The sequence below is a fragment of the Dioscorea cayenensis genome, chromosome 19, assembly GCF_009730915.1.
Source record: "Dioscorea cayenensis subsp. rotundata cultivar TDr96_F1 chromosome 19, TDr96_F1_v2_PseudoChromosome.rev07_lg8_w22 25.fasta, whole genome shotgun sequence".
In the NCBI taxonomy this organism is placed as follows: Eukaryota; Viridiplantae; Streptophyta; class Magnoliopsida; order Dioscoreales; family Dioscoreaceae; genus Dioscorea; species Dioscorea cayenensis.
In genome coordinates, this window is record NC_052489.1 from 16,826,501 (window position 1) to 16,898,589 (window position 72,089).

The 72,089-nt window shown below is 38.2% G+C and overlaps 2 protein-coding genes and 1 non-coding gene across 3 annotated transcripts; 1 reads left to right on the top strand and 2 right to left on the bottom strand.

Moving 5' to 3' along the window:
* The first annotated feature begins 27,361 nt into the window (after positions 1–27,361).
* On the top strand, positions 27,362–32,076 carry LOC120250322. The gene is made up of 5 exons (XM_039259129.1): positions 27,362–27,457; positions 27,691–28,260; positions 29,015–30,244; positions 30,345–30,451; positions 31,457–32,076. Exons 2-5 carry the CDS (start codon positions 27,697–27,699, stop codon positions 31,767–31,769), a joined length of 2,214 nt encoding a protein of 737 aa, XP_039115063.1. The 5' UTR covers positions 27,362–27,457; positions 27,691–27,696; the 3' UTR covers positions 31,770–32,076.
* Positions 32,077–41,352: 9,276 nt separating this feature from the next.
* On the bottom strand, positions 41,353–41,694 carry LOC120284092. Its single transcript, XM_039290899.1, has one exon. It carries the CDS (start codon positions 41,692–41,694, stop codon positions 41,353–41,355), a length of 342 nt encoding a protein of 113 aa, XP_039146833.1.
* Positions 41,695–62,001: 20,307 nt separating this feature from the next.
* LOC120250800 lies at positions 62,002–62,108 on the bottom strand. Its single transcript, XR_005533136.1, has one exon. It is a non-coding gene; the product is annotated as a small nucleolar RNA R71 (small nucleolar RNA).
* Positions 62,109–72,089: the final 9,981 nt, after the last annotated feature.

Sequence of the window (72,089 nt, forward strand, 5' to 3'; positions counted from 1 at the left end):
CAATCTTCTTTTTTTTCTCATCAAAATCCCTCTGAAGTTTTTCCACATAATCCGCCGCTGTTCTTAAGTGATAATGGTAATAAGAATTGGATCTCCGCATCTTTTTGTTCTGACTTATAAATTAGCTCCATTTGCTTCTCCAATATTTCCATCTTTAAGTCCATCCTTATCAAGGGCATCCAGCAGAAATAATACAGAAATAATCTGGTTTAGAGGAAGAACACAAAATTTCTTTGATAATAGTGAAGTAATCTGGTTTATAAACCCGATCATAAGAACACAATAACTAGATTATAAGAACACACCAATTTCACAGGTTTCCCCCTAACAAGGAGTTTTCTCCTATAACAAACAACAAACAAATTCTTCCCCTTTTCATCTACATTAACAAACCCCCTGAAAACGCCATACGATAACAGCCCACACCATCAAACATAACTATCTAATGCATAACTACCTAATACATGTCTAACTATCTAATCCTGCCTATTAAGTTTGTCTTTAATTTTTCCTAACATGAACCCCCAATGGCTTTAGGTTGTGTGGCCTATCAATGTCTCTCGGCACAAAAGCAGCCTTGTCTTCAAGGCCGAAATGCAGATACTGCCCCCCTGATAGTGTCCATTTGAATGGCCTTGGGTTGTGTGGCTTTTGGTCCTTATTAGCTTTAATTAATTCAACCACATTAAATTCTCCAACTCCCACGCTCGCATCATCTTCACCAAGATCAGTGCCCTAAGTTTCTTTTGGACACCAATGCACTAGCCCAAATTGTTAACCACATTGAAAACGTCCTTCCTCTTTTCTCCGAGCATACTCTTGATAGGGCAAGTGTTTAATGCCCCTATTCCTGAATTGATTGGATTGTTGATTAATAGCAGCGGAATTAGCAGTAGATGGTTCCTTAAGATACATCCCTATTTTGGAATTTTGAAACAAGGTAGAATGTTGGTCTTGAACTCCAGCGAAATCAGAACTCACAGAGTTATATCCAAAAATAGCAATCCGGCCTGTCCTTAAAGAATCACACCCATAGCCACCCACTTTTGAACAATCTGTAACTGGCCCTGCAGAATTAGATGATGTTTCATATAGAAAATAACCTTAGAAGTTATTTTGGAACAAAACTCATATTTTCTTTAAATAATTCATTCTCAATTGAACGGACAAGGCTGATCGCTTTTGGCACATTATGTGGGTCATGAGTTCTCACCTTTCTCCAAATTACATCACTCAAGCCATTCATGAAATAACCCAAAGCCTGCTCCTTTGTAATTTCCAGTAATTGTGCCAATAGCATCTCAAAATGCTGCACCTAAGCTTCAACCAATTTTCACATGGATTTTCTATACCATTGCTAGAAAATCTCTAAAGCAATTCAGTTTTCAAGACTTCTCAATTCAGATCCAGTAGTCTCTTCCTCTCCCAACTTGTTCGCGGATTGCAGCCAATTGTTCACATGGATTTTCTGCACCATTGCTTGAAAATCTCTTAAGCAATTCAGTTTTCAAGACTTCCCAATTCAGATCCAGTAGTCTCTTCCTCAAATACCTAAACCAATACACTACAAACCCTCCATATAAACAAAAGCTAATGGTACTCGTAATTCTGATTTGGTATTTTGAATTTCAAAGAATTTTTCGGCCTTAGCCAGCTACCTAATCGGATCATTCCCATTGAAATTGAGCAATTTGACCTTCTTGAATTCTTCAGATAACCCGTCTTCATAGTTGGTTGAATGTGTATCCACAGGTGTTGGTTCATGGTGTCCAGAAATTCTCAACTAGCTGAAGCTTCATTTTTCAGCTCCATAACCTCAGGGCTCTTTTGTTTCACTAACTCCTTCAACAAGGTTCACAACTCATCCAAACTATCAATCTTTTTCTTGATCTCATCAAAATCTCTCTGCATTTCTTCCATAGAATTCCCCATTGTTCTTAATCAGTAATAATAATCAGAATTGGCTCTCTACGTCTCTTCATAGACCGCTCAAATTCCCATACAAAACTGACCACACCATAAACATTACTGTCTAATACATAACTGCCTAGTACACATCTAATAATAACTATCCAATACTGCTCATTAAGCTTGTCAATCTGTCTTATATTTTTCCTGACATAAACCTTCAATGACCTAGGGCTGTTTGGCCCATCAAATACCAGGTTTGCAAAATGTCAAGATTCATCATTCAAGCAAGGATCTGATGTTTGTTTTATTTCACATAACATGCGCTCCATCGAATTCAAATTAGGCTCCTTAAATATTCTCAAAAAGATCAGCATCCACTTATTTTTCAAATCTTTAAAACATAATAATTGACAAATAACCAAAGTGAAAACACAATAGATAGTTCATTTTAGTTTTATTATAGTTATTATTATTAGAAAAGCTAGCTAACAAAATTATTATAGCATGACATAATGCAAACCTTGATTTCAGAAAAGGAAAAAAAAAAAGAACAGAACCACTTTTGCAATGTCAACAAATTGTTAGCAAGATATGCAGAAACTGTTATTGATTTTTGTTATCTTACCATAATATAACCAAAATAAATTTTTCAAAAGCCTTGAGCAGTAGAATTTCTTCAACAAATGAGAATGATAAATCTGCAATTTGAAAAGGTAGATGAAAAAGCCAAAAAGAGGAACTCGAATCTAGTTGAGGAATAAATATCAAGGAATCTCCATCATTGTTAGATTGTAGCAATTTAAGAAATCAATAAAACAAATACACACACACACACACATATATATATATATGCAACCTACAATGTTGACATGCATCAGAAAGCAAAGAGTTGACCTTTGAGTTGTTACGGATACCAAAGGCCACAAGTAAAGACTTGTCATCAATGAGCTTCTCATTTTGATGACTTAGACAAAAATTGTTCCAGACATGCCTCCAGCAAATAATAATTGAAATAGCTAGATCAAACAATACAACACATTGTCTCAATTTTTCAATAACAGGATGTCTATTGGGAATTTGAAATCCAACTAGATCAGCCAGACAAAGATTTTAGAAATGAATTTGTATGCATCATGATAGAAAAGATCACTACTATGGCTTAATGCATGTCTAACTATCTTAAGGGTCTTCCAATTGTTGTAGCTATGTTCTCTAAAGTGAGTAAGGAAGACTAAATCATTTCTTCTTTCAAGATGCTTGTGAAATACACTTCCCTTTTGTGAGAGGAACACTTGAAACGGGTTTTGTGCAGCTACAACAGAGTTATGCTGCTAGTGTGAAAATCAGTGCCTATTTTTTTTTTTAAAGATAAAGTGAATTGATTCAAACAAAGAACTCCATAATAGTTGGTGAAAGAAGAAGATCAAGACCAGGAAATGAAACAATGGCCCATCCGTGCTTGCTCTACCTCATTTATTTTCTTACTGATTGCTGATTTCAAGTCTTTAAGTGTAGGAGAGTTGAAAACTGTGACATCTGCCGAAAGAGAAATGCAAAACCAATTTGAGTTTATTGTAGATTTTGTTAATGAAGATAATTGGCTAAATCATAGTTTAACACAAACACTAATTAATAGTTTAAAACGCAGCAGAACAATCATATCTTAGAAATCAGTGGCCAATATGCCTTGAAATGGTTGGCATAACAATCATGTCGCTTATAATTTTAATATAAAGATCAATCAAGTTTAGTCGCTGGAAAACTATTAGCACCTTTTGTATTAATTGCATAGAAGACTCAACATATATAAATAACAGGTGACCTGGAACTTTTGACCAGAGTGCATGGTTTAGAAAACTTATTAAAGCTTTTGCTAGGACAAGAAAATGCCTCTTCCCAGAAACAAAAATAAGATGAAAATGCCTAGTATAAAGAATGAAGTCAGAAAACTTAAAACTGTGACTTTAATACAATTTTAAATGAGGTTTGGATTCAATAAAGCATCATCAGCAACTGAATAATTTTAGACGTTGAACACACCTTAGTAATGCCTTGTGGTGCGGTCTTTAAACTTTCAAATTATTTAATCTGAGAAAAATTTTGACAAAGGAAATTTAAAAACATGGTGATGCAAGTAAGCATAAGATAAATTCTGATAAACTTCATAATAAATTAGAAAGCATAGGCAACTATATACAATATGCTAGCTGGAAATGATTAAGCCCCTCAAATCTATAGAATGTCATTATAGGCTCGAAGGAGCTATTCAATTTGAGCAATAGTCGGCCCACTCAATGCTCAATAATGGGGATTCGGTGCTCGTATCACACTCAATTAGGCAAAAGTCAGCACTCACCACATTTAATCAGGCATAGTTGAATACAGAGTGATAATCAAACTCATGGTTGGCTCAAGTAACACTAATTAGTCATGACCACACTCCAGTAGGAATTACTCTAGCTAAATGGCATGCATCTATCTAGTTAACTGCAGACCAGCTAAAATTGAACACATTATTAAATTCAAAGAGAACTGCTTCGAAAAAGAAAATATGGTTTCCCCCTCTTCAAGGTAAATGAAGATTGGTGACAATACCAAAAAGGCGATAATGCAAGCTGATGACAACAATCAAATAAAAAAGGGGCAGTGGCCAAACAATAGCAATAGCAATAGCAATAAAACACCAAAAGGAAACTAGAGATGCAATGGTGAACCAATTAGAAGTTGCCATTAAGTTTTTAGGGAAGGAAGCAAATTGGGAAGGCCCTAATTCCAATACATATCATCGATCTTTAAGGGAAAGCTAAAATAAAATATAATTATAGAAAAGAAATAAAATAAATCAAAGAAAAAACAACACAGTCAATGTTGCAAATGTTGCTAAACAAAAAGATTACCAAATGAGGTAGTGTCCATCTTAATTACAGTTACTTTCATCGCACTTTCTAACTCCATGTTAATCAAGGTATCAACATCCACAAGGGTTGGTCTCCTAGGAACATCAAATAGTATTGGATCATTAAGAAGAGCAGAAAGCGTAGCCTGCAATCTGGCCTTTTTGGCAGTCGAACTATTACAAGCAACAACTTCTTCATTCTGAAATCTTATTTCCATCTGTTTAGAAAAATAAAACTACCAAATATCATTTGAGTGTAAGGTACATTTACATGAGAAGGAAAAATACAAAAAACAAAAAAAGCTAAGTCTTTAACTGAATACAAAGTAAATGAACCTAAAATGTAAACAATGAAATACTAAATTTGAAAAAAATAAAATAAAATGAAACATGAAAAAGACTGGTAATAAATCTAGGACCAACAGTTACCAAACAATTTCTTATATAAATTAATAGAACAAACTGGATATTTGCAATTCATACAAGGTTCAATCTGCAGAACATGATATTATAGAATGGAGATACAGAACAATTATCAAATGTCAAACATGAAATTTAGTGCATTTGAGATTTGAAGCAAAGGATGGCGACGAATTAGATCAATTAATATAATTATTATTTCTAAACAATAAAAGCTTAAAGCTTTTAAGATCACCACTTGCTCAACAATTTCTTATTTAAATTAATGGAATAAACAGGATATTGAAAATGCTTGTGATGATCAATCTGCATTTCAAGGTAATACAGAAATTTAAAACGACAATGCCATATAATTGTTAAATCGTAAATGTGAAACTACGCACTTGAGTTTATGGGGAAAAATGTGATGATATACATGATTAATTAATAAATTTCCAGACCATGAACCCTAAACCTAAAAGCTTTATAGATCATCACCTAAACAACAATCTCTAATCTAAATTTACGGAAGAAACCAGACATCAAAACTACTTCCAAGGCCCATTTCACATGCAAAAGATGATAAATTATTAGCGCAATTAATAAATCAATTTCTAACTTGAAGAAAGACTGAATTGATTATACAATTTGATCAGGAGATCAAAAGAAAATAAGAGCTGAAGGCAAAGAAAAGATCAAGAAAAACTCAGGCTTTCCTTGCAGTCTACAATGCAGAATAGAAGCCAACCTTAGTTGTTGAGGCTATCCACCATACAGGACAGCAACAGAAAACTGGAAGAGCTTCCCTTCATTTATACCTATACATTTTCTAAGAATCCCCAGCATTTACTTGTTAAGCTCTCTAATCAGCTATTCCTATCTGAAAGCAGGAAGTCGGACTTAAGAAAAAACAAAAGGACCAGGTGAATGAATGGACTGACCCAGGTAAGTCATGACATATAAGAGAATATTTGCACATGTTGTCCTACAAAATGACATGATTGGTTTCTATGACTACAAAACATCAATATATACATCTGCAAAAGGTCACAAATCACTCATTCATTTTTTAAGAATGTTGTTACACCATCGACTGTTGCCTTTTTTTTCTTCAATATTCTAAATTTTTTGAAAACAAAACATAAAAATAAGGAAATTTGCATATTTGTATATAGACACAAAAACCTACCAAAGGACATAATTATCTAGCTAGTGCCTCACGAAAAATCATATTTGCATATATACTTCCATAAAACACCAATATTTGCAAATGCACACCTATCCTGAAAAGCCAGATTAAATTTTGCCTGAAAAATATCATTTTACCTTCATCCTTCTTATCTAATGTAGTTTCCAACATGATATGTTAGATGGAAAAAGATTAAAGTTTCAGTATAAAGCAGTGAAGGAAAATGCGAATGGTGGCTAGGAAATGATTAGTAAACAATTCAACTAACCGTTGCATTGCGCCATGCATCTACATGATAAATAATTAAAAAAATCATGAACCACCAGTTGCCAACTAAAGAAATCCGAGATGGAATTGTTTAAGGCATATTTTTCTTACTCAAACAACATTAACTTTTAAACACTTTTTGCTCTCTAACTCCATTTTTTTTACTGAAAAATCTCACATTCTATTTCATTCCATTTCATCCATCCTATTACCACTTCCCATGTTTGACTTCAATCACACTCTTCACCATAACTTCGTGTCGCTCAAGACCATTTCCTCTCCCATTAACACCACTTTCTCTCATTCATGATTTTATTTCTCTACATCATAGCTTCTCATTATCTCAAGTTTATCACTACAACACTTCTCTTTCAATCTCTATTATGCCCTTAAAATATCAATTTATCTCACAAACTCCATTTTCTCTCCTGTAAATATTACATGTGTGAGAATAGGATAAATAATTTGGATATCAATCAAGAAAAGTGTACAAGGTATATATAAAGAAATATTAAGGTTTAGTGTATGGGCCCAATATGGCCCATTAACCAATCTAAACTCTAACACTCCCCCTCAAGCTAGAGCATATATATCGAACATACCCAGTTTGTTACATAGATTATTAAAGACTTTAACACTTTAAACCCTTAGTGAAGATATCCGCTAGTTGCTCAGATGATTGGGTATATGGAGTAGAGACGACTCCCTTTAATACCATATCACGAACATAGTGACAATCAATCTCCACATGTTTGGTACGCTCATGGAATGTTGGATTGTTTGCATGAAGATAGCGGCCTGATTATCACACAACATCTGTATAGGTATCGTGATGGGGAATCCTAACTCAGATAGAAGAGACTGCATCCAAACCATCTCACAAGCTGTCTGTGCCATTAATCTGTACTCTGCTTCGGCACTCGATTTTGAAATCACATTCTGCTTCTTACTTTGCCAAATAACCAAGTTTTCACCAACACACGTACAGAAACCTGACGTAGACTTTCTCTCTCCTCTATCGCCAGCATAACCTGAGTCAGAATAGACTGCAATGTCTAGGTGACTATGATTCTTGTAGAGAAGACCTTTGCCGAGAGCTCCTTTAACATATGCAAGCACCCTCAGAGCATCCTGCCAGTGAACTTCTCGTGGCTCATGCATAAACTGACTCAAGAGTCCAACTGCGTAAGATATATCAGGACGAGTAACTGTTGGATAAATGAGCTTGCCAATCAAACGTCTGCATTGACCTGGATCTTTGAGAGTTAGAGATGATGCCTCCCGGAAGGATGGTGACTGCTCAATAGGTGTACTCTCTGGTTTACAACCCAATAAACCAGTCTCCTCAAGTAAGTCCAACACATACTTCCGCTATGAAAGCGTCATCTTTCCTTTGGCATATGCAAACTCCATACCAAGGAAGTATCTAGGTCGTCCCATGTCTCGTGTAACGAAATGCTTCATTAAATGCTCCTTAGTTCTCTGAATGCCCTGATGGTCGCTACCCGTCAACAAGATGTCATCAACATATACCGCAAGTACAACACATCCAGATGAAGTGTTCTTATAGAACACAGAGTGATCCACATTGCACCTACGAAAACCATCTGCAACTACAATTACACTAAACTTTACAAACCATACACAAGGACTCTGTTTCAGACCATAGATCGCTTTCTTGAGCTGGCAAACTAAATTCTCCCCCTGAGCAACATACCCCGGAGGTTGCTCCATAAACACTGTCTCAACTAAGTCTCCATAGAGAAAGGCATTCTTTACATCGAGTTGACAAAGTGCCCATGATTGATTCATAACTACTGACAGTAGAATGCGGATCGAATTTAGACGAGCAATCGTTGAAAAAATCTCAACATAATCAACACCATAAATCTGAGTAAAACCACGGGCCACCAACCAGGCTTTGTAGCGATCAACTGTACAATCAGCTTTGTGCTTGATAGAGAAGACCCATTGGCAAGTGACAACATTGGTATCAGCAGGACGAAGCACGAGCTCCCATGTACCACGAGATCTCAAGGCTTCCATTTCCTCATCCATTGCCTTCTGCCATTGCGAAGCCGACGTGCATCCTGGTAGTTCCTGGGGATCGACTTAGCAGACAAGAAAGAGCAAAAGTGCGGAAGAGCAGGTGAAGACTCATAAAAAATAAAAAGTGAGATGGGATGTTTGGTACAAGAATGAATACCTTCGCGAAAGGTAATGGGAAGATCAAGAGACGGGTCTGCATCATCCGAGGAGACAATCGGAGGGGGCGAATCTGGCGGTGGTACATGTTGGCGGCGATGATAAACTTGTCCAAAACGGCCATCTTTTGGATCTACTAAAGGAGGCGTTACACTAGGCACAAACATAGGCGGAGTGACCGAAATAGGAATAGGGAGAACAATATCAGACGACATAGTCAACAAATCGTGAGAACCCGAGTTAGAAAAAAAAAATTGAGACTCAAAAACATGGCATCCATAGACACATAGTACTTCCGACTATTCGGGTGGTACAAACGATATCCACGTTGGGTGCGGGAATATCCGACAAAACACATTTAAGCGCACGTGGGCACAACTTATCCAAAGCACGAGTTAAATCCTAAACAAAACCAACACAACCGAAAACACAAGGAGACAAGCGAAACGACTCAGTATTAGGTAGAAAACGACGTAGAGGGACCTCTCCCCCTATGGGTGCAGAAGGCATACCATTAATAAGATATACTGCAGTTAAAATAGCATCAGACCATAAATACCTAGGGACATTACGCTCCATTAAGAGAGTGCGTGCAACATCTAAGATGTGACGATGCTTTCTTTCAGCAACCCCATTCTGCTGAGAGGTGTGTGGACAGGTGGTTTGATGAATAATCCCAAAGGACGCACACAAAGAATTTACAGCAAAAAATACAAATTCTAAAGCATTATCAGTACGAAGACATTTGAGAACAGTGGAACTAATTTTGAACTTTCAAAATAAATGTTTTAAGGACATCAACAATAGATCGACAGTCTTTTAACAAATATACCCATGACACTTGTGAAAAATCAACAAACACAACATAGTAATGATGACCGGAAATAGACACGACTCTAGAAGGTCCCCAAACATCACAATGAACTAGATCAATTAACGACCGACTAGACACTAAACTAAAACGTTTAAAGGTAGCACGATGATGCTTACCCAACTAACATGACTCACATTGAAATAACTCGACTCGAATCCAAGGCAAAGCCTGCTGAAAACAACTAAGAGAAGGATGACCCAATCTACAGTGCTATATGAGTGATAACTCGGTGTCCGAAATAGAAGCTGCCAAACCACAAGGAATATCATCACGCACCAACATATACACGCCCTTCACCACGATTACACCCTAAACCAATCCTCTTCCCCGTCCGCAGATCCTGAAAAGTGCAGTGAAAAGGGAAAAAAGTAACTATAATTCAAATGTTTAGTGATCGCAAAAACAGATAGTAAGTTGACAGAAAATTCATGTACAAAAAGAACATCAGTTAGTTTAAGTTGAGAAGAAGCCTGCACAACTCCTTCTCTGGATACTAAGCAAGATCGTTCATCGGCAATTGCCACAGAACGAAAAACAGATGGAGAAAGATTTTGAAAAAAATCTTCTGTACTTGTCATGTGAGAGGAGGCCCCGGAGTCAATAATCCAGAGGGAATAGGAGAAGAGACTATAGCATGAGAAACAGTGCCCTGTAGCTGCTAGAACCGTGCAAAGTCAGCCCGAGAGATATTGACTTACTATTCAGCACCAGAAATAGGTGACGGATCGTCCAATTCTGTACTAGTATTGACCACTACCGGACGACCATGCTTATCCCAACAACGATTCTCAATGTGGCCCGTTCGTCGACAAAAGGTGCAACAAACCTACTTCGAGAATCACCACAACCGGCTTCTCGACCACCACAAGAGGAGCTGTTACCATGCCCACGAGACGAAGACATGACAACGAAGAGACAAATCCTTCAGCAACGAGACAAGGGCGTAACTGGTGAGGGCTGAGGAACATCACCAGGTGCCCGTAGAACAACGGGAACGGCGAGAGATGAGCGATAGCTAGCGGCAGAGATGGCAGTGGAGAGTTGAAGGCTAAGGTTTGGAGTGGCGGCGGCGGCTAAGGTTTTGGGTGGCCGCTAGGGTCTAACCCAATGCTCTGATACCATGTGAGAATAGGAAAATAATTTGGATATCAATCAAGAAAAGAGTACAATGGTATATATAGAGAAATATTAAGGTTTAGTGTATGGGCCCAATATGGCCCATTAACCAATCTAAACTCTAACATGTTTTATCTTGGTTTAAAAAACAACCTATGCCATCTAGTTCAATTTTCTCCATATTTAAGAACACTTCATACAAATTACATTTTCTCTAACTACAATTTTCTCCTCTTTAATCCATTCTATTTCTACTACTTGATCTCTCCATAACACTATAGCTCTCCATACAATGCCACTTCCTCTCTTGAACCCAGTTCAGTTCCTCTAACATAATCTCTCTCCACAATTCCATTTTCAGTGTCTATGACACTCTCTCTATAAAAAAAATTCTCTCTATAACTAAACTTCGTCTTAATGGCTCATTGTCTCTTTTAAAAACTATTTCTCTCAAGTTCAATTCACACTCAACAGGAATAATTTCTCTCCCTTACTTTATTATGACATTTTTCCTATCAATAATTTTTCTCTTTCTAACAACTTTTTCTCTCTATAACACAATTTCTTGCTCTAAGTAAATTTTATCTTATCCAGAGACTATTGTCAATAACTCCATTTTCGTTCTTACAAAATCACTTTCTTTTTCATAAATTGTACTGCACTGCCTTCTTAAATATCACTTCTCACTGCAAGAAATATGGCTTTTGGAGCAGTTATTTTGTCATTAGAACCTATCAAAACTGCCCTAAAAACTAAGGGGGTGATTTCATATCTAACCCCCAAATCCACCTTTGATATGGTCATCCCTTAAAGTTCTAGAGGTGGTTTGATACCCAACTCAAAATATATTGACCCAGAAAAAGGTTCTAAAAGAGCACAAATAAGACCCAAGAAATCTGTCTCTATTACTTAGCCTCAACAGATCTTGCTATTGTTCCCAAAACAATTTAAAGTTTTATATATTTACAAATATATATATGTGTATATATATATATATATATATATAACACCAACTTACATTGAATCTGCGTAATGCTCAAAATATATATGTTATAGTTGCCCAATCATACATAATACACTATCCCAAAAGGGAAGGCTCCATAATAACCTTTAATGCAACATAGCATAATGGCAACATCAAAGTGTCACGATGCACATGTTATGGTTCAAACAAGAAATGATTTTAATATACAACACTTGTCAAGCACTAAAATACAAACAGCAAATGGACTAAAGTTTAATCTAATAGCTCAAGATAATTAATCTATGCTTTTAAATGATCCGTCTTACCAAAGCTTGCATAACATATAAAACAATGAGTAAATTCATGTTAAACTTCTATAGTTATGGTCCATAAAGTTCCATTTTCGCATTTTCTCCCTTAAAAGTTTTAGTTGAGTCACATTGTTGATGGATCCATTAAGCAAAAATGTACAAATAGATGGTGAAAGCTGATTTGACACCCATATGGATGACATAGCCATTGGGTGTTGTTGTGACATAATGCAGCATCAGCATGAACATATGGAGCAATTTGTTGACATGGATATCATGTGTATGTGTCAAGGATGTGGTTGGACAACTTTGTAAAAATTGAACTAAAGCAAATAAAATATATAAGTTTAAAGGTGTAAAATCAACGGCAACTGCCATGTCAACAACTTATTTTACGTGGCAATTTGCTAAAGTGGCAAAGCGCAACATCAGCAAATTGATCCATGTGTATATTATTAACCTGATAATTGATGATGTGGTGTGGTGATATGCGGGTGCGAGGTCACCCTTGATCATCAACATGTGCATTGATTTGGTGGTTTCATTAAAATAGTGACCCAACAGAAACATTAGGCAAAACAATGACAAAAATGACACTTTAGGAACTAAATTGATAGCTACCCTCAAATATATAAGGGTATAAGAAAATCTTACCCTAAAAACAGATAATAGTCACAAATTTTCAATTAAATTCTAAAGTTGATAAAATCTCATTACAAGCCCAATTTTTTATGACAAATCAAACATCCAATACTAACCACAAAACTAACTATTTTATTGGGTCTACAAATATACAAAAGAAACTTGAACTTTCATGAACAAAGATAAGCAAAAACTTTCATAAAAGCAAAGGAAGACGCTTATATGGGCAAGTTCAATAAAAATTCAGATAAATAGCACATTTTAAATGCATAAAAGAGAATATATTGTTCCAGATTCTCTTACATTACAACAAGAGTCATATCTGGAGTAGAATGAAACCTACAGTGACATGATTGAAGATGCCTACCATAACAAGAAGATATTATGAGGTTGTGCGGAACTCCATCTTTTTAAAAAAAAAATTAATGATAAAAGTTAAATCCATTCTTTTAGTCATGTTTGATTAGATCCAAGGGGATTGATTTATAATTTTCAGAAGGTCAATATGTGATGCAAATAAATAATGTGAGCCAAGATTTAGTATTAAAACGTAACCCACAAGTACTGTGTTATAAGTTTGAGTCCATAATAGCTTGCATGTAAATAAAAACGCATTATTGGAATGAAACATAATGCATATAAAATGTTAGCCACAATTAATCTGAAACCAAATTGCATAACATTCTAAAAACAATTAGATTAACATAACAAATCCAAAAGCAATAGTTTTTTCTTCTTCTTCTTTTTTTTTTTTTACAAATTTTGAAAACTAAAAGAAATTATATTTAAGAAACAAAACCAAATATATATATATATATATATATACATTTCATTTAAATTACACAAAAGCTATGACCAAGTTCATAAGATAGGAAAGAAAATGGGACAAATTGAGAGCACTTATGCAGAATTCCTGGCCTGTGTAAATGCCATAGAGGTATCAAATAAGTTCAATTATTCCTATCACATGAATATGTACCAAAGGTTAATCAATAGTGAGTAATGCTGCATACACAAAATATTTAATCAACTTCAATCTGTAATGAATCAACAAACCAGTCAACAGCCATTATCAGCTATTGGACGCACAAAAAGTAAATATTTGTCTTCAAGAGGACAAATAGTCAAATAAATTTTGTATTTAATAATCTAATTCCATAATAGATTTTTTATTTCACACAAGCTGTCTAGAGATGCAATAGGAGAGAAGAAACAGTTTGGATGAAATGTATTAGAATAACTAAATCAAGCAGCATCAACTTGTGCAAGCTTGAAATTAGATGTCTTTCGACCAAACATGAAAATGCACGCAGAACTAAAGGAGGATTAAGTTTGATGGCGATTCCATCAATCTAATCATTGTCAACATAATAGCATAATTTTTTCATCACTACAAAACAACAGAAAAACATAGTAATTTCTCATCAACTACATTGGCCAAACTATGAGAACAGGTTATAATATTTCATAGTAAATCAATTGATTCACCTCCTCCCATGATGTCAACAGCTTATGAACCAAAGCAACAACCATATAGACTTGCTGTTCTAACAATAGGTACAAGGATAAGTACAAAAATGTCAACCATCCATCAAGGAAAAAAAAATTCCATATCTCAAACATGATATTAAAAATCTAAATATGAAATCAAGAAGCCCAAAAGAAGATGGATCAAATGTAAAAGATAAATTATAACAATTTTCTATTGTAAAACAATAATTATGTAAAAAAAAATACACAACTGAACCAAAAAGAACACAAGAATCACCAATCGCAGGAAACCCTTGAAAAGAAAATGGATCCCTCTCAATTTGAAGACCTAAACCTAACGGTTGAACGCGATGTTAATCTCCTCCCCAATGGAATACCTAACCCAATGCTCCCACCCCACCTAAACAACATCACCACAAAAACCCATTAGAGTGGGAGCAAATCAAGAAATTAAAAAAACAATATCAACAAAATCGGAACAAAATTTTATGTACCAGACACTGCAGCATGGGAACACTGATACACATACCTAGAGAATCACAAGTTCTCCGATGGAGTTCTCGATCGTGAGCTAAGGAAGAGAGAGAGAGAGCAGAGAGGCTGTGGGGACTGATTTTTTTGGCCTGCTGATCGTGAGCCAATGAATAAAACCATCCGCCTAAAAATATGTCGTAATCAAAGAAGGAAATGTAATTAGCTCAACAAAATTCGTATTCCACTGTCGGTTGATGCTTAGAGCTCAATTTCGTTCTTCTGTTCTTATGTTTGAGACAGAGGAGTTCTAAGCGGTTCTTACCAAATTAGAAAAAATAAATAAATAAAAAGAAAAGAAGAATAACATTCTGGATTTTTATTTTTGCAAAATAAGAATTAAGGGTTTTTTTATTCAATGATATGAATAGTTTCTATAAAAAAAATTAATGGTGTTAAATTTTTTTTATTAGGGCAAAATCATCCATTTATATAAAAAAAATCTTGTGACATAAAAAAAACATGTTTAATTTTTAGAATTTAAGTTTTTTCCGTTAAGAAAATTTTGAGAGAGATTAATAAATTTAAAAAAATATATAAATTTCTATGTTATATATATATATATGAGAGAACGGGTTATTCAAACTCAGAATATAATTCATCACAAGCCAAATATTATTTTGCTAAGTCAGAATTTCGCACTCACGGATTAATTGGTGAGAGGCGCTCAATTTTACTGAGAGAAAGGCTTAGGTCACAGGTTTGACTCCGAGAGAGTGTGAAATCCCAACTAAGCAAAACAATATCTGGCTTGTGATGAGTTTTGTTCTGAGTCTCACTGAGGTGGGCCATTCTCTCACAATACAAAATTATTTTTAAATGAAATAACGATTTTACTTACATAAGTTAACTATTATTAACGGTATGATAATAGTTGTTTTTTTAAGCAAATCTAGAAACCACATGTTGAAAACCACAAGATTTTTTCCCCCAAAAAAAACATGATTCACTATTTTATGACAAGTATATTTATTTTATTTTTAAAAACCTGTTTTCACAAATATATTTTCTAATAATAAAAAAATAAAACTGTTTTTTACTTTCAACATAAGTGAGTGCGAAGCCGTCCTAGAAGGTTTATTCATATAACTTTCATGTTTTAACTTGCTTTGCAATAAATATCTCCCCTTTATTTATAATTTTTTATTATATATATACACATCATTAAAATTTATTGAAATGGATTCTAATAATAAAAATAAGTAGTTCTTTAAAAACAAAATGAAAAGTAATTGGTTTTAATACAAAAATCATGAGATATTGTTAAAATTAAAATATTTTTATCGAATAATTGTTTTAATAAATTTGAACAAGCAACCAACCCCATCGAGTTAGAAGTGAGTCTAAGAAGGAAATGAACTACTACTTTTACTATAAGGGTAGTTTTTTTTAATTATTTATATTGTAAAATAGATTTTTCAATCTCGGAAAAAGTACACTATTTTACAATGTAAAATATATTGTAAGGATGGTTCTATGTAATAGTGTCAAACGGGTCATGCGGGCCAGGGCCCGGCACGGCCTGGCACGAGTTGGGCCGTGCCCCGCCCCAGGCACGATGCTACAGTAATGTGCCTGGGCTGGGCACGGCCAGAACCCTGGCCAGGCCAGGGTTCCGTGGCCCGTGGGCCGGCCCGGCACGCGGCCCGACTCTGGCCGTACCAGCCCAAGCACGTGGGCCGGCCAGCAACGGTCTAATTTTTTTTTTATTATTGTTTCTTTTATGATTATGAGTATTAAAAATTTAAAATTTTGAATTTATTTTTTCCTTTTTGCTTTGATGGAAAGACATCTTTATCCATCCCAACAACTATCTAACGGCTAGTTTTATGGGTATTTTAGTTTTTTTTGTGTAAATGACAATTTTACCCTTTATAACAACTATAAACGGCTAGTTTATGAGGGCATTTTTGGAATAAAAATATTTTAAAAAAATTATAAATACCCTTAAATTCAAACTAAAATTTTCACACCAAACTCTCTCATCTCTCAATCTAATTCTCTCTTGGCTTCTAAGTGCGACTTCCAAGCTTCAAGTTTGCAAATCCAAGTTTCAAGTTCTTCATCAAGTATTTCAATTGCACTCAAAAGAAAATCGGCACCAAAAATTGACTTTCTAAATTATTTGTTAAAGCAATTGAGGTAATTCGTTGTTCTTAAATTTTAATTTTCATAATGGCCGGTTCTTCTCCCAACTTTCCCTCCGATAATTCTCCTTTTGGTTTTTATGAAAATACCCCGTTCAATTCTCCGGATGATGATGTTGAGCATGTTATTGAGACCCCAAATATTGGGCCATCAAGTAACAACCCTCAGAGCTCTAGATGCCACCCAAACGCAAATTAGTTTTACTGATTCGAGTATGAGAAATTTTATTTTTAATAATGAAAATGCAAGAAAAGAAGTTGCAAAATTTATTGTTAAAAATGAGCAACCTTTTTATCTTGCCGAAAATCCCGCTTTTATAAAAATGCTTATTCAAGGTGTTAATCCTAATTTTAAATCGGTTTTAAGAAATACTATGAGAAAATATTGTCTTATTATTTATGATGATTATAAACAAAAATTAATTTCCGAATTATCTTCTTGTTCTTTTAAAATTTCTCTTACTTCGGATATTTGGTCTTCTCAATTTCGAACAAATTATCTTTGTGTTACCGCTCACTATATTGATAATAATTGGGTTTTGCAAAAGCGTATTTTAAGTTTTTTTGAATTAGAACACCGCCATACCGCAAGTGTTATTGCAAGTTATATAACTCGGGCTATTAATGGGTATAATATTTCGAGTTCTATATTTTCAATTTCTTTGTATAATGCTTCAGCAAATAACAATGTGGTCGATATTTTAAAAATGAATTTAAAGCCTTTATTTTCCGGGGCTCTTTTTCATGTGCGTTGTGCATGCCATGTTTTGAATTTATGTGTTAAAGATGGTTTAAAAATAATTGAGCCCCATATTAACAAAGTTCGAAATTCTATTTTGTATGTTCGAAATGGTTCAACCCGAAGACATGATTTTCAAGCTTATTGTTCGGAAAGGGGGAGAAAATGTAAAAGATATATCATTGATGTTGAGCATAGATGGAATTCAACTTATGAAATGTTGGAGTGTGCTTATAATGATAGAGATATTATTTCTATGTTTGTTAATGAGAGATTTCTCGAAGATCATGTCACTAATTATGATTGGGAAGTTAGCCATTTAATTAAGGATTTTTTGGAAATTTTTTATGCTTCAACTAATATTTTGTCCGGTGTTTATTATTCCACTTCATCTATTATTGTCAACCAAATATTTTTTATTAGTGAGGTTTTTGCAAAATATAGAGAAGACCCTAATTTTGCTCCTATTATTGCTCCCATGGAGGAAAAATTTAAAAAATATTTTGGAAAAATCGAACCACTTCCTATTTTAGCTATGTTTCTTGACCCCCGTTTTAAAATTGATGGCACTTTTTGCATAATTGATTCTTATGAAATATGGGTCTTGATCATTCTTTTTTGAAAGAAAATTATCGTTCTTTATTTTATGACATGTATAATGAATATCATAGATAATATGGTGATAGAAGGACTTTCAATATGCCTCAATCTAGTGAAAGTTCCTCTTCAAGCACCAAAAATAGATCCGCCATTTATGTTGTAAATATAATTAAAAAAAAAATTCCATGGGTGTTTCTCTTCTTCTAATACTAGTACTTCTTCTACTTCTCATGAAATAAATCATTATTTAAATAATAATATTAATAATTTCCTTACATCAGAAGAAATGGATAACTTTGATATTTTGGCATGGTGGAAACAATAGGCGCATAGTTATCCTGTACTTGCCGCCATGGCTCGTGATCTGTTAACTCCACCGATGTCTACAATAGCATCGGAGTCTTGTTTTAGTGCAGGAAAAAGAGTATTGGATGATAGGAGGAGCAAAATGAACAATCAAACAGTGTAAATGTGCATATGTCTGATGGATTGGCTAGATGCTGAAGATAGATTGCAATGGCAAATAGAACAATTCACCCCTGATGACAGCGGAGAAGACATATATACTGACGTAGAAGAAATAAATTGATGAGCCTCAAGCTTGCAAGATGCCAAGATTAATCCTTTATTCCTTTTTATTATTTCAAATGTTCAAATAAAAAAAAGATAAGTATTTTGAGTTTACTTCAAAATTCAAATAATATTAATTGTTATTTTTGTAATTTTTTACTTTTTAGACTTTTATTTAAATATAAAATATATAGTTAACTAATTTAACTCTTCATTCTTTCTCATTTCTCATTAGGGTTAGGTTTGCCTCCCGGCCCTCCCCGCACTTGGCTTCAACAGCAGTACAGCACCAAAAACCGATCTGGCCGCCGCCGTGAGGGGTGCCTCTCCTTCGCCGCCGATGAGTTCCCAGTCCTCTCCGGCAAGTCTCCATTGCAAGCCTTTGAAGCCTTCTTCACGAGCTTCTGCGATTCCTTATCCTATCTCTTCGGTTCCGTCATCACGGTATTCGATCGATGAGTTTTTAGGTTTCTACTTTTGCTTCTTCTTCTCGATCTCTTATGATCTGATCGGTTTCTTAGATTTCAGGATGTGATGATCGGTCTAGGACCAGACGACGTTTTGCCTATGAGAATCTCCGAGAAGATCAAGCTCGTAGACATGTGGCACTGGAGCCGCGCGCGCCCGGCGGAGCTCACGACTGGGTACCGTGACTACGACGCGATCGCGCGAATGTTTGCAAAGAACTCATGCGGTGTTGTGGTACCGGGAATGGGATCCGGATAGGGCCAGGTGGGAGCTTCTTCTTGTTGTTGATTTCATGGTTGTTAATGGTGATTGAGGGTTTGAAGAGGAGGAGGATGAGAGTAAGGATGAAGGAGATGGTGATGAGAATGAAGAGCCAGAGCTCCATTGTTGCTGTTGCTTTTTCTTCTTCTTGTTGTTGCCTGTTGGCATGGCTTTTCTTTGATTTATTTAGAGTTCATCCCTATTCTCATCCCTCTCTCTCTCTCAATGACTGAATTGGAATGTTTAGAGATGGCATTGTGATGGCAGAGAAGCATTAAACTAGTCCAATGCTAGCAAGAGAAACTAGTAATTGAAAATGAAATGCAAATCATAGTGTCAATCTTTGAGTCCTTTTCTTTTTCATATGGTGACAATGTTGCAGGATACTTGTTTGGGAGGATGGTTTCTGTGATTTCTGTGAAGCAAGCTTTGCACTAGAAATTTTCTTCAAGATGTCTCATGAGGTCTATACCCTTGGAGAAGGGTAATGAGATTTGTTCCAATGAAAAAACATGGTGTTATTTTGATCATTTTGAAGTACTATTTTTACAATCTAGTGTTTGATTTTTATTCAGAGTAGTTGGGAAAGTAGCAGCATAAAACAACCATAAATGGATGCATAGTGGAAATACTCATTCAGAAATTAATGGCAGCCATTTCTCTTCATGGGATTCATCAACATATCCAGTAAACTCATAGTTAAATTCATCTTTGTTATATATTAAATGAATGTCAACACTTATAATAGAGCTTTAATCTCTCTCTCTCTCTCTCTCTCTCTCTCTCTCTCTCTCTCTCATGTCATGCTCTGATTAGCAACCAAAAGTCTGGCAATGTCAGTTCAATTCAGGCATTCAGGTAACATTGATCAGATATTTAACTGCATTTTAAAAATAATTGAGAGGTTTTATCATTTGATTTTGCTGTTTTAATCATAGACTATTGCAGTAAAGGAAGGTGCTATTCAACTTGGCTCATTAGATAAGGTTGTTTTATGTCTTAATAATTTTTTTTCTGAAATTTGGAAAAGTTACTGAATGATTATAATAAGCAGGTTCCTCAAGATCTTATACTAGTGATGAACATACAGAGAAAATTCAACTATTTGCAAAGCATACCATGAATTTTTGCTATGCAAAGACTATACCAAGCATTTTCAGAGAATTATATTCATGGATTCACAAGCAGAGTCTGTAGATTACTGAGAAAGAAGATGAAGAAAATAATGCTGCATTTGGAGTTCATGGATCAAATTACTTGTTTTGTGATGTGAAAACAGAAATGCTTGAAGTTTCAGAAAACAAACTCAAGATCTGACAATGAGGAGTAAATCAATTGAAGCATGTTTGCCAATTTGCGTACTGATTGTATTGTTTGTGAGCAACTTTATGTTCTGGTTTACATGTAATTTCAAAGACAAATAGATAATGATAATATAGTTTTTCAATTATAGTAAAATTTAATTTATATTTTTATTATTAGATAATGTTTGTTATATTTTTTCTTTTTTTTAAAAAAAAAATTTTCTGATTTTTTTAGATATGCTTTTATTTTTAATATTTTATATTAAAAAAATATTAATGGGCCCGCATAGCACGAGCCCGGGCAAAGTGGGCCATGTCTCGTGCTGGGCCGACCCTCCATTATTTGAGGGCCGTGCCGGCCCGGACACGCACAGTCCTAGGCTGCCATAGGGCCGGGCCGTGCCGGCCCATTTGACACCACTAGTTCTATGATGGTACGCTCTCCTCAATACCCGGCATGATAAAGCCATGGGTCGGGCCGGCCCGGGCACGCACAATCCCGGGCTGCCATGGGCCCGAGCAATGCTGGCCCATTTGACACCACTAGTTCTATGATGGTACGCTCTCCTCAATACCCTCTTTTTTGAAGTATTTCAGGTTTAGCAACATATAAGGAAGCTATCAATCATGGTAAAGGTGCGATTTTTTATTTGGAGAGCATGTCATAATATTATATCAACCAAATCCATCCTTCATTAGTGACATATAATTGAAGAGAGACACTGACCACTCTATCATGAAGAGGTAGAGATAACTAAACATGCCTTATTGAAGTGCTCCTTCGCTAGTGAGGTATGGGCCTTGGCTAATTTAAGAGTAACACTCCCAAAAACAGGATCTGTAAAGGAGCGTTAAACCATGTTTGCAGAGTAGGCTACGTAGGAAGAACAAGATAGAAGAGCAGTCTTTGATGTGGATTGTGGAGTATTGGGAACCATCGCAATGAGCTTCTCTGGACAAGGAGATTGCTTTCCTTAGCATGTGTTGTTCAACAAGTGAAGGTAGTATTTGATCAGTGGCAAGCCTTAAAATGTAATGTGGATGAAACATTGGAGGCACGGCTATCGCAATCCGCCTTTGGTGCTCTCATATAAAACAATGAAGACCAATTCATAAATGCCACACATCGGACACTCTCACTCTCTCCGGATCCCACATTAGTTGAAGCTTTAGGACTGCAAATGACTTTGCAATGGTTGCTTGCAAATGGGGTTAAAGATTTAAATATTGAGTATGACTCACAATAAATAGTTCAAGAGCATAGAAGTGATTATTAAAGGCTCATAACAAGCAGTGGTTTTGGGAGACTGCTTCTCTCTCTCTCTCTCTCTCTCTCTCTCTCTCCCTCTCTCTCTCTCGCGATTGCATTATAATTCATTTTGTTAGAAGCTAAGCCAACCAAGCTAGAGGGGGCTGAGATTTAGCCTGGTCTACCCTGAGAAAACCCACCGCGTCAACGGACCCAGCGAGCCGAATCGACAACCCGTAACCGGTCTGCACTGTAGTAGCCATGGTTACGGGTCAGAGGTTTCTGAACTTGTGAACCAGCGGGTCCACCGGGTTCATCAACCCGTCGAGTTGACCTGGCAAACCACCAGGTTGAATTTTTTTAATTTTATTATTATTAGTTTATTATTAAAAATCCCATGAGCTCAAAGTTGGAGAGCAAAAACCTAACCACTTGAGCTACAATTTATTACCAATATGTTATTGGAAAAGACTATATATAGATAGATGTGGGATATGGATCAAAATATTTTATTAGCAGACAACTAAAACTATGGGATTACACTTTCACAAATATTTTCTTAAAATTATTTTTATACTATATATATTTATAAAAAATTAAGAGACCATGTAATACATTTAATATATATATATATATATATCAATTAGTAAAATATCAAAGTACCAAACAATAGATTTTCATAAATACTTTTTTAAAAGAATAATTATCTTGTTTATCTCCTTTTTGCTCATAAGCACTAAGTCCCTACACATACACGCTCTTAAATTCTCTTAAATAGGCACTCTTATCTGTCACACACACACACACATATTAGATTATTTTGCTTCAATTTATAAAATAAAAAATAAAATAAAAATGGTTTTTAAATTATGTATATCAATTTGTAAAAAAAATATATTAGTAAAAAAAGAATATCTTTGAATAATGGTTAACACCATATTATTTTGATTAGTTATAAAAATATATGAAAATTTTAAGTTAGTAATTTTTTTTCAATGACAACATAATGAGCACAATAATAATAACCCTATAGTTCGAGACTAAAGAGAAATCTGAGAGCCAACCCTGATTGTCATGAATAAATAAGTTGATGATAACTTCAATTTAAAATAAGAGAACTACTTGATATTTAATTTTTTTCACTTGAAAAGGTATGCTAATAATTTAATTTGATAGGTAAACAAATTAAAATGTAATTTTTTTTATCCATTTTAAAATTATTTTGACATGTCTCAAAAATTTTTAAGTTATTATAAATTATTTTAAATTTTTTGTTGTTTGGGATTAAATTAAAAAAAAATAAATATTTTGTGACTTCTTTATATTTATTTATGTTTAATATTAAGACAAGAAAAATTTGTCGGCTAATTAGTAAAGGTGATAATTTCCAATGGTGGTGTTTCTTGGTTAGAATCCAATCCATGACACCAATTTTTTAAAAGTTAAATTATAATAAATTATTATTTATCATAATAATAATAATAATGTAAAACCTACCGTGCCAAATGGGACTGGCTCGGACCTGGGGGGTTTTGTGGTGAGCCAAGCCAGGTCCGGTTCATTCTATGAGTGAACCAGACTCGGAGGTTCTACTGGGTCAACCTGGCCAGGCAGGTTTTTCCTGTAGCATGGGACGGTTCCAGATTTGGCTTCTGGTGAATCAGACCCGGCGGGTCCTGTTAACCGGCCCGTGCCCCTCTCTAGACCAAACTGTTTATGCTTTAGCTAAGACAGATGGGAGCAACACAAGTCAAATGAAGTGGGTTTTAAATCCGCTGTTTTTAAAGATGTATGTTTGCCTACAAGCATGCAAGGAAGGGTTCAAATATGGATATGCACAAGGAAGGGTTCAAATGTGGATACATGCCTATATTTTTTTCCCTATTTGTAGAGACCTACTCCAAATAACCGACATACCTCATCAAATCAATCTCATGTAGTTACCATTAGATGGATGCCTGATGTATGATGATTTATTAATCTAAAAATTCGGGTTTTTGTCATTTATGTCTTTTTTTTTTTTACTTTTTTTCTTTCTTGGATACTGTATTGTATTTTTTATAGGGATCTAGTCAATATGTGAACACATAACAAAGGCCAGCTGAAAATATAGTTTGCGAAAGGTAAAAATTTCTTCCATTCTAATATGCTCCATGGAGGCATGACCTAAACTTCTTAATTTTTGTTTTTTTTCTTCCTTTCTACAGGGATCTACTCCAAATAATCAAAATACATCATCTAAGCAATCTCCTTTAGTTACCCTTAGATGGATTCCTGATTTAAGTTAATTCATTAACCCTGAAACTATTGTTCTGGATGTTTATGCTTTCTTTATTTTTTGATTTTTAATTTTTTTAATTGTACTGGATTGTTTGTAGGGATCCAGTCAAATTATGCATACACAACAAAGCTCAACCGAAAATACATATGTATGTGAAAGGGCAAAGGCTGCGATTGGGTAGGTACTAAATATTTTTGTAGGGTTTCTGCCATCAAGTATGTTTTGTATAGTATTATTCTTTTGTTTTGCTATATATATGAGAGGATGCACCAAATTCTATCTTGTACGGGTGTAGAAAAGTATTAGACACACAAGAGAGCTCAATGAATGCGGATGCAAATGCACAATCATCTAGGCACCAACACAAGCAACATGGAAGTTCATGCTTTCAAGATATATGGGGAAGAAACTAGAAGCTGTGCATATGAACCAACAAACAAGGAAAATGCCCCAATTTGCAGAAAATGCTCAACAACAAAGAAAAGGAAAATATGCAAGGTTGCACAAGGAGGAAGGTGGCCATGGGGAGTTTGTATAGCCTATGGACACCTTAACCAGGGATCTTCCCTTAGGAAGCAGTAATCTTGGCATGTGGTTAATTAATTAGGATTGCTTATATGTTGCACAAACATTTAATCCAATGTGCATGTGGTTTATTCTTAAATATGAATTTCTTTGCCATTGTCCACATTGAGCTTGCAACATGTTTTACTTAGCAGAATTAATTGCAATAGGGTTTTATTAGTAGGATTATAACTGCAACAGGTTTTGAGAAGCAATGTTCATACATAAACTGTAATATATTAAATTTGAGAGAATTAACTATGTCAATAACAGAGCATTTGAAAAAAAAAAATACATATAGTGATTAAATTTTATTAAAAAAATTGCATCAACACGAACTTTGACAACTTACAAAAAGTTCTTGTGCTACTTCACATAAAACAATTAGGGTACCCAAACAATTAAATTGAGAAAAAAATACATGGAAAACTATTTATTTCTCTAAGCCAATTACAAAATTTTTCAATCAATCTAAACTTAGCATCAACATTAGAAAAAGAAGGTTAGAGGCCAGCCGTCTCCTTGACGTGGACACCACTTTTATTTTTCTTCGTTGGCAACATCATTTAGCATCATCATCCAAAGTGTCATTAGGATCATTGGTGTGAGCAACACTCACCATCTTGCGGTTTTGGAAAGGAGAAAGAAGGAAGAATGAAAAGGGTTAGAAATATTCTCTATACCTCTTAACAATGAGGTTTTAGGATTTTGAATTGAAAAATGAAAAGGGGAAAGAAGGATTGCCAACGACCTTCGGGTCTATTGGTACACGGGTCGCCGATAGAGCTCTCAACGAGTGATGAGAGTTCGATTCTCGGCTGAGGGCACATTTCTGGGAGTTGTGAATAGTGGTTGTGTACGGGTGGTTCCAGCGCCCACGTGAGCGCGGCCCCATCCCCACTTGTTCCACCAAGGCTTGTGCACATCCCTGGGGTCTCTAGTGGGTTCGCCCCGCTCCTTTTCCCAAAAAAAGAAAAGGGGAAAGAAGGAAGAAAGATGATCATCAAGAAAAAAAAAAGTAAAAATAGAGAAAAGCTCTTCATGCCACATGGATGTCCACGTGGCCGTCCACGTGGCAACTTAAGTCACATGGTAACTTGGACTAAAAAAAAAAAAATATTTAATGCCATGTGGTTCAGTAGATATGACAAAAATGGGTGACATGTATCGCCACGTTAGCACACCGTTATCGCCGTGAGCTTGGGTGATCTAACTGAACATAATTTCAAAGTTGAATGACTAAATTGAAATTTTTTATAGTTGAGTGACTAAAATAATAACACTCGAATATTTGGGTGATCATCCAGGTATTTTACCCTTAATTCTCTACTATTGTTTATTTTTTTTTTAAATTTTGCATTTTATGTCTTTTAATTAATTTGCTTGTTATTTTAATTTTACCAATAATCCTTTATTATCTAGGCTCTACTCCCTAGCATTGTTTATTTTTTTTACTTTTGTTTTTAATGTTATTTTAATTGTTTTGGTTGTGATTCTAAATTTCTATTGTTTTAATTTTGAATTTAGTGTAATTTTATTTATTTTGATTATTATTTTAAATTTCTAATTTTTCAACAATTCTTTGGCATGGTTAATTTTGGCAATTTAGCATAGTTTTTTTTAAATTTATTTCGATTGATATTTTAGATTTTTTATTTTTACTATATATTTTCACCTTGTTTAATTTTATTAATTTTACAATTAATGATGTTTCACTTATTTTGTTTATTATTTAATTTTTTCTACTTTATCAATATTTTCATAAAGATTAGAAGCTAATGATTTTTTCTTTAGTGATAACATGCTGAGCACAATAACAATTACCCCTAAGTTTGAGTAAAACTCAGAAGCTAATGCCAATGAATAGGTAAGTGGGTGACAACTCCAATCTAAGGCTAAACAATTATGTGGAAATTTTTTTTTCTCACAGTTCCAATAGGATATGTAGCCAATTTAATTCCATAAGTTAAACAATTAAGTACAAACTTTTTATTTCTCTCATTGATTAGAAATTATTTTTAATTATTATTATTATTATTAAATTATTTTATGAAAGAGTAATTACAAAATAGATTTCCTAAATAGTTTTACAAGTTGGCATCCATGTGATTCTTTTTCTCTTTATTATTTTTTTTAAAAGAACTAAATCTAAATCTTTAATTATAAACCGTAAACCAGAACCTCTCCTTCTCTAAATCCTAAATTATAAATTGCAAACCCCTATATTGTGGAATTATGATTTAATATTAACAAGGTATTTTTTTTAATTAAAAAATCACTGGTCGATGGACGGGCCAGGTGGGCTTGTACTAATATTTGAACAGATACGGTTGACGAGTAATTTGCCATTTTTAAGGGGGTGGCAAGTGAAAATCCTCTACAGAAACGCGCTGTTGAGATATATAAGCATCAAACAGTAAATCTCCTCCCGCTCCTCCATCTCAAAAGGGCTCTACTCGTCTCCCGCGCAGCGTAAAGGTGCCCTTTTTAAATCCGTCGTCTTTGGTCTTTTAAATGGTTCTGGTTTGATCTTTTCAAGTTGATTTTCAATTTTTTTGTGGTTAATTTCTGATTTTTTGAAGTTTTTTGTTTGGTGTGGCAATGTTTGCATTCTAGGGTTTTATTGATATTCCAGTTTCAGTATTTGCTTGCATTGACTTTTCCGAATTCAAGCTTTTTGAAACCATCAGCTGATTATTGTTGCTCTTCAGAACTTAATGAAGACCAAATTTCTGAGAAATTTGTATACTTTGCTCGTTAAATTGTCACCGGATGATTGCTCGCATCAAAATATGTTAAGGGATGATGCAGTTTCCATGGCAGTGACAAACAAGTGGTTCAGAACTAGGATCAAATTCTTGGAAATTACTTGTCTTTTTGATCTTCTTTTCCAAAAACTTAATCAAGAATTCGAGCTGTTGATCTCCGGTTCCAGCTTCATCCCTCCTTCAACCACCTTTGAAGACAAGGATATCTTGCAATTAGACAAAGGTTGTTCACATGAAGAATTCTTGTTACTCTTGAGATGTTGTATGACCATGTTGAATTTTCTTGAGTTCGATCAAAGCCTTATTTTAGAGAAATGCCAAATCCTCAATGGAATTCTTAGGAGGTTAGGCCACCTGCTGGATATGTTTTCATGTCATTGCCACTTTGAGTTAGAAATTGCTCAAAAGGTTTCTGACTCAGAGAGCATAGCTCTTCATCGATGCACTTTTGCCCATGGAGGTATGATGTTAGCTGCTGGTGCACTACCTTCTTTCTCATGCAGAATATTAGAGGTAATCTTAGATGCCTTTGCCTTTTTGGATAAGTTATGACTAAAGCTGAAAATTAAGTTGATTCTGTGATCTGTGGTTTCTTCATTGAATTGGCAATCTCTAGTTATGCTTTTATTTCTCTTATGATCTTGAATGCATCTCTTTGATCACTGAAAATGAAAATTTCTTACCTTTGGCTCATCTGAAAATATAGTTTGCTTATTTGTAAGCATAGGAGATTGAGTGCGTAGTGCACATATTGTGAGTGTTTTGGTGCCTTCCATCCAATCCTGGACAGAATCTCACGAAGATCATGTTGGGTTGAGTGCCAGTTCATTATAAAAAATGATTACTTTTTTGTAAAATACAAACAAATGGTCATTTTAGATGTACATGAGAGGTTCCACAATGCAGTTCCATTAAACAGCTGATTTGGCTGCTTCCCTTACCTCTGTTTAATATTTTTGGTTTTATGTTGGTTGGCTCTCTCTTTCCGGCTCCTGATGGAAGTGAGAAAGCACCATATGAACATGCAACCAATGGAATTTTAGTGCATTATCTAGGCAATCAACCATGCAAGTTTCTGATAATGGTTTCTATTTTGTGTTGATATTGTTTCTTTGATAACCTAGATTACATATTGATGAGGTTCTACAGTTAGCATTTTGGTAAAGTCATATAGGTAAGTCTTCTTATCAGTCTCATGATGTGTCTAGTGTATTGTTTCCAAGATTATGTTTATCTTATCAGTTTTTCTGAAGAAAATCCCCTTCAGGTATTCATACATGACCTTTTGCTGCATCAACAATTCAGAAAGCATGTTGTCATTACCGATTATGTTACAGAGACGCCAGCCAAATTGTTTGCATCTCATTGTGATCCTGGTGATTTGAGTGTGATTTTGGAGGTTGTTTCTTTTCATTTTCTTCTATCAGTTTGTGATGAAAGGGCTTCCTTGAGATTCATTCAGTCTCTCTCTTGGTCAACTGGATTTCTTGAGACTACTGAACTGGGTGTATCTGCAACTCTAGCTTTGTTCGGCATTCCTGTGATGTTTACAGCACCATATATACTTCAGGCACATTTAATTTTATTAGCATCTAAGTGTATAGGTCTTCTCATGCCTAATGATGATGGGAAACCAGATGATGCTACCTTCGAGTCTTACATGTCAGCATTTGAACTGTCGGTAAACCTTTATGGACGCTACATGTCTGTTTTGGAATCCACTGAGTTGCCCAGCAGGGATGAGGTGGCGACAAGTAGCTTGAAAGAACCCAACTTTGGATCTTATATCAAACTGAGTACAAAAGACAAAATCAATGTTCAAATTCAGAACTTGGTTGATTTCTGTGAGACACACTTATCTGGTTTCCTCTCTGGAAATATGGATCAGTTCCTAAATGATTCTTTTTCTTACATCAGTGAAAACCAACAGATTATAGATTTATCCTGTCGAGAGAAAGGCTCTTTAATGCTTAATTGCTTAGTATCTAATATTCTTTCTAAACAAACTGCAATGAACAAAATGCCTCGTAAAGATGGAAGAATCCTGCAAGTGGAATGTTGCCTTGCTGCTGTGTTGAAGTTGATGAGTTCCTCACTCCTGAAAATTTTATGGTTTTTGAAGCAAAACTCCTGTCTTGGAGGCAAGAGAACTCCAACTGATAATCATTGCAGTGAATATAAATTTGTTACAAGTGTTATTCACTCTTTTGGGAAATACAATGCACATAGATATGTTAAAAATATCTTATTCAATGAATGTGATGCACTAACTGAAAGGCACAAGGAGATAGAGCTGTTGTTTGAACATTTGTCCAGCTTGGCATTATATAGTTTCACCAGAAGGCTCACATTCTTGTGGAATGGATGCATTTTCATGATGATGACTATTACAAACCTTTTTCAATTTGAAAAGGACAAATTTGTTGCACTCAGCCAATTGCTTGGTTACACACATGAAAACTCAAAAACTCAATTTTCTGCTCCAAAAAGTTTGCAGGTAGCTGTCTTCATTATTTTACGAGTTTCTTTGTCTCACTTTCCATATATATGACTGCATATGCATTTTGGTGACAACTTTTGTATCTGACTTTAAACAGGATAAGGTACTGCAGAGTTCAAGTTTACATATTGCATCAAATTTGCAAACTTTGCGGAAACTCTACTTGAGGAACAAATTGAACTCCTCTCCCTGTGGTGATGAATGGTAGGTAGACCATGCAATATTTGCAAGTGTGATGTGGTTGTAGTGCTGGTTCTTTATCAATTTTTATGTTTTCTCTCCTTGCATCCTTTAGTAGATAATTGCTGGCTGATTTGCTCCTGTGATTCACGTGGTATTGCTCCTTTTGCACTCTCCTGTTTCAATTGAAAATAGCTACACATGCTGTACATTGAGGCGGCACCTAGTAATGTCATTAATTTGTTATTGCTAAGAACCGAAAAAAGGAGACCTCACTTGAATCTTATTACAAGCATTGTTGATCTAAAGATTCTTATTCCTTCTGGTATATATAGTTTATATTTTTGCCTGCAATCATTTTCTTAATTTACTGTGAGGGTGTCTCCTAGAAATGCCTTTGATTTGTGGCACACAGAAGTTTAACATTTCATCTCTTCCGCTTTGCTTTTCTTATGCATATGTGCAAGCTATTGTGCTTGAGATGGCTTAACTGTTTACTGTCAAATACCTAGGGTGGTGTAATGTTAATTATAATTAAAATCAACCAATTATGCACATTTAATGGAATGCTAGGACTGTGTAAACAATATCTGGCATGTCCATTTGGCCTTTTCTGTTATGCATATCATATAGTTTGAGTTACTCTTTTACCATGTTAATATTCAAAAAGCATTCAAGGTATAATTGGCCTCATGCTTTCAAACATGAACACAATGATTTGGAACAATGAAGATTTGACATGGTTATATGGAAATGAACTACAGATTTTGCATGTTAATGTATATGGAAATGGACTATAGTTTTGACATGTTTTTATGAAGTTAATGAGTTGAAATTCATTTGTATTTTGTCAAGATAATCATTTTAATATTCTTGTTATATAACTCTTTTTCAATTGCAAATTTTACATCTCTAAAGTTCAGCATTTCAGCTTCATATTCCATTTATTGTCACTTTGCTTAAAATGTCCATTGATTTGCCTTTTGCTAAAGATTATGACCATAAGAAATGCGCTACCCTCAAATGCAGCATGGATATTGGACAGAGCAGAAAAGATGGTGAGCAAGATGAGGACGCAGACAACACAAATGTTCCAGGTGTAGGAGAACATGCCGATGAAGCTGATGTTTGCAATGGAAGGGGTTTTTTAGATTGTCTATCTGGATATCAAAACGGTCCCTCTGAGTGGGAAGGCTTGGTTGACTTCATTGAATGTAAACCTGGAAAGGATTATTCAAACTGGTTGAGAAGTCGGAAAGTTTTCAGGAAGTGGCAGAATGGAAGGATTGCAGTCAGAAGAAAATGGCGGAGAAAGGTAAAGAGAAGGAGAAAAATCTTCTAATTTGATTGCTTTGAAAAAAAAAACTTTTGTTTCGATGTACTATGTCAAGGCTAGATATTCTCAACTGTTTTTATCATCAGTGAATTATCGAACTCATCGAACTGCTCAGCTCCTGTAAACAACCAAGAGCAGCTTCTCAGAGCGCAACTAGAATTTTCGAAATTGATCTGTATTATTGGAAAGTTCTGTATTGTGATTGCTCATGCTTAAATCTTCCATGTTAACTTTTGTTAACTTTTGTTAACATGTACAAGATTTGAGTATCAACCATCTTTGATAAGAAAAAACGATAAGTTTGTTCTCGCACTTGCTCGTGCGTGAGGTTTAAATGTAGAATGTTTCATTATCATGTGAAATGATGATGGAATAACAAAATAACTTATGATAGTATTCGTTTTATAATTATTTGGATCACCTCAAGCGCTTCTTAACCCTCTGAGCAGGTAAAAAAACTTGAAATATGTTTTTTTTTATATATAAAATTCAATAAATTAAATAAATATGACTATTTAATTTAGATTTAAAAGAATTTATGTCACTTCTAAGAAACTCAATTAATAATTCAAATATTAATTATAATTTTTCAAAATTAAATTAATTAAGTACTTGATTAATTTTCTCATATTTGCTTTTTTTTCTTTGTTCATTTGGTTTCCATATGTTTTTCTTCAATATAATTTCTTCATATGGTTTTCATATTTAATTGGGAAAGAATTATTCATTGATTGGAAACCATATAATTTTCATATGCATGCCTATTTTTAATTTATATGAAAGCCATATATCGTTGATTGGAAACCATATGGTTTTCATATGGATGCCTATTTTTAGTTCATATGAAAACCATATAAAAACCAAATGAACCTATTATTAGTCCATATATTTTGCCTACTTGGTTTTCACATGTTTTCATATGCTTGGAAAAATGGAATTGGGAATGAAAAAAATATGAGGACATGCAATAATTTTTTTAAAATACTTTTAAGGTAAATGATTGGCATCCATGTATAAAATAGTGAGTTGTGTTCGATGACAAATATATTCTTCATTCATAAAATATTTTGAATATCATGTTCACTTTAATAATTATAATAAATTATTTAAAGTCAATAAATTACCCTTATTTGTGAGAATCCCAATTTTTTTTTTTTAAAATAATTCTCCATGAGGCAAAATGGCATTTTTAACTTGCACGGAAAGGACATTCTTCCCGGTAATTGAATTCCACTTTTTGATGCTTGTTCTTGAGTTTTTTTTTTAAGTATATCTAACATGGGTATACATCAAAGTAACATTGATTCCAAAAATAGGAATCACTCGTTACGCCCAAACAGGCCTTATAAGTTTTTTTTTTGGTTGATCCCCATAATGTGCTAGTTGCGTGCTTGTAAGTATTATATGTTAATAAATATCGCAAAATTATATAATATCATTAGAGGCATGCAAAAGCAAGAATAAAATTACGATATGATCTAATTGTTTTAATGGACATTCCATTTTAATTGAAAGACCTAGAAAATTACCTTTTGATATTTGAAAACCTTTTTTTTGATGTGCCGAATATGCCCTTTGGATTGTCGTAGATTTCCTAATGCCAAACGAAAGTCCCACGTCTCTAGATCACACGACGGAATTGAGAAACAATCTCCTCTTCTTCTCTAAATCGCGGCTAGTGTTAGAGAGGAAGAGAGAGTTTGGGGATTTTTCTCACTAGAGAATTGATTGATTTTCTTTAGGGTTAGAGAGGAGTCATTGTCACGCCTTTTTTGCTCGTGTGTACCGCAAGTGCATCGGTGTCGAAGTAATAAATACCCAAAGGTAGGGTAGTCGAATCCTCAAGGAAATGAGAGTACTAGCAATCACTCTTTCTCTATTATCTAGCCTTGACCAAGTTGTTGGATTCAAATATAATTAAACTAAAGAAAAGGAAAAGAAAGAGGTGCAAGAGTAATATAAAATGAGAAAACAATCTGGAATGGAGTGGATACTCAGGTGATGATCCCCTAGGGTTACAAACATGAAGTACGAGATTTAACACATGCTTTCTACTCAAGTTGAGATAAGTCATAGTAATCTTGAAATACACCGATCCCATTCTCACGGCAACCGGTGACTATTCCCCTAAAAGGTTTGAGCGGTGATCTTTCTCTGCGCCTAAGCCACCTATGAATGCAATGGGTTCTAGGGATCTCAAATGATCAACTAGACTCCCAAAAATAGATTAAAAGCTCTATCGAGACAATTAACCCCTAATTCTATACAAACCCGGTAGTGATCTCTCTATTCACTAGCGTTTATATGATGACCTAACGCTCATGGGAGTGCGAAGGTAGATATGATCAAGTCGAAGGGGAAAGGAGCTCTCCTCCATCTAAAGTTCTACCCTCTCAACTTTCTCCAACCTTGCTAGGTCTAGCTCTAGTAGGTTTCTTAACTCAATACTAGGTCAACCCTAACATACAATCCGAGCTCTTGCTACAAATGGAAGTAAGGCAATCAATCACAAGGTTGAAAATCAAATCAGCAAGAAGTAAAGAAACATGAATTAAATTAATAAAATACAACCCTAGGGTTCATACACCTAAGCATCTAACAAGAGTTTAGTTCCTCATGGAGCAATGCAATCTACATACAAGAATGAGCATAAAATACATCAAAGAAAGCAAGTAAACTCCCACCAAATCTGTAGTGAAAGCCCGACGATCGTCCCTCCAAATGGCTGAATGACAGTTGAACGGGAAGTGCTGAATGACGCTTCCCAAAGGCTTATCGATGATGAGGATGATGGTGTGGATGATGGTGAGTGATGCCGGAGTCTTCCCTTGGCCGGATCTAATCTCTAATGAAGCCTTAGCCCAAGCCTTCCTTTTTCTCCTCCAACAAACCCCAAGCAAAAGATGTAAACTCTCTTGACAAAATGACTTAAAAAGGGTGAAATCGGGCAACTCTACGGTCATGGGTTGCTTCCACAGCCATGGTGCTCTCTGCCATTTTTGCCTCGGTCAAGTACAGTATCATACTACAGTATACCTGCTACAGTAATTTCCTACAATACTGTACACGAATATGACTGTGAATCATGCCTGTATGAACTCTAATGAATGTGTGGTTGGTGATGTGATCATCTTCTGTTCACAATGGGCCTATTTTCTGCTCAAGTGCCCCGAATTTGCTTTACATAGCCAACTCTGCTCTTGTGGTCCCACATACAACCTAGCTGCTTAAATGAAAGTAAAACACAAAATGAGCATATACAACTGATAAAAGTAATGCTAAATCTATGTATAGTATTAACTTATAATATGTACAAACAAGCACTTAGCACACCCCCCCCAACCCACACTTAAGCGTTTACTTGTCCTCAAGAAAACAAAATAGTAAAAATAAGGGAGAAAAAAAAGTGCTTGTCCTATGGTTCACTTAAGAGTAAAAGAAAGAAATTCTAAAATCCAGGAAGGATCTATTTAACACTAAGATGCACGACACACTCTAGCAAAAACTCGACTGAAAAGATAAGTTCAAGCACAAGTGTGGAAAGACTCTACTCATGTCAACCCCTTAGTCACCATTTTTACACAACTAACAAATTAAAATTAAAAGACAAAAACAAGGATAAGGAAGAACTTACAGTGGGAAGTAGTTGCACACATTTTCTAAGGTAGCCCTTTACTTACTGGCTAATAAGGCGGCTTTCACACTTTAGAAGCAGTAGCTCTTTCTCCACACAACACTTAGGGTGGTAGCTTTCAAACTTCTTGTGAGATAGCTCTTGCTTTCATTAGGGCATAGCTAGTATATGACTGATGAGAGTAGCTTCATACTTCACAAAAGGTAGCCCTTTCTACCCCTAAATCTCAAGATTTTTTTTTAATATAATTTTCTCATTTTTCTACTAACTATGTGGTTTAAAGGGGTCTAATGAGTGAGTAAGATGCCCACAACAAGCATTTGAACAAAAAAATCTTCAAAAATGGAAAACAACTAGTGTAATGGACGCTCTTAGTGTTCGAAGTCTTCCTAAGTTATAGAATGTCATTCTTAACCCTAAAGTGAACCATCATAGGATAGATTGAGCAAGTATGTGCAAAAGTGAGCATGAAATGTGCATGTGTCATAAAGAGCATAAACTGTGCAATTCAAACCCTTCTCCACACTTATGATGTACATTGTCCCCAATGTACGCATGTAAGCACACAAATGAAAGAAATAAAATATTGATCAAGAATGGGGATGCGCAACTAAAACAATACTCCCCTGACTCCATAATGAAGCATGTTATGGAATCCAGGAAGTGGCGTGGACTGCTTCTGTAGGTGTATGTGGATAGGCCGCTGTGTGAAGAACTCATACGGCTATAGATGCAATCGTGCTCAAGGGGACCTGCACGGAATGGAGGGAAGTGCAATAAAGCTCAAAGAATGAAAAATTAAGGCACACAAAATAGAACAACTCACAAGAACACAAAGAAATGCATGAGAAGAAACTTCTTAAGAGAAGAAAACAAGTTGGTGAAGAAGTGCAAGGTGCAAAGAGTGACTTTACTAGCTCTAAAACGCAGCCCCAAGCCAAGAAAACAACAAATAATAAACCCATGGCCGTGGGGCTCTCAGCCCACTCAAAAATCTTGAAAAATATGAGACCCACGGCCATGGGTTTGTGAACCACAGTTGTTGGCCTCTCTATCCACTAAAAATTTCAGCATTCAACCCCATGGCCGTGGGTTGGGCAAATTTTAACCCCCCCTCCCCACGACGGTGAACTCCTCTAGAGATAAAAAAATTTGCTAATTTAAGCAAACCCACTGCCATGGGATGCTTCCCATGGCCGTGTACTCTTCCGAAAACCAAGAAAAGCCCCATAAGCTAAAATCCACAGCCATGGGTTTGTGACTCATGGCCATGGACTCAAAAAATCCTTCACAAAGTTAAGCCAATGAACAGTTAAAAAAATTCACTCTCTCAAGCATACAGAATTTTTAGAATTGATTCCAAATACACCAAATAAAATAAAAATCTCCAAAGAAACATACTAGAATCAATTCAAACGTGTGAAGGGAATGAGTAAACACAAAAGCACCAAGACGACATGATAAATCACACACCAACCATAATAAGATGACGAAACCACTTATGCAAACTTTAAAGCTACAAAATCTGAAAACTAACACAAAACTTGAATTGAAAACTTGGGTTGCCTCCCAAGAAGTGATTGTTTTACATCACGAGCCTGACTTGCCTATTCTTGTATGTTTTGGGTTGCATGAGAACTCTGTGGTTCAAATTCTAGTTTGTATAAGGAGGGCGGGATGCGCCCTTGTACTCACATAGCTTGAAAAGGATCCATGTACCAATACACCGAGGAATTCGGGTATTTGGCACCCCTCCAACCATTAGGATTGGACCTAGGTATTGAGTATCGATATCCTGATTAGAGATTTCCAGACATTCAATGCAATCATAGGAGGATTTGGTCGGAAGAGATTCTGAACCAATACTTGTATGGGATTGGGGGTAATCACCGAGGGATTCGGGATTTCCTACTTTAGGAGTCTCTTGGTCCAAACAACCATCACAATATATCATCCTGAGTTCAAGGCTTAATGACAAACCTAGGGGGATTCCTTGTCCAAATCACCCCTTCTTATGTTTGGTTCTCCCTTGAATGCCAATTTTGAGTAGTAGTAGTCTGGGTTTTATTTTAATTAGTTCTTTCTCTTTTTATAATTATTATTCATCATTTGAAGTGTTATGCTGGAAAATAGATGAAAGGGAAGTAATAGTAGCTCCTTGGCCCCGTGAAATATGACCCCTGTGTTACACACAAAGTATTACTTGATAACCTCGTGCACTTACAGGTGTTCACACCACAAGCATATTGTGATCATGATACCTTAGGTCTAAGGTCCACTCATATGATCAAAACCAACAATCCCAATCATTAACTAGCAAAGAGTAAATCTCATGCGATTGAATTATTGTGAGTCATGTTCGAATACAATAATCCCAGTGATATATTTATGACATATACTCCCACTATTCCATACTGTTCAACTAGCACTCTTTGTCAAAGTATATGCCATATAAATCCTTATGAATTTTTAACGCCCAATTAAAGATTCTCTGATTTATGAACTATTTAATAGTATAAGTACTAAACCCTTCTCCTATTCTCTTTCTTATCCTATAAAGAGTAGAAGGTTTAACACAATACAAAAGGACTATAATGTTCAAAACTAATTAAAATGCCATCACAAAATTTGTATGAACATCAAAATAAATGCCTAATAATAATAATAATAAGAATGTATAATACAAATGAAATCCCCTAATACAAGTATCCTCGTTGGCATTCGAGGGAATTATCCAAACAATCTCCCACTTACACTCAATGCCAACCACTATGGTATCTTACACCCATCTTCTCAAGATATTGATCTACCACTGCTTATGATAGTGGCTTCATGAGTGGGTCAGCTAAGTTATCCATGAGGCTATTTTCTGCATGGTTATGTCGCCTTTTCAATTGATCACTCGAATGATATGGTATCGTCGCTCAATATGTTTGGATTTGCTGTGAGACCTTGATTCTTTGGCTTGTGCTATAGCTCCATTGTTGTCACAATAAAGTGATAATGGGAGCTCGACACTTTGAACCACCTAAAGTTCTATAAAAAACTTCTTAATCTAAATAGCTTCTTTCACGGCCTCCGAAGTAGCCACATATTTAGCCTTAGTAGTGGAATCTCCAGTGGTACCTTGCTTAGAACTCTTCCAACTTACTGCTCCAGCATTGAGAGTGAATACAAACCCTGAAGTAGATTTTCAATCATCAACATCAGACTGGAAATTTGAATCTGTGTAACCATCCACTCTTAAATCTCCATTTCCATAGATTAGAAGCATATCTTTAGTCATTCTTAAGTACCTCATAATACACTTCACAATTATCCAATGCTCCTTTCTTGGGTTAGCTTGGAACCGACTCACAATGTTAACAGCCTACGCAATATCCGGTCTTGTACACAATATGGCATACATCAGACTACCAATTACAGCCGCATAGGGTATCATACACATCTCATTTCTATCCTCTTCACCCTAAAGAATTCATGGACTTGGAGAGATGGACTCCATGCCTCATAGGTAGAAGCCCTTTCTTAGAGTTTCTCTTCAAGACTTTCTCTAAGTAAAGTGCTTAGGAAAGACCCATCTTTCTATTCACTCTATTTTTTAGATGCGAATTCTAAGGATATATGTGGCTTCTCCCAAATCTTTCATGGAGAATGTGCTTGAAAAGCCAAGATTTGACCGAAGTTAAATGCTTATATCATTTCTGGTAAGCAGAATATCATCTACATACAATACCAAGAATGACATCTTGCTCCAACTGACCTTCTTATAGACACATGGTTCATCTTCATTCTTTATGAAATAAAATGTTTTAACAACTTCATCAAAATGAAGATTCCAACTATGAGAGGCCTGCTTAAGTTTGTAAATAGACCTATGAAGCTTACACACCTTGTGAGAGTCAGCCTCGGACACAAAACCCTTAGGTTGTTCCATATAGATTTTCTCCTCTAGGTATCCATTCAGGAATGTAGTCTTGACATCCATCTACCAAATCTCATAATCTAGGTGTGTGGCTATCGGAAGAAAAATAATAATGGATTTGATCATAGCTACTAGAGAAAAGGTTTCCTTATAGTCAATACCCTCGTTTTGACTATACCTTTTTGCCACTAGTCTGGTCTTATAGGTATCCACCTTGCCATCGGGACTAATCTTTCTCTTATAGATCCACTTGCAACCAATAGGAACTATCCTTTTGGGTCAATCTATTAGAGTTCAAACTTGGTTCAAATACATCGAATCCATCTCTGCTTGTGTAGAAAGTTGCCACATAGCAGAGTCCGCATCCATTATTGCTTGATCATAAGTAAAGGGATTGTTTCCATAGTTCCCTTTTTCTATAGTATACAAATTATGCTTTCCTTGTAGTAGATAACCATATCTCTCTTACGGTAGAGATACTCTACTAGATTATTGCAATAGTGTTGTGTTATAATAGGTTTGCTTCGTTGTTCTTGAACAATAGGTTCCTTAGGTGTCTCATTTTGTTCATTCAGAACAATCAATCTACCAGCTCCACCTTTTCGAATGAACTCATTTTTCAAGAAGTGGGCTTCTAAAGCTATAATAATCCATTGATCATCATTCAAGTAGAAGAGGTATCAAATTGAATTTTATAGATAACCAATAAAATGTCCTTTTAAGGTTCTAACCTCTAACTTTTCAATCTTAGTCTTCTTGACATAGGCTGGACATCCCCAAATTTTAATGTGTATAAAACTTAGTTTCCTTCCCTTCCACTTCTCATGTGAGGTCTGAGGGACGGACTTGGAGGGACACCTGTTCAAGATGTGTGTAGTAGTGAGAAACGCATGACCCCACAAAGAAATAGGTAAGTCCATGTAGCTAAGCATACAATGAACCAAGTCCAACAAGGTTTGATTCCTATGCTGAGCTACCCCATTTAATTGAGGAGTCGCTGGTGGTGTCAATTGTGAAACTATCCTATGTTCCTTTAAGAAAAAGTCAAACTTGGTATTCATATACTAACCACAATGATCCGATCATAGTGTTTATACGATAACTAGTTTGATTTTCCACTAAAGCCTTATACTTTCTGAACATGTCAAGTTCCTTTGACTTTTTCCTCATTAAGTATACATAACTATACCTGGAATGGTCATCTGTAAAAGTTATGAAATAGTGGAAACCACCGTGAGCCATCTCGTTTATCGGCCAACAAACATCGGTGTACACTAAATCCAAAACTTGTGATGCCTCTCAAGATGTCCAATAAAAGGGGATTTGGCCATCTTGGCAAAGAGATAAGACTCACATGTCAGATAGGGATCTAATCCCGATGGACCTATGAGGCCATCCTTCTCCAACTCATGAATCCTTTATTCTCTAGCATGACCTAATCTCAAATGACGTACAAGTTTTTGATTTAGCTCATGCCTACCATATCTTTTAGTGATAGCATTCACAACACATTTATTTAGAACATTTAGTAAAGAGGCATTGCCAACTAATTTATTTCCAAAATAGATATCACAATTAGTTTCATGAAATTTAAAGACATTATTTTTTGACTAAAACAGGAATATAAATAATGTTCTTTAACCCATTTGGTAATACTAAACAATCCTCTAAAAATAAGATATGTCCAGAATATAAAAGAATATAACTAGATCCTATGAAACTTGCTATGACACTATGTCCGCTTCCCATGTTGATCATCACCTTTCCTTCACCCAGCTTCCTTCTTTTTTCCAGATCCTGATTCATAATACAAATATGAGCACTAGCTCCTGAATCAAGAATCCAAGAAGTAGAAAATATAAAATTGAACAATTTGTTTAAAAAACAAATCATTTCATACCTATAACACTGCTTGCTTTGAGCCGTGGCCAGTCCCGCTTCTAATGACCGACCTTGCCATAATGGAAACACTTTCCCCTTGCTTGGAGGTGTCACCTCACAAACCGTAGGAGCCTTACCTTTCTTCTTACTTACTCCTCCCAATTTGGAGCCAAAACATTTTGCTCATTGATCATCTTTTTCTTCTTAGGCTTTGAGGGCCTAGAGGTAGAGATAGCCAAAGCAACAACATCCTTCCCTTTAGTCTTCATTTGAGACTGAGCACTCACTAACTTGTTAAGAAGACCCGTCAGTGTGTACTCAATATCATTCATGTTAAAATTAACAATGAATTGAGAGAAGGAATCAGGAAGAGACTGCAAGATGAGATCGACACGACTGTTGTAGTCCATGGAAGACTCAAGAGCTTCCAACCTCTCAATCATAGAGATCATGTTGGGGGCGTGCTCTTTAACTTCACCACTCTCACTCATCTTTGCCCTAAAAAGCTCTATTGATATTTCATATTGAGTAGTTTGACTATGCTCTCCATAGAGCTCCTGTAAGTGATTTCATTATTGATTGTATTTTGCTCCATGGAGAGCTAAACCCCTAGAGGGTTCTTGGGCTTCTAAACCCTAGGATGTTATTGTTTCATTGACATTTTATTATGCTTTCTTTAATTGATGTCTTTAATTGAGTTCCAATTTTGAATGCTTGTTGAGTTGATTTTCCCTTAGAGTTACACTAGGGTTGAGAATCCATCTTGGTAACCTTTGTGGATGAGTGACACACCATGAGGGTTAGACAATGCTAGATTGGAGAGGGTTGAGAGGGTGAATAGAAAGGTAGCAGAACGCCCCCTTTCCCTTTCGGTGTGATTAATTCTACCTCCACATTCCAAGAGTTCTTTGCGGTCACAATAGAGTGAAGTGCTAAGAGATGAACTCCGCTGGGGCTTAGTTGCGTGAGCAACAGAGTGAAGCGTTGAAGTAATCCTTAGTATCTGGGGCTTAATCTGTCTTTCGCCTGGACCAAAGGGTTAGATCTACATAAGGGAATAGAGTTTATCACTTGCAGTCCCTAGAGTTTTATATAACCTTGCACAGTGTGAGGTATCGAGACTGAGCGATTTCTCTGTCCGGGCATAGTGTAGGTTAGTCACAGTTGACCTTAGGTTTGGGACCGTGTGTTTTAGGATTTCCATGACTCATTAAGCATTAGTTGAGAAACATAATGGTTGGTCTTGCACTTACAATAGTCCTAGTCTGAGCAATGTCCGGGTGCCCCAATTTCTGTCAATTGCCTCTCCTATATTTTATTTGCGCCTCCTTCTTTCCTTATTTATATTTTCATTGATTTTGTTTACATCACTATCAATTTATCCTTATTCTAGTTAAATAGCAATGTTTGTATTTCTAATCACTATTCCTTGTGGATATGACTACCCACTCACCAGGGTATTATTACTTTGACAAACTCATGCACTTGTGGTTCACACGCAAAAGGGCGTTGTCAAACCTCGACCTTAATTCCTAGTAATCTTAAATCTTAGCTAGCAATTCACTCCTTGACAACTTGATTCTTAACTAGAAAATGAGGGTTGAGTTAGTACTAGAATCTTCAGTTCCTGTGGCTATGACAACCCTACTCAAATAAGCACTATTATTTGATGATTCGTATACTTGCAGAATAGTGCACAGAACACAATGCGCATCAAAGTGGCTCTCTTATGAACACTTTCATTGGAAGTAATTATGGAAGTTGGAAGTCAAACTTTCATAACACCCCACTTCATTTGGTTTACTTTGATTTAAAAAGTCCTAAAGTGGGACTTTAGTGATCTTTAACAATAGCTTGAAAGTGGGACTTCCCTATTCATAATGATGTAAGCACCCATTTTTCCCTTTCATTCTCATCTTAGCCTCAAATGGAGCCACTCTTTCCTTTGTCTACATTATCCTCCTTTCATCCTCAATCTACACCATGTCACACCCTGACTTATAGTCAGGCACGGGACAATCACTGCATTAATTTAATTGAAGTGAACAACACCTCCCTTGAATTAGCACAAAGCTAACAAAAGACTGAGAATTCCTGTAAGCGAATACAACTAGGACATTGATGAGTGCATTTCATATCATATTTTGCATACCTCCAATGCACTCTTTTTCTCATCTTTTAGCACTTTTTCTTTATGAGTGGTATTATTCTAAATATGCTTATCTTTAATGCAGGCTTTTAGGGCTCATAACACATATGGAGTGAAATCAGGGACAAAGTTGCCAAAGAAGACAATTTCTCTAAGTGTCCAATGCAAGCACGGTCTGAGCACTGGCGTGCCATCTCCCCATGGTTCTCTGGAAGGTGACTCCCCTTCTCTTCAGCAGAAGCATGGGCGAAGCACGGGGGTGCTATCTCCCCGTGATTATCTCTGGATAGGAGTGGCTTATGCTTTCAGGGGAAGTATGGTTTACGTGCTCTTTTCATGGGCGTGCTCAAACTAAGCACCGGTGTAGCACGACCATGCTCTCCTCATGATTATCTCTGGATGACACTTAGCCCTTTCTACTTAGAAGCTCTGAGAAGAGCATAGTCTGAGCACGACTGTGCTCAGACTATGTTGAGCCCAAAAGTTCCTTTTTAACTCCCAGAATTAGGGTTTCTTACTATCTTTTGTTCGGGAGTCTTCTTCTCCATTGGAGGAGCTCTCAAGAGAATGATGATCAGCCATTACCATATGAGCTAAGGAGATCAAGGGTGAGTTAGGACGCATGAGAAATGGAGTTACCTATTCCATGGAGTTCTTGAAGTACTTTTCAAGAGATCTTATGAAAGGGGGAATTCTAGATGTTTCTCTTCCTTATGTTTATCTTCTTCTCTCTATTCATGAGGAGCTAACCATTCCATGGTGCCCCGTGATTGTGAACTATGTTGTCTCTGATACTTTGACTGCTTGAGTTCTAATGCCTATGGAGTTCTATTGTTTTCTTGTGTTTATTCATGTGTTACATAACTTGGCGTACTTGATTTGCATAGATGCTTGTGTAAAACTTGGCATGTGTGAATTACCATAGTTGTGATTACCTAGTATGGTTACAAAACTTGACGTATATGAAACCCATAGTTACACTTGCAGAACTTGTACCTTGGTAAGCATTAGACTTAAGTCGATATCTTGAGCACATAGGAATCATTGGGGGGCATTGCTATCTTGTTATTAAAACTCAACCCTAGTCTACTTGGTCCTTCTATCCCTTTGTTCCTTAGTCTTGTTTAGTTTTTATTTTCTTTATCACCCTTTTAATTTGACTAGACATTAGAGGATCAACTAGTACTAGAAGTCCAGTCTCTATGTTTTGACAACCCTACCCCCTTGTGGGTACCACTTTATTACTAAAAATGATATGTGCACTTGTGGAGAGTTCATCAAGTTTTTGGTGCCGTTTCCAAGGACTACATTTTTTTAGGAAAATTAGGATTATGGTGATCTAGTTTGTTTATACATTTCATATTTATGAATATCTCTTTTCGTTTGTTTGATTATTCATCTTATCCTTCTTTTCTTACTTTACTTTTGAATCTTGAGCTGATTTTGCTTCATCTTCTTCTGTGAAGGAACAATTGTATGACCTGAGGGAGCACTTTATCTCCATTAGCAAGCCCAGATCCTGAAGTTATGAGAAGTTTTCAAAGAAGATTGAGGCAAGTCAATCTAAACAAAGCTGGGTATGTGGAAGTGAGTATTTAGGTGAATCAAGAGGGAAAAATGGCTGGGAATTAGCAACAAAGCATTTCAAATTTTGCTCGACCAAACTTAGAAGGAGTGGGGTCTAGCATTGTTTTTCCTCCTATTACGGCGAATAATTTTGAGTTGAAACCAAACTTCATACAAATGGTGCAGCAGATGTGCCAATTTGATGGGTTTCAGAATAAAGACCCGTATGAACACTTGAAGAATTTATTGGAAATCTGCAACACTTTCAAGGTGAATAATTAGAGATTTCTCCGCTTTTAATGCAATCATAAAAGGTTTTGGTCGGAAGAAATTCAGTATAAATACTCATATTGGATTAGGGGTCAATTGCCTTGACCATCGGGTTGACCTATCTTAGGAATCTCTTGGTCCATACCACCAGTTGCATGGTAGTTCTACCATCCTTCTCACATTAGTGACCCCGAGGGAATCCACATCTGTGATCAGCTTCATCCCTTGATTTTTACCCCCATTTTACCTCGACTGTAGACATCCGTCCTAGAGTTTTTTCTATTTCTTTTGTAGTTTAGAGCACTCTCTCGAATATCTAGGCCAGACAACATGCAAAGAGAAAGTAAGGGTAGCTCCTTGGGCCTTGGGAATACGACCTTCCACTCATTCACCCTGCATGTAGACATTTTACTTTAGTTCTTTCTAATCTTCTTTGTGATTTAGGACACTCACACTCGAATTTGTTGGCTAAACAATGAGTAAAGAGGAAGTAGGGGTAGCTCTGTGGCTACATTTACTCCATAAGCCGGTACAGTTCCCTATTTTTTGCTCTAGCAGGTAAGCAATTAACCAACCGGTAAGCCGTTAAGGTAACTAAGATCATTGTGATCTCCACGAGCCCTTACTATATGATGGGGCAGTCCTCTTAGGCTTTTCTGGTGACAGCGAGACGGTAGGAAGCAGATCAGATCGACTAAGAATTCTCCTTTTTCCTCTAGATGGAATGGAGAAGAGTCAACAAGCAAGGCTCAAGCATAGATAGGGCGAGGAAGGAAGATGGACCAAGCCTGGAATCAGAGGTAAATGGAGGACCACATACAAAGCATTGTTCTCCGATACAGCGGATGGATGACTTTACTTTATTCCATTTTGGCACTTCCCTTTCTTGCTGAAATAGGTGTCCCGTATGGAGTATGCCCCTTGTATCATGTATAGGGTATTACTTGATGACCCCATGGACTTGCGAGTGTTCACATCACTTGTCCCCAAGCAATAACACTGGGTTCATAAGAAAAGAAGATGAGTGCAGGACCTCAAATTTCATAAAAGATAAGGAATTCAAAGATAACAAAGGAACGTTAGAGCCTAGTGTGTAAATGATGAGTGCATTTTATATCACATTTTGCATATCTCCAATGCACTCATTCGCTTGTCTTTTAGTGCATTTTGTCTATGAATGATGCTATTTTGGGTATGTTTGTCTTTCTGTAGGTTTTAGGGCTCATAACACATGTCAAGTGAAATCAGGGAAAAAATCAACCAATGAAGACAATTCTTCTAAGTGTCCAATGTGAGCATGGGCGGAGCATAGGCATGCCACCTCCCCATGGTTTCCTGTCTGGGATTTCCAAAGTTGTCAATGAGAGCACGGGTGATGCACAGGGGTACTTTCTCCTTGTGATTACTTCGGGGAAAGATGATCCTATACTTTCAGGGAAAGTACGGTCCATGTGCTCATTCATGGGCGTGCTCAAGCTAAGCACTGGTGGAGCATGATCATGCTCTCCCTATGGTTTCCTCGAGTTGGTACTTACCCTTTACACTCAAAAACTTCAAGAAGAGCACAGTCTATGCACAACTCTGCTTAGACCATGTTGAGCCCCAAAAATCCCTTTAACTGCCCAGACTTAGGTTTTTCTAAATATCTTGGTTCGAGGGTTTCTTCTTCAGTGGAGGAACCTTCAAGGGAATGATGATCAGCTACCATCACTTGAGCTTAGGAGGCCAAGGGTGAGTTAGAGACACCGGAGGAGTGGAGTTGCCAATTCCATGGAGCTTTTGAAGTATATTGATAAGTGCTTGTCTGTTAAGAATGCGAAATGTTCTTTTCTTTTGATGAGCATTACTTTTATCAGGTTTAAGCGCTAATACATGTGTATTCTTGTTCTTTTGCGCATTTAGGGTTGTGAAGCTAAGTATTAAGAAAATAACCCAAAAGTAGACCGTGAACGCACTATTGGATGGAATCTTGGAAGGAACAAACACGAAGACACAAGTGGGGCTCTAAGATACGTGAATGTGTGCTAACCTCCATGTATTCAAGTCATTACAATGAGGTGGAGGGGCACAAAGACAGTCACATTTGCGTATTCTAACTTGTGCATTGATAGCAAGATCTTCACTAATGAGGACTTTGATTGAAGAAGAGTTGCAATCTATGGCATAAACGTGTACCCATTTATGTTGCCTCGATGAAAAGTGACAACGCCCCTTACATATGTCCCGCAAGTGCACGGGTTTATTAAATTAATAAATCCCAGATGAGTGGGTATTGTATCCACAGGGAGTGGGGAATAAAAATACTTAAATTATTTCTTAACTAAACGAAAAGTTAATAATAATTGTGTAACAAGATGTAATGTAAATAAAAGTAAAAGAGACATGAGAGAAGGCACAAGTAAAGGGGAGGTAAGGCAATCGATATAAATGGGGTACCCTGATATTGTTCCGCCTAGGACAATCATTTCAAGTGCAAAAACCCTCTAATATGCTTTCTAATTAATGCATTAATGAGTCATGGAGATCTTTCAACACATGGTCCCAAATCTAAGGTCAATTATGCCTAACTCTATACATGTCCCGGAGGAGAAATTGAACAATCTCTCAACCTCGCACTCGTATAGAATCACAATGAGTTCTAGGGATTCCAAGTGATAAATCCTCTTCCTAGATGTAGACCTAATCCTTTGGTCTAGGTGAAAGGTCCCTAGTCACAATTAAGCCATAGGTGCTAAAATCACTTCAACACTTCACTCCGTTGCCTCTGCAACTAAGCCCCAGTGGAAGGTCATCCCTTAGCCCATTCACTCTTCTATGACCGCAAAGAACTCAAGGAAATGGAGGTATAATGAATCACACAGGAGGGGAAAAGGGACGCTCCGCTACCTCTCGACTCACCCTCTCAACCCTCTCCAATCTAGCTTTGTTTAACTCTCGTGGTGTGTCACTCACTCACAAGGGTTACTAAGGTGAACTCTCAACCCTAGTGTCACTCTAAGGGAGCATTCAATCAATCAAGCATTCAAGATTGGAACACAAATAAAACATCAATTAATGAAAGCATAATAACAAGGTTTAATGAAACAAATACATCCTAGGGTTCACAAATCCAAGCACTCACTAGGGGGTTTACCTTTCTGATTGCTTCCCCGCAAGTGTACGGGATCGCCAAGTAATACCTCGTGTGAAGACACGAGGATCGTATTCCACGGGGCTAAGGATCTCCTATTACTCCTTCTCGAGCTATTATCTAGCCTAAGATCTCAAGTGATGGGTTTTACTCTAATAGGTGCAATTAAAACTAAAACAAGATTAAAACAATATTATGAACAAATTAGAGAGAACAAGCAATAAGCAAGCAAGATAATCGATGAAATGCAAAGGCCTATGGATGTGGATCCCCTTGAGGGGTTATCATGCAACATGGATGATGATCTAAAGATGCAAGGGTAAATTGGACCATGAGATTCCAAGATTAGAACAACCCCAATTTCTCGGCGATTGAACCCCTAATCCCATACTGAACATAGATAGGAATTTCTTCCAAAATCTACATTCCTACGATTGCATTAAGTACAAGGAAATCTCGCTTAGGAATAAACCTACTCTTCTTCGGATTAAACCTACATGGAGGGCTACCAAACACCCGATTTCTCGGCGTGATGATATAAGTATCCCCTTCTAATCCATTCATGACCTAATACATGCGAGCAAGTCACATCTACATGCATCATTCATAAAAGAGCTACGGATTTCTCCTTGGTGTAACACTTAGCATGAAAACAATGGATTAGATCTCAAAAAAATACCCAAGCATAGAATTAACAAGTAATCATCCAAAATACATGATAAAAACCCCCAAGGTTCACCAACACCCGTGGCCTTTGGGGGTCTAGTGTGTCATCATCTCATAACAAAGCATACAATCAAGCAAAAACATGAAACAAAGACATAGTATGACACTCCCTAGATGAAATGGTGAAGGATGAGGCGAGAATATGCTGAATGACGCTTCCCCGCCAAAGGAATGCCGAATGACGCCTCTCTAGCCGCGTTCTCCTTCCTTCAAGTCGTGATCGATCTCCCCTTTGAATGATGTTGCCTTCTTGCCTTGAGAGCCTTGGACCTTGGGCTTGAATGATCTTCTAGCTTTCTTGCCCTTCTTCTCCTCCCCAAGGTCGCCCAAAATCTCCCAAATGATCTCCCAAAAGTCAGCCAGCAAAAAGTCTCCTCTAATCAGCCCTAAAAGTGAGTATATATACCCCCGAGGCATACGGGCCGTATAGGGGTCGTATGGGGGTCGTATAGCACTCGAAAACCCCTAGATTCGCGTTCCATACGGGTGCATACGGCCTCCATACGGCCCCCGTGATCATCGGGTAGTATGGAAATCGGACGTAACACAAAATCAATCACATACTAGATACGGCCCCCATACTCGGGTAGTATGGGGGTAGTATGAAATTCTGCTTTTCTTCTATTTTTTGCCAAAATGATATCTTCTTGTTCTCCATGGCTTCCATATGCCCTACAAAGCAAATAATAGACGATTAACCGCGAAACGGGCATCAAACCTCACAAAATACATGCAAAGTGCATACGATACATATATGAAAACACCTACATTTGGACACTTATCACTTTCCATGGAGCTAGTTACAATCAATGAAATCGAATGTAAAAACAAGTAATCCATAGAAAATCCCCTTGGTAGTCATGACGATGGTCTTGTGGAGAAGCCTCTAACCGTCCAAGGGTCCCTTTGTCTGGCCTAGGATACACCTCGCCGGATCGATGCCGACGAAAGCTCTCCCACTTACCTTCTTCTAAATGGAGCGCGATGTCGGAGCCGTAGAACTTCTCCCAATCCCTAGCCAATACCTCTCCAAAACCTAGCCACTGCCCTCTCTTAAGTTGGGGAAAAGATGGAGAAAAGAATATTGAAATCGGGGCTGAAATTGGCCTTAAATAGGGCTAGAATCGGGCATCCACACTCCCCTGTGGATTCTCCACACAGCCTGTGTGGAATTTCCACACGGGCGTCGATAATTTTCACACGCCCGTGTGGATTCTCTGGAATTCTCTTTTTCGGCCGGCTATGAACAGTACTTGCTCCAGTAGATTGTTACAGTGTTTGCTATAGTGCTCTGCTACAGTACCAACCCCGAAACACTCGCAAATCCATGTTTTCATCGAGATAACGTAAACATGCACACATTTACATCGTAGGTCGCTTTGCTTCTTCAACAACGGCTTCATTGGTGAAGATCTTGCTATTAAAGCACAAGCCGGGATACTCAAATGTGACTGCATTTGTGCCCCTCCAAATCATTGTGCTAACTTGAATACACAGAGGTTGGCACACATTCTCGCATCTTGAGCCCGACTTATGTATTTGCGTTTAATCCTTTTCAAGATTTCCTCCAAATGGTGCATTCACGATCTACATTGGCTTCTTTCTCTAACATTCGGCTTTACAACTCTACATGCATCAAAGTAACATAAATGTTAGCGGAACTTCCCTTTTCCCTTCCGTTATAATTTATCCTACCTCCATATTCCAAGAGTTCTTTGCAATCACAAGAGAGTGAAGTGTTGAGAGGTCCTCTCTGATGGGGCTTAGTTGTGATTAGGGATCCTTCACCTTGACGAAAGGGTTTGATCTAGATTTAGGAATAGGATTTATCACTTGGAGTCCGTAGAACCATAAGCAGTCCCACACAGTGTGAGGTGTTGAGAGTCTTCCTTTCCGCCGGGTCATACATAGAAGGCTACTTAGATTTGGGATGGTGTGATTTTGGATTTCCACGACTCTTTAAATGTCAATTAGGGAAGCATAGTGTTAGTTTTGCACTTGAAGCTACAGTTCTAGGAGGAGGATCGTCCAAGTACCCCTCTTTATCATTGATTGCCTCTTCCTCTTACTCTTTGCTCATTTTCTTGTCTTCTATTAACATCTTGAACACAATCACCAATTCATTATCATTCTAGCTAAGCAGTAATACTACTTGTTTCTAGACTCTATTCCCTGTGGATTCAACTACCCACCCCCTTGGGTATTATATTACTTTGATACCCGTGTATTAGCGTTGCACACATGCAAGGTTGTGTCAAGTTTTTGGTGTAGTTGCCGTGGAATAGGTATTTTAGAAACATTTATACTTTGCTATCTTAGCTATTCACCATTTTTTCTATTTGACATTTTCTCTACTCTTCCATAGTTCTAATTTGTTTGTCTTTTCTTGATTTCAACCAAATGTTATAACCTGAGACACCCCTTGCGTGTGTGTACCGCAAGTGTATGGGTTAGCGAAGCAATAAAGTACCCAAAGGGTGGGTAGTCAAATCCACAGGGAATATATGTCTAGAAACAAGAAGTATTGCTATTGACACATCCGAATTGCGTGTGTATACCGCAAGTGCACAGGTGTCCAAGTAATAAAATACCCTGGTGAGTGAGTAGTTGAATTCACAGGGAACAAAAGTTTTAGTAGTAACCAATTCTTATTTATCTAATCGAAATCAATGGTTGTGATGAAGTGAGCTGATTGCAAGAATATTAATAAGCAAGCAAAGGAAGTATAAAAACTAAGGAAGAACTCAATCAATAAAGTTGAGGTACCCTGTTGATGCTCCCCCTAGGATCTAACATGAAGCTTAAGACTTACTAAATGCTTCTAAACCGAGTTTCATGAGTCGAGGTAATCCAAGAACAACCGCCCGTTGCCTCCAAGCCACCGGTACTAATCCCCTACAAGGTTCCGGTGGAGAAATCACTCAATCTTAACACCTCACACACCATATGACCGCAATAAGCTCTAAGGACACCTAAGAGTGAAACCAATTCCTAAGGATAGATCTAACCATACTTCTAGGTGAACGATCCCTAACCCTCTCAACCAAATATGGTTGCATAGAGTCTAGGGAATACGGAGATAGGAAACACTTATCGGACGGGAAAGGGGACACTCCACTATCTCATGACTCACCCTCTCAACCCCTTTTAACCTTGGAGTTCTAACTCCATTGGAGACCTCTCTCTCATCAAAGTAACAATTCATGCATAGAAAATCAACCACAAGGATCAATAAAACATGCAGGCCATGGGAACACAAGATTAAAACTCAAATCAACTCGGATTTAATAGAAAACATAAAGCGAATCAATATAAAAGATAAGATCCTATGGTTCGCATGCCTAAATACCAACTAAGGTTTAGACTTCCATGGAGCAAGTTACAAAACAAAGATTAATACAACAAATAGTAATGTAAACCATAGAGAAAACCCCCTTTGAATTTGTGATGATGGCCTTGACGGGCCGCTCAACATCTTGAAGAATCCTTCATAGAGGCTAGGCTGCTGAAGGTATCCTCGATGCTATTACAGAAGAATGGCCCCCAATCTCGCCAAAAACCTCCTTTAGAACCCTAGCCGCTTTGCCATTTGAATGTTCCCAAAAAGTCCCCAAAGAATAGGGCAAATGGCCTATTTATAATCATAAACGTCGGCTGTCACATGCCTTCACGCGCCTACATGAAATTTCCACATGCTCGCGTGAGCTGTAGGAATTTCCATGAGGGCGCATGAACAGTGTTTTGCTACAGTACTTAGCCACAGTCTCTCTTCACAAACGCGGTTCAAACACTCTTCTTTCGAGGTCACATGGTCGGGCACACGTCTATGTGGTAGGCTATAAGACTTTTCTTCATCGTTTCATCATTTGAAAGGTCTTGCATTCTTCACAAAGAGTAGGAGCATGGAGATGTGACTGCCTTTGTGCCCTTCCAACAAGCAAATTGGCTTGAATCCTCTTGGAAGTTGGCACACACCTCTATATTCATAAGCTCTTCTTGTGTCTTGATCCTTGAATTGAACAAGAACTCCCAAAATGTGTCATTATAGTCTATCTTTGCTTTCTTCTCTCTCTTCAAGGCAATCACAACCTAATTGCACAAAAGAACACCAAATACTCTATATGAGACATAAACCATGATAAAAATGATGCTCAATGCATTTAAAACATATAGAAAAATATATCTACTCAAGCTCTTATTAGCTACTTAGCTGGAGTGAAAATCAATTGGTGATTGTGATTCAAACTATTAATGAAAACAAAAAAAAAGAGAGTAAACAAGAGTAATCAGAAAATTCAATCAATGGTAAAGTGCGGTACTCGGACAATGCTCATCCTAGGACTATTGTTACAAGTGCAAGACTAATATTATGCTTCCCTAAACAAGATTAATAAGTCATGTCAATCGTGACTAACCCTCTACACTATGTCTTGGTGGAAAGGGATACTCTCAACACCTCACACTGTGTGGGACTGCTTGAGGTTCTAGGGACTCCAATTGATAAACCATATTCCCTAAGTTAGTTTAAACCCTTTGGTCCAAATGAAAGATCCCTAATCACAACTAAGCCCGAGTGGAGAAGATCTCTTAGCACTTTACTCTATCATGATTGCAAAGAACTCTTGGAATGTGGAGGTAGGATAAATCACATCGTAGGGGAAAGGGGACATTCCGCTACCTCTCAACTCACCCTCTCAACCTTCTTCAATCTTGCTAAGTCTAACCCTAATGGAGATGGTCACTCATCAAAAGGATGACTAGATGAATTCTCAACCCTAGTATCACTCTAAGGGAAAATCAAACCAATAAGCACACAAGATTGAAACTTAATTAAAACATCAATTAAAGGAAATATAATAGAAGTTAATGAAACAAAATCATCATAGGGTTTTGATAAGTGCTTCTGCGATATGAATGCGAAGCGTTCATTCCTTATATTGAGCATTACTTTTCTCAGGTTTTTACATTAATATGTGTGTTTTTATGTTACTTTTACGCAGGTAGGGCTGTGAGGCCAAGTATGAAAGAAATAGGCCAATGTGGATCATAATGCACCTATTTTGGAGGAGATCTTGCTAAGGTTCAAACGCGAAGACATAGGACAGGTGTGAGATGCTAGAGTGTGTGCCAACCTCCTCGCATTCGAGTGAGTACATCCATTTGGAGGGGCACAAAGGCAGTCACACTCGAGCATTCCGTCTTATGCATACAAGAACAGGAGCTCCACCAACATATATATCATTGAAGAAGCAAGTGATTCATGACGTGAACGTGTGCCAGTTTGCGTTACCCCGATGAAAGTATGGAATTGGGAAGTTATTCAGGTCAAAGAATGTAGCAGAGTACTGTAGCAACACTGTAGCAATTACTGTAGCAGCAATGTTCACAGCCGGCCGAGAAATCAGAGAAACAGAGAATCCACACGGGCGTGTGGAAATTATCCACGCCCGTGGGGAAATTCCGCACGGGCGTGTGTATCATCCAAGCCCGTGGAGTTGCCCGATTCTAGCCCTATTTAAAGCCGATTCAGCCCCGATTTTGGTATTCTTTTCTCCATCTTTTCCCCAACTTGCGAGAGTGCTTCGGCTAGGGTTTTGAGGGGTATTGGCCAAGGTTTTGGAGAGGTTCTACGGCTCCGACATCGTGATTCCATTAGGAAGAAGGTTGGTAGGGGAGCTTCGATCGAGGCGTATCCTATACCGGACGAAGGAATCCTTGGACAACGAGTAGAGGACTTTCCACAAGACCATCGACACGACCATCGAGGGGGTTTCTTTATGGATTCATTGCTTTTACATTCAATTTCTTTGATTGTACTTAACTCCATGGAGAGCTAAACCCCTAGTGGGTACTTGGGTGATTGTGAACCCTAGGATGTATTCGTTTCTTTGAACTTCTTTATTATGCTTTCAATAAATTGATGTTTATTGTGAGTTCCAACCTTGAATGCTTGATTGTATGAACATTTCCCCTAGAGTGACACTAGGGTTGAGAGTTCTTGCTGGTAATCTTGTGAGTGAGTGACACACCACGAGCGTTAGACAAAGCTAGGTTGGAGAGGGTTGAGAGGGTGAGTCGAGAGGTACAGGAGCGTCCCCTTTCCCCTCCGACGTGATAGATTCTACCTCCGTTCCTCGAGTTCTTTGCGGCCATAATAAAGTGAATGGTCTAAGGGATGAACCTCCGCTGGGGCCTAGTTGCGCGTGCAATGGAGTGAAGCGTTGAGGTGATCTTAGTATCTAGGGCTTAATTGTGGCTAGGGACCTTCCACCTGGACCAAAGGTTTAGGTCTAAATCTAGGAAAAGATTTATCACTTGGAATCCCTAGAGCTCATTGCAACTCTATGCGAGTGCGAGGTGTTGAGATTGTTCGATTTCTCCTCCGGGACATGTATAGAGTTAGGCATAGTTGACCTTAGATTTGGGACTATATATGTAAGGATTTTCACGACTCACCATTGCATTGATTAGGAAGCATAATAGAGAGTTCTTGCACTTGAAGCGATTATCCTAGGTGAAGCATCATCCGAGTACCCCATCTTTATCGATTGCCTTGCCTCCTCCTTACTTTTGCTCTCTTACTTGTTGCTTTTAATTTCTGAGAATTGAATCATTACCACACTTATCATTGTTGATACTTCACATAGCTAAGAATCGAATTAAGTGTCTTTACTCCCTACTCCCTGTGGATTCGACCCCGCTCACCCGGGATTATTACTTCGACAAACCCGTGCACTTGCGGGATATAAGAAAAGGGACCTTGTCAGGTTTACAAGTCCAAGTATCCATTAGGGGTTTGGCTCTCCTTAAAGAGATAAAATCAAAGATAAAATCAAGAGTAAATGCAAACAATCCATAAAGATAACCCCCTTGTCGTCCATGGTGATGTTCTCCAAACGTCGCTTCTTCTTCTCCAAAAACTCCTCTGTCGAACCTAGGGCACACCTCACCAAATCAATATTGTCGAAAGCTCCTCCAATAACTCTCCTTTGAAGGAAATTGATGTCGAAAGCCGTAGAAATGCTCCAAAATCCAAGTAAAAACCTCTCCAAACCGTAGTTGCCCTCTCCCCGAAAATGACTCTTCGAAGCGGTAATTAAATGGATGAAATCGGGATTTCACGCCCTTGTGGAATTTCCACACGGGCGTGTGGATTTTGAGGTTCTTCATTTTTTGCACTCTATGAACAGTAACTGCTACATCATTTTCTATAGTAACTGCTACAGTACTCTCAAAATCATCTTCTTCCATTGAGGCCACATTGGGTACACATCCATGCTGATCATGTCATATCTTCTCTTACAAACATGTTGACGAAGCTCTTGAAAATAGTACACAAGTTAGAGCTTGTGTTTGTGACTGCCATTGTGCCCCTTGATAAGTACTTGTGTATAAGTAATATGAAGTATTTTTTTCTTACATTAAGCATTACTTTTTCTCAAATTTTTTCGCTTATTCTTGTTTATATGTGTTCGTTTGTACATTTAGGGTTGTGAAGATAATTATGGAAGAAAGGAACCAAAAGTAGATCGTGGATGCAAATTTTTGATGAAGTTCTTGGATTGAACAAACGTGAAGACACAAGTTGTGCTCAAAGACATTTGGGTGTTTGCCAACCTCCATTGTGTTTAAGAAAATATACAAATTGGAGGGGCACAAAGACAGTCATACTCATGTATTCTGACTTGTGCAATACTAGCAATACCTTTGTTAATGTGATTTCATTAAAGAAGCAACACGATCTACCGCATGGATGTGTGCCCATTCATGTGGCCTCAATGAAAATTGTGGATTCGGGAGTATTTTGGCGAAGTATTGTAGGAAAAGTACTATAGCAATTATTGTTTACAGATCACAGGGAAATTCCACATGCCTGTGTGGATGCTCGATTCCAGCCCCTATAAAAGCCGCGATTTCAGATGTTTTAAAAGATCTTTTTTACATCTTTTTCCCATCTTTGGAGGCGCTCGCGGCTAGGGTTTAGAGAGACTTTAGCTAGGTCTTTGGAGTGGTTCTATGGCCTTCGACACCGTGTTCCTTCGGAAGATAGTTATTGGTGGGAGCTTTCATCAGCATTGATTCGGCAAGGTGTGCCCTAGGCTTGATGAGGGAACCCTTGGAGAAAATGAGGCAACTCCACAAGACCATCGATACGGACTACGACGGGGTTTTACTTATGTATTGCATGTTTTTTACATTTGATTTCATTATTGATTGTATTTTACTCCATGGAGAGCTAAACCCTTAATGGGTACTTGGACTTGTAAACCCTAGGATGATTTTGTTTCATTGATCTTTCATTATGTTTCTTTAACTGATGTTTTTAATTGAGTTCCAACCTTGAATGCTTGTTGAATGATTTTCCCTTAGAGTGACACTAGGGTTGAGAATAGCTAAAATAGGTGTTTTGGAAGCATTTTGCACTTTGCCATTTTAGCTATTCATCACTTGTTCTATTTCACACTTTCTTATTCTTCCATCATTCTGATTTGTTTTTCTTTCTTTGATTTCAAGAAAGATGATCAACATAACCGAAGTATTTGACACCATCATGGGAATGATTGAAAACATAGAACTGAAGATGCAATTGTTTGCAATACAGTCCACTACATGCTGTTGCGTGCAAGAGCACCCTACAAGCAATCACCCTCGGAAAGAATCAGTTGTTGATGACATTAATGAGATTCAGGATACAAATTGAGAGCTAGAAAGTGTGTTAGATCAGTTTGAAAAGTAAGCACTGTTGTCCATGGGTTACCAGATGGACGGAAGTTTAGAAAGGGTTCTTGCTCAGTTTGATTCTTTCCATCAAGAACAAAGGCATTAGATTTTCTCATTGGGTTTTTCGAAGGCGGTCCAGGAAACTTATGAGATAGAGAATGTGGTTGTTATTGAAGATCATCTAGAATCACATACACAAGTGGATGGTTTAGAGAATGATCTTGAGAAAGGTTCACACAAGTCTAGGAAATTGATAGATTGAAGGAGAACAAATTGCGACCATACATTAAGGAACTACCCGAGTTAGAGCCTAAAACTTTGGCAGCACATTTGGAATATGTTTTTCTAATGGAATGATCAAAGCTTCCTATTATCGTGGCTTTAAACTCTTTGTAGATCAGAAGGAAAAGCTTGTGAGCATGTTGAAGAGACGTAAATCTGCCATTGCTTGGAAGATTTCTGATATAAAAAGCATCAATCCCTCATTTTGCACTCATAAAATCCTAATGGAGGATAATTACAAGTCTGTGATTCAACCTCAGAGAAGATTTAACCCAAACATGAAGGAAGTTGTCAAGGAAGAAGTGGTAAAACTTTCGGATGCGGGAATCATTTATCCCATCTCCGATAGTGCGTGGGTGAGCCCAACTCAAGTAGTTCCGAAAAAAGGAGGAATGACAGTGGTGAAAAATGAAAGGAATTAATTGATTCCAACAAGGACAGTTACAGGTTGCCGTGTTTGCATTGATTACAGAAGGTTGAATGATGCAACTCGAAAGGATCATTTCCCATTACCGTTTATTGATCAGATGTTGGAGCAATTGGCTGGGCATCAATTTTATTGCTTCCTTGATGGCATGTTAGAGTACTTTCAAATCCCCATAGCTCCAGAAGATCAAGAAAAGACAACATTTACTTGCCCCTATGGTACTTTTGCATATAGAAGAATGCCTTTTGGGTTGTGGAATGCACCGGCGACATTCCAACGTTGCATGACAGCTATTTTTGATGATCTCCTAGAGGACATCATGGAGGTGTTCATGGATGACTTTTTAGTGTTTGGAGATTCCTTTGACATTTGCTTGAGAAACTTGGAGAGAGTGTTGACGAGATGTGAAGAGACAAGTCTCGTTCTTAATTAGGAGAAGTGTCACTTTATGGTCCAAGAGGGCATTATCCTTTGTCATAAGATTTCCCAAGTGGGAATGGAGGTAGACAAGGCAAAGATTGAAGTTATAGAAAAACTCCCTCCACCAAGAGGGCATTGCCCTTTGTCATAAGATTTCCCAAGTGGGAATGGAGGTAGACAAGGCAAAGATTGAAGTCATAGAAAAACTCCCTCCACCTACAAATGTGAAAGGAGTTCGAAGTTCCTTGGGGCATGCGGGTTTCTACAGGAGATTCATCAAGGATTTTTTAAAGATTACTCAACCGTTAACAAAACTAGTTGAAAAGGATGCTCTCTTTTATTTCGAGAATGATTGTTTGATTGCTTTTAATTTGCTGAAAGAGAAATTAGTACAAGCAGCAATTTTGATCATGTGTGACGCGAGTAACTACGCTATTTGAGCAGTTTTGGGGTAGAGGAATGGTAAACTATTCCAACCAATATATTATGTTAGCAAGACTCTCACGAGTGCTCAAGAAAACTATATAACTACAGAAAAACAATTGTTAGCAATGGTGTTTGCTTTTGATAAGTTCAAGCCATACCTCAATTGATAAGTGCTTGTGAGATAAGAATGCGAAGTGTTCTTTCCTTATGATGAGCAGATATGTGTGTATCTATGTTACTTTCATGCAGATAGGGTTGTGAGGTCGAATATTAGAGAAAGAAGCCAGTGTGGATCGTAAATGCACCATTTGGAGGAAATCTTGAGAAGTTTCAAACGCGAAGACATAAGTTGGGTTAGAAATGCAGGAATGTGTCCTAACCTTCTTGTATTCAAGTTAGCACAACGTTTAGGAGGGGCACAAGGGCAGTCACATTCAAGCATTCCGGCTTGTGCATTTATAGCAAGATCTTCACCAACATGTCCATTATTGAGGAAGCAAAGCGATTTACGATGTAAACGTGTGCCCTCTTACGTTACCTCGATGAAAGCATGTATTCGGGAGTGTTTCGGGACGGTACTGTAGCAAGCAGTGCAACAAAATACTGTAGCAGAACTGTTCATAGCCGACGGAAGAAGGATGAAAACAGATAATCCACACGGGCATGTGGAAATTCCACACGCCCGTGCGAAAAATCCACAAGGGCGCCCACATGGGCGTGTGGATTCATGATTCCAACCCTATTTTAGGCTGATTTCAGCACCGATTTCAGAATTCTTTTCTCCATCTTTTCCGCAACTTGAGAGAGGGCGGTGGCTAGGGTTTTGACAGTTATTGGATAGGGATTTGGAGAGGTTCTACAGCTCCGACATCGCACTCCGTGTGGAAGAAGGTTAGTGGGATAGTTTTCGTCGGCACCGATCCAGTGAGGTGTATCCTAGGCCTGACAAAGGGACCCTTGGATGAGTAGAGGACTCTCCACAAGACAACCGCCACTACTATCGAGGGGGTTTTCTATGGATTCTTTGCTTTTACATTTGATTTCATTGATTATAATTAGCTCCATGGAGAGCTAAACCCCTAGTGGGTACTTGGGTATTTGTGAACCCTAGAATGTATTCGTTTCATTGAAGCTCTTTATTATGCTTTTAATTAATTGATGTTTTATTTGAGTTCCAATCTTGAATGCTTGATTGTATGAATACTCCCTTAGAGTGACACTAGGGTTGAGAGTTTTTGTTGGTAACCCTTGTAATTAAGTGACACACCACGAGAGTTAGACAAAGATAGATTCGAGAGGGTTGAGAAGGTGAGTTAAGAGATAGCGGAGTGTCCCCTTTCCCCTTCGGTGTGATTTATTCTACCTCACTTTCCTCAAGTTCTTTGCGGTCATAGTAGAGTAAATGGGCTAAAGGATTACCTTCCGCTGGGGCTTAGTTGCAGGTGTATCGGAGTGAAGCGTTGAAGTGATTTTAACACCTAGGGCTTAATTGTGGCTAGGGACCTTCCACCTGGACCAAAGGGTTAGGTCTACATCTAGGAAGAGGATTTATCACTTGGAATCCCTAGAACTCATTGCAATTCTATACGAGTGTGAGGTTGAGAGGTTATTCAATTTCTCATCCGGGACATGTATAGAGTTAGGCATGGTTGACCTTTGATTTGGGACCATGTATTTAAGGATCTCCACGACTCATTATTGCATCAGTTAGAAAGTATAATGAGGGTTCTTGCACTTGAAACGATTGTCTTAGGCGGAACAATATCCTGGTACCCCATTTATATCGATTGTCTTACCTTCTCCTTTATTTGTGCTCTCTTTCTTGTTCTTTTACTTCTGTTATTTCACATCTTGTCACACATATCACTATTCATCTTTCACTTAGTTAAGAAACAATTTAAGTGTTTTTATTCCCTACTCCCTGTGGATACGATACCCCACTCATCTGGGATTTTATTAATTCGACAAACCTGTGCACTTGTGGGACATACGAAAGCGGCGTTATCAAGTTTTTGGCGCCGTTGCAGGGGAGTAGGCATTTTAATATACTTTGCACTTTGTTTTCTTAGCTATTCATTCATTCATTCATTCTAGTTCATTTCTTCTTATTCTATCGTCCTTCTGATTTTTTTTTCTTTCTTTTCGGTGCAGCTCCAGGTTATGACCCGAAGGAACCCCTTAATATTGATTGAAGGAGATCCGAAGCTTGAATGTACAATTAGAAGAAAAGGGAAAGACCTGTGCAAGAACCATCTAATCTAGCTGATTTGGAAGTAGAAGAATCTGAAAATATGGTAAAACAGAATGAGCAACAGCGGACATTATCCGATTATGCCAGACCTTCAGTATTGGGGACACAATCGAGTATTGTGTGTCCCCCGATTACAGCTCATAACTTCGAGCTAAAACCGGCATTCATCCACATGTTGTAGCAATCCCCACAGTTCAATGGTTTGGCTGATGAGGATTCAAACAGTCATATAGATAACTTTCTTAAGGTGTGTGATATGCTTAAGATAAACGGGGTGACAGATAATGCCATCAAGTTGAGCGCCTTCCCATTTTCCTTAAAGAGGAAAGTGAAGCAGTGGCTACACTCATTACCTAGAGCATCGATTACCACATGGGAGGAGATGGTAGAAGCTTTTCTCGCTCGTTATTTCCCTCCCGGAAAATTTGCAAAGCTTAGGAATGAGATCTCGTCCTTTGTACAGTCGGAATTGGAGTCTCTATTTGCGACGTGGGAAAGGTTCAAGGAGCTCCAAAGAAAGTGCCCACAACACGGATTTCCGGAGTGGATGATTGTTCAGACCATTTAAAACTGGTTGAATCCGAGTACAAGCCAACTCTTGGATGCGGCAGCAGGAGATACCTTAGGTAGCAAGACCCCGGTGAGGCCCATCAACTAATTGAAGAAATGGGGTTAAATAGCTACCAATGGAATGCTAGGGAGAAGAAAAAGGTGGTCGAGCTCCACGAGATAGATGCAGTAACTTCATTGGCGGCTCAAGTGGAATCATTGAGTAAAAAGTTAGATCTTCTAACTTCGAATAGAGTGGCGTCCGTGACTACTTGCACCGGGTGTGGTGGAGGAAATGCTCCCTCCAATTGCCCGATCTCTATTGGTGATGCATCTTCGGTTGAGAATGTTGATTTTGTGCATAATGCAATGAGGAACCAAGGGGATCCATATAGAAACACCTACAATCCGGGTTGGAAGAATAATCCCAATTTTTCGTGGAACAACCAAGGTCAACAAAAAACCATGGGGCCATCAGGTTTCCAACAACAACAAGCCCCAAACATGGAAAACCGAGTTTAAGGTTTGGAGACCCGAATGACCGATTTGGAGAAGGCCTTGACTAGGTTTGTACAATCGTCAGATACAAGGTTTTAATCAGTCGAGGCTACACTTCGCAAGCACACCGCATCTTTGCACACTCTTGAAAATCAAGTGGAGCAGATTGCGAAGTCTCTATTGGAAAGGCCACAAGGAAGCTTGCCGAGTAATACCGAGACCAATCCTAGAGAGCATGTGAAGGCGATCACTTTGAGAAGTGGTCGTGAGATTGAAGGTAGGCTTCCGAGTAAGAGGCCCAATGCACACGCACCCGAGGTTATAGAGGTTGAGGAGGGAGCAAGCAAAGAAAAGGAGGTGGCACCCCCACCTTTCAAGCTAATAATCCCTTATCCCTATAGATTGAAGAATGACCAAGGGGATGAACAACACAAGAAGTTCCTGAGTTTGTTCAAGCAACTCCACATCAATATTCCTTTTGTTGAGGCATTATTCCAAATGCCTAAGTATGCAAAATTCTTGAAGGACTTGTTGACTAACAAGAGGAAGTTGGAGAAGAGTGCTTTAGTGATCTTAGATGGGTCTTGCTCAGCGGTGTTGCAAAAGAACCTGCCGAACAAGAAGAAAGATCTGGGAAGCTTCATCATTCCATGTAATATTGGTAATTTGGGTGAAGAAATGGCATTGGCGGACTCAGGGGCCATTATCAACGTCATGCCATACACCTTCTTTCAGAAACTAGGCTTGGGCGAGCCTAGACCCACTCGGATGACTTTGCAATTGGCGGATCGAACGGTAAGACATCCGAGGGGTATCATCGAAGATGTGCTTGGCAAGGTGGACATGTACATTTTTCCTGTAGATTTTGTGGTGCTAGACGTCGATGAGGATGCGGATGTACCTTTGATACTTGGGAGACCATTCTTGTGGACTTCCAAGGCATTGATTGACATGGACGACAGGGAGCTAACATTGAGAGTTGGCGATGACAAGCTTACATACCACCTTGCTGAAGCCATGCGGCATTCTCTTGATTTCGATGATACTTTGTATTTTCTAGACACTACTGATGAGATTGTTGATGAATACATGCAGAAAATGTTCAATCCGGACCCGTACGAGGGTTTGTTCGACCAAGAGGTGGAAAATAAAGAAGTTATGATGCTTGGTTCGACTGAAGAAGTACCATCTACTCCGGCGATCTTGAAGAAGATGCTCCGGAAGATAAAGAGGGCGAGGAGACACACCGGAAATGCTCCAAGGTTATTGGAGATGAGCGTGAACCGAACAAATTGGATGCACCATTGCTAGGTGGTCCTAAGCCCGATAACTCCCCCTCTAACTTCAAAAGACTTTGTTCATCATGCTTTCAAGCTATGGGTAAGAGGGCAACCTTCATCTATGAACCCACGTGAGTTAAGACAAAGTACGTCAAGCTTAGTGACGTAAAATAAGCGATTCTTGGGAGACAACCCAAGTGTTTACTATTTTCTTAGTTAGTAGTTTAGTGTTTGCACGAATAAAGTGTTGAGTATTGGTGTCTTGATTTTTAGATGCTTTTACTGTGATTTTATTATGGGTTTTGATTTCATCGTGTATTTTTATGTGGATTTAGCGAAGTTTTGGTTGTTTGAGCTATCTCTCATGTTTTTCGCTGGTATAGTTTGCATAATAGGGCAGGCTCTTAGTGCGTAAACATGTTCATGAATTTTTTGCAGAGCTTGCAAAGTTTTTAAGGCATCCAGGGAAAATGCACGGGCACGTGATATTTCCACACGCCCGTGGATCTGTATTACGAGCTCATAAAGAGAAGGCACATCGGCATGGACTCGCCCCTGTGAGTGACCTCGAGACTTTTGCACGCTCGTGGGTAATTTCCGCACGGGCGTGCGTTTTCTTGTAGAGACTTGGCAACTTATCCTGGGAGCACACAAGGCGTGGACTCACCCTTGTGGGTGAACTTGTGAAAAACGCACGGCCGTGCGTAATTTCTGCACGCCCGTGCGAAACTCTACAGAAGAGCTCTCTCCATCCTGAGACGGCACAGGGGCGTGCACTTGCCCCTTCGAGTTGGGCCTGTGAATGTCCATGGCCGTGCGGAATACTTAGAGATTTTTCTCGTTTGGACAGAGAAGCCACAGGGGCGTGCTGCTGCCCCTGTGGGTCGGGCGCACGGGCGTGTGTATTTTTTGCACACCCGTGTGGTTGCGTTCAGAGAGATTGAGTGTTATCCTGAAAGCGCACAGGGGCATGTCTCTGTCCTTTGGCTCTCCCCTGTGGAGGCGCACTGGAGTGGGTAATTTCCGCACGCCCGTGCGGATGTACAGAACGCCAAGAGGCGCCAGTTCCTTTTAAAAGATCATCGTTTCTCTTCATCCTAATATTCTCTATTCGTCTGAGAGCACACTCACATCGTTTCCTGACCCCGCACTGCCGATTTGGAAGGATTTTTACTTGGTTTTTCGACCGATTCAAGGTTTTCAATCTCAACTCGTTAGTAAGCCCTATCTTTTGCTTTGTTTTCTTCGCCAATTCTTGATCTTAATCAATGAAACTAGTTAATGATGCTTCGTTTCTATAATTACAATGATTATGCATGTTTAGAACGAAGTTAGAAGCGATTTAACGGTGTATTTTGGATTTTTGAGGCGCGGCCGTGCGTTTTTAACGCCTCGTGGATCCACACGGGCGTACAATAATTCCACACGACCGTGTGGATTTCTGCAGCATTACTTAATTAACTGGTTTGACTGATTTTATTTCAAATTTTGTAGATTATGGCACCTCGGTCAAAGAAGCAAGCCGAGAAATGGCCACTTGAGTCGTCCCCCAAGTCTGAGAGCATGAAGCATCAGGCTCGTTTTGATCGTCTGTCGAGACTTTGGTTCAGACAGACTCGATTCCTGGACTCGAGCATATTGAGAGATTTACTGCAGGGAGATGAGTTTGCAAATGAGGTCGAGGATCTCGTTTCGGTAGGTGGATGGAGGCAGTTATTGTCGACCAAGAAGCTAGCCATTTGTAAGCTTACACTTGAGGTCTTATCGTCATTCGAGTTCAGTAGATCTTATACCAGATTCGACAGCTTGGACGTCGTTCAGTTCACAGCATTTGGACATTACCTTAGCATGAGCATCATTCAGTTTTCAGTTCGGCTTGGCTTGTACGATGAGGTATTTGTAGACACTAAGGAGTATTCCTAGGTATGAACAGATTACCCTGAAGCGTTGACCCAATAGAGAGCTTACCGAGCGTTGTGTGGTTAGGGCTAGTATGAGCCGGGGGTGTCCAAGGCCACGTGCCTTTCCCGACCTGCGTAATACACACCATTCTGAGTAGGTTGGTGAATGGCCGTGGTGATAGCACTGGCGTTCTAAGCCAGCAGGAGCTTCTGCACTTGTATTGGATGGTGCAGTACATACCGATTCATCTAGGGGACATCATCGCAGAGTACATTCGACATCAGGGGCACTATGCCAGATTGGGAGTGATCTTCTCGGACCCCTACATTACGAGACTAGTTTTGGGCATGGGTCTCTTGGACACGATTCGTGGGGCTGAGAAGATGAGTACACCTGCGTCCCTGAGCCTAGAGACGATGAGATTGATGGGTATGGTCCGCAGGGTTCGGACGGGAGTTTATGCTTTGGTTCTACCAGCTCCAGAGATAGTTGAGGATGAAGGTGATGATGCCGTGGCTTCTCAGCCTGCTCCCGAGCCTCAGCCAGCACCGATAGAGACCGAGGCACCTTCGGTGGTAGAGGACCCACCCCAGTACGCATGTTTTCACCATCTCGAGCCCATGATCACTTTGAGAGGCTTGAGATTGCTGTGGGAGTGATACGGATAGAGGTCGCTGAGGTCCGAGTAGAGATGGCTAAGATTCGGGCTGCACAGGCCGCACAATATACAGAGTTCATGGCACATTTCGACACGTTATTGCAAATTTTAGAGCGAGACGTCGCCTCGTCATTTGTCTTGTATACGAGGACTCCTCATGCCCCTCCGGCATCACCATCACCACGTCCACTAGCACCCTTCGATCGAGCACCCTCAGCAGCAGAGGATCCAGAGCGCAGCACCAACACTTGATTTATTTTCTTTCGTCTTATTACCTTTGCATTTTTATTCCTAGCTTCTCAGAAAGGACTTTCCTTCTTTTATTTTGTGTTCTCGAGTTGTATTCATTGGCTTATCTTTTATATACTCGAGTTGCTTTTGTTTTATTGAGTTTCACTGAACACCCTCGTGTATGAGTGCAAATGGTCTTGTCATCTTGTGAATTGAGACTTTGTCATGGGCACGGCCAATGGTGCTTGGCCGTGTGTGCTTAACAACCCGTTGGAACATCACTCCCAAGGATTTAGCTCCATCAAATGCAACACTAGGAGTGAGCTTGCATGTGTACATTATGGATAATGTACAACTTAAGTGTTGGGGGGGTGGGGAAGTTTCATAGTGCACACATCTCTTTTATATTAATTTTGATTGATGTACATGCTCACATAGCCAATGGTAGTTCACCTTAGTTGTAATGATTGTATTCTTGAGTTTAGGAGAATTTTTAACATTGAATGTCTTCATGCTCTAGTTTTTGCTTGAATTTGTAGGAACTTTTTGCCCGATTGACACTTATTGCACTACTCACTCTTTAAACTCTTTTGGAAACTCATGTTCGATGTTAAAGGGACTGGTTATTGTTGTTTCTTTTGTTATTTGTGAAAAAAATGGTGAAATGAAAAGAAAGAACAAAATAGTTTTATTGTTTATTTGTGCTTGTTGGGTGGAAAGAGCTATACCACCTATGAAGTATGAATCTACTCTCATAAGTCGGATAGTAGTTATGCTCTAATGAGAGAAAGAGCTATCTCATAGAATGAGTGAAAGTTACCACTTCGTTTGAAAGAGCTACCACCTCGAAAGTGTGAAAGCCACCTTAGCGGCCGCTACCTTAGAGGATGTGTGAAGCTACTACCATCTTTGAAATTTTGTTACCGTTTGTAGATAAATAAGTCCCTTGTACTTAGAACTTTGAGAAGTATACTTTGGGTTGTTTTGAGTGAGTTCACACACTTACATGATTTAGGGTTTTTTGTCCTTTTTTATTCAAGTTTTTAGTTAGAGATTGATTTTTTCGTATTTAGTGTTGAAATTTCCCTTACTTCTAGAATGCTCTCTTTGTATGCTTTGGTGAACCTAATGCCAAGCACTTCCAATATTTCCGTCATCTATTCACATAATGTTTTAATTTTTGCTTCAGGACAAGCAAAAGCTTAAGTGTGGGGGAGTTTGATAAGTGCTTCTGTGATAAGAATGCGAAGTGTTCTTTCCTTATGATGAGCATTACTTTTATCGGGTTTTAACGCTAATATGTGTGTGTTTATGTTACTTTCATGTAGATAGGGTTGTATGGCCGAATATTAGAGAAAGAAGTCAATGTGGATTGTAAATGCACCATTTGGAGGAAATCTTGAGAAGGTTCAAACGCGAAGACATAAGTCGGGTTCGAAATGCGGGAATGTGTGCTAACATCCTCGTATTCAAGTTAGCACTACGATTTAGAGGGACACAAGGGCAGTCACATTCAAGCATTCCGACTTTTGCATGTATAGCAACATCTCCACCAACATGTCCATTATTAAAGAAGCAAAGCGATCTACGATGTAAACGTGTGCACGTTTATGTTACCTCGATGAAAGCATGGATTCGGGAAATTCCACATGCCCGTTCGAAAAATCCACAGGGCATCGTAGAAAAATACTGTAGAAAACCTATTTCGCAAACACTGTAGCAGGGCATTGTAGCACACACTGTAGAAAACAATGTAGCAGGTACTGTTCCAGTCGGCCAAAGAAGGATGAAAACAAAGAATCCACACGGGCGTGTGGAAATTCCACAAGCCCGTTCGAAAAATCCACAGGGGCGCCCACATGAGCATGTGGATTCCGATTCCAACCCTATTTAAGGCTATATTTAGCCTGATTTCAGAATTCTTTTCTCCATCTTTTCCCCACAACTTGAGAGAGGGTGGTGGCTAAGGTTTTGTGAGGTATTGGCTAGGGATTTGGAGAGGTTCTACTGCTCTGACATCGCGCTCCGTTTGGAAGAAGGTTAGTGGGAGAGCTTTCGTCGGCACCGATCCGGCGAGGTGTATCCTAGGCTAGACAAAGGGACCCTTGGACGAGTAGAGGACTCTCCACAAGATAATTGCCACGACTATCGAGGGGGTTTTCTATGGATTCTTTGCTTTTAGATTTGATTTTTTTGATTGTAATTAGCTCCATGGAGAGCTAAACCCCTAGTGGGTACTTGGGTATTTGTGAACCCTATGATGTATTCGTTTCATTGAACCTCTTTATTATGCTTTCAATTAATTGATGTTTTATTTGAGTTCCAATCTTGAATGCTTAATTGTGTGAATACTCCCTTAGAGTGACAAGGGTTGAGAGTTCTTGTTGGTAATCCTTGTGAGTGAGTGGCACACCACGAGAGCTAGACAAAGATTGATTGGAGAGGGTTGAGAGGGTGAGTCGAGAGGTAGCGGAGCGTCCCCTTTCCCCTCCGGTGTGATTTATTCTACCTCCATTTCCTCAAGTTCTTTGCCGTCATAGTAGAGTGAATGGGCTAAATGATGACCTTCCGCTGGGGCTTAGTTGCGGGTGCAACAGAGTGAAGCGTTGAAGTGATTTTAACACCTAGGACTTAATTGTGGCTAGGGACCTTCCACCTGGACCAAAGGGTTAAGTCTACATCTAGGAAGAGGATTTATCACTTGGAATCCCTAGAATTCATTGCAATTCAATACGAGTGTGAGGTTGAGAGTTTATTCAATTTCTCCTTCGAGACATGTATAGGGTTAGGCATGGTTGACCTTAGATTTGGGACCATGTATTAAACGATCTCCACAACTCATTAATACATTAGTTAGGATCCTACTTTTGCAAGAGTTGTGAAGGTCAGGAGCCATTAAACAAGCAAATTAATGATTTATTTCCTGAGGAGCACTTATATGTAGTGCAGAGTTTAGAATTAGAGGACACTCCATGGTTCGCGGATTTCGCAAACTATTTGTTGGGGAAAGTTCTTAAGTAGGGCCTCACCTTTCAACAAAAGAAGAAGTTCTTCAATGATCTAAAGAATTACTTTTGGGATGAACCATTTCTATTTCGCATTTGTGTAGATCATGTGGTCTGAAGATGTGTACTGAGAAAAGAAGGTTGGGACATCCTTGTATATTGTCACTTTAGACCGGTTGGGAGACATTATGCTTCAAGTAGAACTGCTGAAAAAACTTTGGCTGTCATATTTTATTGGCTGACTTTATTTCAGGATTCACATCAATTTGTCCTTCGATTCGATAGTTGTCAAAGAGCCAGAAATCTTTCACAACGGGATGAGATGCCTCAGAATCTGATGCAATTTTACGAGGTGTTTGATGTGTGGGGTATAGATTTCATGGGACCATTTCTGAAATCACACGATAATAAATATATTCTGGTAGCTGTTGATTATGTTTCCAAATGGGTGGAGGCTCAAGCTCTACCCACTAATGATGCTAGAAACGTGGTTTAATTTATGAAGAATCTGTTCGCTTGATTTGGAACTCCATGAATCATCATTAGTGATTGAGGAACTAATTTTTGCAACACTTAACTTGAGAAAGTGTTAAAGCATTATGGAGTTCATCATCACCTTGCTACTTTCTACCACCCGCTGATAAGTGGTCAAGAGGAAGTCACGAATAGAGAGCTTAAGAGAATCTTGACAAACTCAGTGGAACAAGGAAAGCGGGATTGGTCAAAACGCTTGGATGACACACTTTAAGCTCACCGAATGGCGTATTTAACTCCGATAGGGACCACTCCTTATAACTTGGTGTATGGCAAGTTGTTTCATTTGCCCGTGGAGCTTGAGCATAAAGTTTATTGGGCCATCAAGGCAATGAATTTTGACTTAAGCAAAGCGGAGGAACAAAGAATGCTTCATCTCAATGAGTTGGATGAATGGAGGTTGAAGGCATATGAGAATGCAAGGATCTAAAAGGAAATAATTCGGAAGTGGCATGACAAGCATATCAAGAATTTAAAAGAGTTCAAAGTAGGTGATCAGGTTTTATTGTTTAATTCTCTCCTACGGCTATTTCCGGGGAAACTCAAGTCTCTATGGTTTGGGCCATATACTGTAACTGAAGTGTCACCCCATGGTGCTATTGAAATTACTCATCCAGAGAAGGGTACATTTAAGGTCAACGGACACCGGCTAAAACCATACTTTGGTAGAGAAGTGAGTAATTATGACAAGGAAGTATTCTTTCTTCATGAACCCCCGTGATGTAAGAAGAGGTACGTCAAGCTTAGTGACGTTAAACAAGCGCTTCTTGGGAAGCAACCCAAGCCTTTATTGTTTTTCTAGGTTTTAGTTTAGTACTTGTATGAATAAGAGCTTTAGAGTGATTGGCAAAGTTCCTTGGTCGTTTGAGCATATTTTCCATGATTATCTGGTCAGTTTTTCATAGTATATGCAGGCTCTGTGTGTGTATGAGTGTGCAAAAATTTTTCTACAGAGTATGCAATATTTTCTAAGCTATCTAGAGAAGACACACGGCCTTGTGGAATTTCCACACGGGCATGTGTTTCCGTTTAGAACTCATCCCGATAGGACACATGGGCGTGTAAATGCCCTTGGAACAGCCTTGTGATGGTCACACGCCTATGGGTAATTTCCACACGGGCATATGGATCTCTACAGAGTACTCGACTCCATCCTGAGAAGACATAGGGGTGTTTGAATGCCCCTGTGGATGACCCTGTGAACTACACACGGGCATTTGAAATTTCCACACGCCCGTGTGAAACTCTGTAGAGACTTCTCCTTCATCTCAAGAGCACACAGGGGTGTGTGAGTGCTCCTATAAGTACCCCTGTGAGCATCCACATGCCCATGTGGAATTTTCACAGGGGCGTGTGGAACACTTAGCCATTTTCTCGGGAGGACAGAGAAGGCACAAGAGCGTGTGGGTGCCCTTGTGGGTTCAGCACACGGGCGTGGTTAATTTCTGCACGCCCATGTGGTTGCGTTCAGAGCCACTCAGAAGCTATCCCAAGAGCACACAAGGGCGTATGTTTGCCCCTGTGGGCTCTCCTTTGGAGTCACACGGCCGTGTGGAAGTTCCACACGCCCGTGTGGATGTGCAGAACTTAAAAGGCCGCGACTTCTCTTTAAAAATCACTCACGCCCTTTCATTTTTAACCACGTCCACACTCAAAGAACGCCTTCTTTAGCTTTCCCAACCTTCTTTCCATCTAGTTGAGGGGATTCTAGGCTATTTTCAGGCCGCTTTCAAGGTTTCATACTCTCATTTTCTTGGTAAGCCTCTTTTCCCTTTTCTTCGCCAAATCTTTGTTTCTTTTGATTGTTCTATTGATTGTGAATGAATTTCATGTTTAAATGAGTGGTGGATGCTTTTAGAGA

Coding starts and splice junctions, on each gene's coding strand:
- LOC120250322 (XM_039259129.1), top strand. CDS start 27,697: ATGAAGACCAAATTTCTGAGAAATTTGTATACTTTGCTCGTTAAATTG. Junction 28,261..29,014: donor TCTCATGCAGAATATTAGAG/GTAATCTTAGAT, acceptor AATCCCCTTCAG/GTATTCATACATGACCTTTT. Junction 30,245..30,344: donor CTGCTCCAAAAAGTTTGCAG/GTAGCTGTCTTC, acceptor GACTTTAAACAG/GATAAGGTACTGCAGAGTTC.
- LOC120284092 (XM_039290899.1), bottom strand. CDS start 41,694: ATGAGTGAGAGTGGTGAAGTTAAAGAGCACGCCCCCAACATGATCTCT.